This window comes from Acomys russatus, chromosome 14, assembly GCF_903995435.1.
Source record: "Acomys russatus chromosome 14, mAcoRus1.1, whole genome shotgun sequence".
Lineage (NCBI taxonomy): Eukaryota > Metazoa > Chordata > Mammalia > Rodentia > Muridae > Acomys > Acomys russatus.
The window spans coordinates 20,599,047-20,671,135 of NC_067150.1; the positions used below are offsets into that span (position 1 = coordinate 20,599,047).

Below are 72,089 nucleotides of genomic sequence, written 5' to 3' on the forward strand. Positions count from 1 at the left end.
GCCCGGTGGGGCGGGGCCACACACTGGTCTCCTAGGCAACTGTGGTACGGCCAGCCCCTCACGTTGTCGCCCATTGGCTGAGGTTTGGGGCCCCGCCTCCGCGTCCAGGCTTTGCGCAGACAAGGGACCCCATCGGGGACTAGGGCGGATAGGGGCGGGGCGGGGCGGGGACAAGGCGGTCTCAGCCTGTGCTCAAACCTGTCTGAGTGCCTCAAAGTTGCCTGCCTGTCTAGGCTGTAATTAGGTACCTAAGAGTTACCAACTTCCCCTGGTGGGTCTATGTCCCACTCTGAGTCCCAGAGGCATTTAAGTTTACTTTGTTTTGTTTTGTTTTGTTTTGTTTTGTTTTGTTTTGTTTTGTATATGAAGTGCAGACAGGTGTAGAACTATTGGGCCTGTGTTGCTGAGTCTTCGAATACTTAAACTGTGGGAGAAAGTACTACACTATGAAGCAAGGATTAACTAAGTGTGCATGACAGGAGGGTGGGAAAAAAGGACTTTTAAAACAACTCAAATTTTGAAAGAGAAAAAACGGTTTTGAAGTAATGACTCATGTTAAAAGCCCGGATATTGTAGAATCTCCTTAAGACATTTGATGGCTGAATGTAGCTCAAAGTTTCAGTAGCACTAAGTGAAGACCAAAATGTTCTGCTCTTGGATCCACAGATCTGGTTCAGGCCCTGACAAATTCAACTTTTATTTTTAAAAGAGTCATACATAACAGTTTACGTTTGAGCTGGAGAGATGGCTCAGCCGTTAAGAGCACACGACCTGAGCTCATTTCCTAGTGTCCACATTGGTGGCTCACAACAACCTGCAATTCCAGCTCCAGCGACTTCAGCACTATTCTCTGGACCCCACTGGCACCAGCAATCACACACACACACACACACACACACACACACACACACACACACACACACTACACATAATTAAAAATAAAAGAAATTAATTATTACATTTTAGGAACGTCTGACTATCATACTATCATTGCTCTGCCACAGAATCATGTCCGAGCTACCTTATATGATATTTTGGGTGACATTTATTCCAGGATAAGACAACTTTTCAGAGCATCGGTTTGTGAAGTATCTCTCCAGTTGCAGGTCTGAATTTTGTACTCCATACATAAAGCTGAAAAAAAAAGAAATTTCAATTCCAAGAACAAAGACAAAAGGATTGGAAGGAAGGGTCCTTTTTTCTAGCATAACTAAATACTTGGTAAAGTTGCAAGTTGGAGAGAGGGGAGACTAAAGCAAACAAGTGAACAGGAGGAGAGGACTGCCTGCCTGAATAAGAAAGCATGGGCTGGTGCTTTGCTTAACACCTTCTCACTGAAGGTACAGGCTTTATAGTCACAGAGGAAAGTTGGGCCCTCTAAAATCAGCAAACTGGTCTCCCAAAATCTGAACATTTTCTCCATTGCTGAGGCAAAAGATAGCTTAGTTGTTGCTAAGGCTAGGATGAAAACTTTTGGGATTGACTTGGATTAAAAATTAGTTATCAGAAGTTGGCCCACATATTACTAGCTCGTGTAAGCCATGTCCAGCTACAGTGGCAAATGTCAGGGCTTTTTAGGAAATTAAAAATATGGAGCAATTTCTGGAAATAAGTGAGGACCAGGTCAATCATAGACAAAGACAAAATAGAAAAATCCTAAAATAAAATTTTTAGCCTTTGAAAAAGAAAAGAATTAAGTTGAAAGGCAGAAAACCCTCCAAAGTCCAAATAATGTGGAAGAAATCCGTTTACACAGGGGAATGCCCAGAACTTACTTTGTCTGTGACCTTCACAGTCCAAAACCTTCATTCACAACCTCAGCCTTTGAAAGGTGAACTTGATCGAACTCATATTCATTAATAATAATAATAATAATAATAATAATAATAATAATAATAATAATAATAAATAATTATAATAATAATAATAATACCAACAAGGGCTGGGGAAAGCATATGAAGCCACAGCCCTACCTACACAAAGAACTACAAACAACTAAGGAATACTGAGAGTGTGAGAAATAGTCTTATCCAGGGATGAGTAAGCCAATTGGTTATCCAATATGAAAGTCAGGCTTGAAAACACATGCAAACAAATATATTTTATACACTATACATTATACAAACTGAGCAAGGTGTGTGTGTGTGTGTGTGTGTGTGTATGTGTGAACTAAGAAAAGAGAGGCCATAATTCTGAAAAGGAACAAGACAAGAAGGGGTATACAGGAGGGTTTGGAGTGATGAAAATGAAATGGGAAATGATGTAATTAATTTTTTAAAAATCAGAAAAAAAATAAACAAATAACAAGTTGGACTCTTTTAAATAACTACTTGTTAAATGCTGCATACTGTTTCAGATTTTTCAGGTGCTTCAGATCTATCAGTAGACACAACAGGCAATGATCCTGTCCCTTTAAAACTCAACATTCTGGTTGGGAAAGAAAACTGACAAAAATTAGCATAATAAAACAATATAGTGTAGAATATATTCAAAGATAATAAACATCAAAGCAAAATAAAAGCAGATAAGGGCAAGAGGGTTAAGGGTGGGCTCTAGGGGGCTGCAGAGAAGAAAGAGTCCCTGGAAAAAATGTTAACTAAGGAAAGACCTGCAGGTAGGAGTGGCTATTAGTGGAGGGTAGCTGCCCAAGCCAAGAACGCACCCAGTGCCTGGGCACTGAGGCAAGACCCGGACCAGCTGTTCCCGTTCAAAGAAAGTCAAGGAAGCTAGTAAGAGAGGAGAAGGGTGACGTCAAAAGGCAGGAAATGAGGTCAGAGAAAGGCAAAGGCCAGGCTATGGAAGGCCTAAGGGTGGGGCCTTGAATCTCAGTGAAGTGGCAGTCTCTTCAAGTTTGGACATGACACTGATTATGATTTAGGAATCAGGCAGCTGTGTTTAAGAATCTCAGGAGCAGGAAAGACTAGGGGAAAATAGATAACAGAACATTGCAATGATCTATGTGTTGCTGAACTTTCTGTTACCATCACAGAACATCTTAAATCAATAATTTATAAGACTGAACTCTAGTTCTCTGGAGAAGCCACATCCATATTCAAGAACCATGGACTACCAGGCCCTTGACTGACTGTGGAGTCATGGGACGTTACACATGAAAAGCCAAAATTATCTTGGGTTATGCTTTACCAGCCATTCTTTTATTTTTTATCAACTTGCCTGTCTGACATAATACCAGGAGTTCAGTGTAAGTTCATGGAAACTGGTGTGATGCCTGTCAGTTGTCTAATCTCCATTAACCCAAAAACTAAGAAAGCAATGACATCACAGTCCTCAGTCTAAGTCCTTTGCAAAGCCCATCATAGCTCACCTACCTGATATGAACATCCCATCCTGAGAACTGATGCTGAGTCAGAGGAGGAAGATGACAATGGCGGTGATGAGACATGCTGGACCACTGGAAATATTTGGAAAGATAAAGGGATTTCTAAATCCATGCATTATTTGTGGGGTGGAAAGCAAAGAGGACTTGAAAAAATGCTAACACATTAAGCTGGAGAAACTGTAAGAATTGCTTGAGACAGGAAGGCTATGAGGGGAGTACATTTACTGGGGGGACATCAGGAACCAGGTTTTTGCTTACAGAGTTTGAACTGTGTGTGAGAGACATACAAGTGATGCCAAACATAAATATGAGTATTGTGTTACATATAGAAGCCTGATGTTGAGAAAGAGTCTAGGATAAAGATATCAATTAAGGGTTTTATAGGGTAATACTTTGGATGAGATCACCAATGAACTAAGCATGACAGATAGAGAGGAGAAAGTGCAAACTCTGGTATACCTAATAAGGACAGAAGAGGAACTCCTGGGGCAGAACCAGCAGCCCCTGGAAAAAGAGAGAAGTCAGAATGTGGGGTATGTTAAAGTTATTTTTACATACTGTGTTTGGTTCTCAATTTCTCTCCTAACCTGGCTAACACACAAATAATTGAGACTCTATTATATAATTTAAACAAGCGTCACCTGAATTGAGCAGTTATTACTCTATTCTTGACCATCTAAGCTAATTTGGCTTCCTCCCAACATGCATCCCAACAATGCTTGCAGTTTGTAGCCTTTGTGTTCCAGGTCCCTCTGATCATCTGGTACCTCTCCTGTGGCAGAATCCCCTGGCTGAACCCCCACTTCCTCCTTTGGCAGGAAATCCAGCCCTCTTCTCTCCCCCTGCTCAGCCAATTGTCAAGAGACAATTAGGGAGCAGTGTGTATAAAACATTGAGACAAGAGATTTTCAGAGCAAGGACTACAGCCAGAGATGAGGGGTACAGAAATCAGCATTTGAATTACACAATACCCTTACGCACATCAGAGACTGAATAAGTAATAAATAGTATCTAAATATGTGGGAAGTGCAGGCAATCAGCTTCTGAAAGTACAGATATGACAAAGATATTTGGCTGCTGGGACAGTCCCTCCAAATTTTCCCATAATGTTGGAGCATCATCTTTAGCCTTCTGGCTCAGAATATCTGATAGACATTTTTGTGAAACAGGAATTATAAAGGACTTGCCTACTTTGTCCTTGAAACGCTTGGCAATCGACTTTTTTACTTAATCCATTTTGTCCAGTTTGGACAGTATTCTGTCTGTAATGGATACAGGCTAGTTATTTTCTTGTCCAGTGGCTAGCTTGCCACATATGAAACCTTTGATGTTCCATGAAATAGAACAGGGGTGCTTCCAGGAGCAGACCTGTCTCATTGTCAAAAATGATTTAAGGTAATAAAATCTTTAACTGTCATATTCTGTGCATCTCTTAGGTTTATGAAGACTATCTCTGTCTTATCTGTCATATTCTGTGCATCTCTGAGGTTTATGAAGACTATCTCTCTCTTATCTGAATTGTTTGCTGCTAGCTGTTTTTATCTGTCAACCTAGAAACCATATTTTTTATAATTAACTAAACTAGTATCCAGTATCATCATGAGTTTGATTGTCTAACTACTAATATATATTTGTTAATTATCCTAAACAGTTGGTAATAGCAGCTTTTAAAATGATTATAACATTTTTTTAAAAAATGATTATAACTTAACACTGTAATTTTAAGAATTACATAGGTACAATACCGTATGTTGTAGCAAAATATAATCTTAAATCTGTTTAATATACAAACATCTATACAACTGTAATATTTTTGGTTCATTAATGTTCTTTGGTCTAAAAATAGATTCAACAATCTAACTCTTATCATTCCTATAACCAACCCCTCTAAAACAATAACAAACATCTATCACCTATACAATGACCAAAAGCAATCTATCCTGCCATGGGAATGGGGCACAGTTTTTTAAATTGTTTTCTGTTGATTTAGGATGTGGTTTGGGGCGGGGGCGGCAAGAAAATTGGGATATTATCCAGTCTGAAGAAAGCTAGCTGTAATTTTATTTGTCCAGTCTCTTAGTGCTGAGAAAGTTCAGAGCTTAACTGATGTCCTGACTGGAACAGTCTGGGATGCTGAATAATCTTGCTAGCCATTTTGAAATTGTCCTGGATGCAGACTTTTGAGGATACAGTTACTGAGGCCGTCTGTGAGGTTGGATCACCTCGGCTACTTGTCTTGTCTTTTTGTGATGTCTGGTACCCTTGCTCTGCAAAATATTAAACTTTCAAATGTATTATACATTTCTGTATTAATATATGTATGGGATGTGCACTGAGCACAGTTCGGTTAAAGATAATTCTCTGTAAAGTAAAATTTTATCTATGCCATTTAAAAGAAGTTTTGAGGATATTGCAGCCAAAGATTTATTGGCCATGCATAGCTCAAGCCCTGAATGGAGATATTTTTATGTCTCAGTCAGTCTTGGAGCTGTTCCCATGTGGAGGGATCAGCAAATTATGTTACCTGTCTTCTTTGGTCTTTTTTGTTTCTTTTCTTTTGTCTGTAGGCAAGATGAGGCTGTAAACTGCTTTTTTGGTATACCAGGGAACAATTGGCGAGCTGTGCCCATATAACATTGAGACAGGAGATTCTCAGAACAAGGATTACAACCAGATTGGGGGGAGGGGGGAATGTGTATGCAGAAATCAGCATTTTAATTACACAATAATCTTATACCTACAAGGGTGTCCTCAAAGTCATGAAAACAAAGTGTCCCAGGCGGAGGCAGTGATGAACTAGGGTGATGCAGCTGTTGAGAATGGACCAAGATATGTGGAATGCATCAGATATTGGTGAGCTGAACCAATCTTTGCTAATCTGAGATTCACAGTGGGCTCAAGTGTTGGGGGAGGTCTGATGTATTTTGATGCTAATTAATAAAAAAGCCACCCCACCTGTACAGGACAGATGAGATAGATGTGGCTAAGATTCTTGGGCTTGCGAGGCTCAGAATAAAAACATGTAAAGAGTTTGAGTATGTAATGTACTGGTAGAACATTTGCCTAGAAAGGGCCTAAGGTTGATCCTCCATGCTACACACGCGTAACAAAAACAAAAGTGAACGAGGAACTTAAAATGATGTGACAGCGTTGGTTGACAGACTCTAAAATCACCTAGTAAACAAGTTTCCAGACACCACTGTGAGGGGGTTCCTTAATTAGTGTGGCCTCTGTGTGTGCCAGTAAGGTTTGTCTTGGTTAGGGTAATTGAATTGGGAAGCTCCATTCCAAAAGCGGAAGGCACCACTCCTGTGGCTAGGGTCCAAGACTGGGTAAAAAGGAGAAAGGGTCTGAGTGCAGCATTTGTCCCAATCTGCTTCCTGACTGCAGATGTCATATGACCAGATACCTCAAGTTCCTACTCCCTTGACTTCACTGACATGATGGATGGACTATGGCCATCCATCTGTAAGCCAGAACTCACCATTTCTCCCACAAGTTGCTTTTGTGAGAATATTTTATCACAGCAACAGGAAAGTAACAAAGGCAGGTGGCAAACATAGATGAATTGTTCAAGGGTCTACGCCAGAAAGGGGATCAAATGAACGCCATGGTAAGTGAGATTGGAGGAGGGAAGTGACTCGAACTCTGCCCTATGGCGATTTCTCTTTATGGAGAAGAAGCAGACCGATCAGGTATGCTGTCAGTGACCTTGCTCAGGAGACAATAAAAATCAGTGAGGGAGGACAGAGAACATACTTTTGAGAAGTTGAGTTGGAGGGACCTGGTTACCAACCAAAGGGAGGAACTTTCAAGGAAGTACACAGGATGATCTAGGGTATCACTGCATCTGAGTAATAGAAAGATGCTTAGGTCACTTGAAATGCACAATGTAACTTGGTCACAGTTGGGAACTAGGCATGTCATTGGAAATTGTTGCTAATATATGAACATACACTTTCTTTTTTTTTTTTTTTTATCTATCTTCTACATTTTTTTTTATTTTATTAATTTATTCTTGTTACATCTCAATGTTTTTATCCCATCCCTTGTATCCTCCCATTCCTCCCCCCCCCCATTTTCCCATTATTCCCCTCCCCTATGACTGTTCCTGAGGGGGATTACGTCTCCCTGTATATTCTCATAGGGTATCAAGTCTCTTCTTGGCTACTTGCTGTCCTTCCTCTGAGTGCCACCAGGTCTCCCCCTCCAGGGGACATGGTCAAATGTGAGGCACCAGAGTACGTGAGAAAGTTGTATCACGCTCTCCACTCAACTGTGGAGAATATTCTGACCATTGGCTAGATCTGGGAAGGGGTTTAAAGTTTACCTCCTGTATTGTCCTTGGCTGGTGCCTTAGTTTGAGCGGGACCCCTGGGCCCAAATCTGCCTATCATATTGTTCTACTTGTAGATTTCTAGGACCATCTGTATCCTTTTATTTTGCTATTCTCCCATGCGTCTCTCATTTAGAGTCCCAATAGGATGCCTTCCCCTCTGTCCCAGTTTCCCGGTAAGTGAAGGCTTTCGTGGGACATGCCCCTTGGGCTAGTATGCAGATATAAGTGAGTATATACCATTTGATTCTTTCTGCTTCTGGGTTAACTCACTCATTATGATCATTTCTAGCTCAATCCATTTATCCACAAATTTCGGGAATTCCTTGTTTTTAATAGCTGAGTAGTATTCCATAGTGTATATGTACCACAGTTTCTTTATCCACTCTTCTACTGAGGGACACTTAGGCTGTTTCCATGTTCTGGCTATTATGAATAAGGCTGCTATGAACATGGTTGAGCAAATTTTCTTGTTGTGTGCTGGAGCATCTTCTGGGTATATTCCAAGGAGTGGGATAGCTGGGTCTTGAGAAAGCCCTATTCCCATTTTTCTGAGATAGCACCAGATAGATTTCCAAAGTGGCTGTACTAGTTTGCATTCCCACCAGCAATGAAGGAGTGTTCCTCTCTCCCCACATCCTCGCCAGCATGTGGTGTCGCTTGAGTTTTTGATCTTAGCCATTCTGATGGGTGTAAGATGGAATCTCAGAGTTATTTTGATTTGCATTTCCCTGATGACTAAGGAGGTTGAGCATTTCTTTAAGTGTTTCTCAGCCATTTGATACTCCTCTGTTGAGAATTCTCTGTTTAGTTCCAAGCCCCATTTCTCAATTGGGTTATTCGGTTTGGTGGTGTTTAATTTCTTGAGTTCTTTATATATTTTGGATATTAGACCTTTGTCAGATGTAGGGTTGGTGAAGATTTTTTCCCAGTCTGTAGGCTGTCGCTTTGTTCTCTTGACAGTGTCTCCTGCCTTACAGAAGCTTCTCAGCCTCATGAGGTCCCATTTATTAATGGCTGACATTAAGGCCTGGGCCATTGGTGTTCTGTTCAGGAAGTTGTCTCCTGTGCCAATAGAACATACACTTTCAAACAGAGGGGTGCATGGGAGCTAAAAAAAAAAAAAAAAAAAAAAAAAAAAAAAAAAAAAAAAAAAAAAAAAGGTGAAATACACAGGTTTATTGGGAGGCCAGGGTAAAATCAAACAATGGTTTTGGTTTTTATGAAAACTAGTAATGCAATTCCCAGAACAGCTATTATTAAGAACATTCTCATGGGAAGCACGTAGGAAAACAGATGGGCTGTTGTAGTTTAAATATGAAATGTTCAACATAGGCTCATGTCTGAACACTTGATCCCAAGCTAGTAGCACAATCTGAGAAGGTTTTGGGATCTTTAAGAAGGTACAGACTTTCTGGAGAAAGTGAGTAACTGGGGGCAGGACTTGATGGTGGTTTGGTTTGCTTGGGTTAGGTTGGGTTGAGCTGGGTTGATTTGCTTTGGTTTGGTTTGGTTTAGTTTGAGGCAAGATCTCACTTCATAGCCCTAGATGGTCTGGAACTTATTATGTAGACCAGGCTGGACTTGAACTTACAGAAATAAACCTGTCTCTGCCTCTAGAGTGCTGGAATTAAAGATGTCTGCCACCATACCCAGCAAGCCTTGGAGTTTTATGGCCCTACTTCTTGTTCATGTCAGCTTTTTAAATATGGCTGCAGTGTGACCAGCCAGCCTCTTGCCTCTGCCATGACTTCCCTGCCTGCTGCCGTGTCTTTCTTGCCATAATAGATTTTATCCATTCGTTATATGGACTGTCCCAATGCTCATTTCCCAGAGTGGTGATAATGGGAGAAGCTATGGCCTCTCAGACATAGGACCTAGTGGAATGTCCTTGGGTCTTTGGGGGAATATGTCATAGTAGGACCAACCTCAAGAGAAGGCTATTAAACCAGTCTGGAGCCGGGCGTGGTGGCACACACCTTAAATCCCAGCACTCGGGAGGCAGAGGCAGGCAGATCGCTGTGAGGTCGAAGCCAGCCTGGTCTACAAAGTGAGTCCAGGTCAGCCAAGGCTAACACAGACAGACCCTGTCTCGAAAAACCAAAACAACAACAACAACAACAACAACAACAACAACAACAACAACAAACCAGCCTGGTCTTTATCCTGGCTCCATTTTGGGATACAATCCCACACCTACTGCTAATATACTTCAAGCATTGACACCCATGCCAAGGGGTGGCTGCAGAGCCTAAGCTAAGGCCACATGAACCCCATGACTGCACACTTAATAAACCCAGTCTTTATAAAGTTAGCCACTCCCGACATTGCACAGTAGTGATAGAAATCCAACCAATGCACTGTTCATGCTGCTGAGCAGAACTTCACAGACTAAGTTTCACTCTATTCATGAGACTTCAAGAAAGACTTTTTTGTTTTGTTCTGTTTTCTTTTGTTTTGTTTTGTTTTGTTTTGTTTTGTTTTTGAGACAGGGTTTTGAAAAAGATGAAGGCATTAGCCAGAGATAAAAATGCCCTTATTTCCATGTCAGTGAAAAATAATTTCCTATAACTTTTAGTTTGTGAAACCTAAGCTGAAAAAAAGTTTATCAGAAAAATCCATTATTCTGTTTCCAATAGAGGTTTGTTCCTCAAAAACTTTAAAACTCAAGTAACGTCTGTAAAATATACGATTAAAGTCCTTCTCCCTTGGGTTTTAGCCATAAGTCACTATGCATCTATTTTATATAAGGTGTGTGGACATGCAGAAACAAGGCTGTCCTGAAGGGTAGCAGAGTGTGGACTAGTGATGAGTTGGGAAAACTTCTTCATTCTGTTATTGTCGTGAGGGTTTTTTTCCATCTAGAATCAGGAACTAACTTTTTCTGAAGCAGGATCTTTCTATGTAGACATGGCTGGCCTAGGACTTGTGACTCCCCAGTCTCTTCCTCCCATGGACTAAATAGACTGGGTTGACAGGGATGAGCTACCAAATCTAGCAGGAAACTAAGAAATAATAATAAAATAACAACTTAGGAAATAAAGTTATCATGTATTTGCAGCTGGCAAAGATCAAATATGGCTAAGGTCATAAGCACTTAAGGACTTACAAATGTAGGTGTTTTATTCAGAATCTTCTACTCCATAGTGCAAGTTTAAGGTAAATAATGTGTATAGCATTCTTCCCTATCTTTCACTTTTTGATGTTTTAAATGTCACATAACAACATACTGCCACTAATGACGCTTTCCAAACGCAACTGATTTGCTTGAACTAAGGAAATAAGCACACAGTCTTACCTTGAGAGGAAAAGTTCCCTGTCTATGGTTCCTGAGGAAAGTCACTCTCATTCCATGGAAATGAAACATGTCATAAACATGAAACTTTGGAGGTTCTGCCTTCAGAGAGGATCTCAAAACCTATTGCCACCCAACCGCTACGCTTTTAGATTCAATATGTATGAAGACAATGTTTTAGGGGTAGACAAATAGAAACCACAAAGAAATAATATTTCATATCAACTAGGGGCTCAGTTGCAATCCAAAGTTAGGGATGATGGTATAATTCAGTGATACAGCGTGATCTGGTGCTTTGTACTCAGATGGTAATTGCTTGCCCCTCAAGATTCCTACTGCTCTGCTAGCAAATGCTCAGGTATGCTAAGTCAAGCTGTATAACCTTGCCTCCAAATTATCTCTGATTGGCTAAATAAAGTTGCCTACATACCTAGGTTGGACCTAAGAGAGGTAGGCAGAGCTGAGGTTTGCTGGCTTGGAGGACAAGAGGATCATGGGAGGGGAAGAGAGGACAAAGGAGGAAGACAGGAGAAGAGAAAGGAGAAAGCAGAGTCCTGGGTTAACATAAAGAAGAACCACATGGCCGGGAGGAGCTTGCTCTGAGGATCAGAAGCTGGAGAGAAACAGCCTGGATGGAAAACATGTGCAAGTGTTTATGAGCGTTTTGGATGGGATTTTATGATTACATCAGCGTAAAGTTTTCAGACTAGTCCATCCCAAAGACACAAAGAGTGATGGGTGGCTGCCGGAAAATTCTGAAAAGAGGGAAGTACTGAGTGACTGCTAAAGACCTAAGGGCTTCTTTTTGGTGTTAGGAAAATATGCTAGACTCAGATGGTGCTTATGATGGGCAATGTTGACTCTCAGTACCAGCAGGATCTAGAGTCACTAGAAGACAAACCTGTGAGTGTGTCTAAAAGGAAATTTCTAGACCGGAATAACTGGCATAGGAAAACCCATCCTGATTGTGGGTGACAGTATTTGATGGGCTGGGGTCCTGGACTGAATAAAAACAAGAGAGCAAACTGATAACCAACCTTTAATCTCTCTCCTTCCCAAATAGGGATGCAACTTAGCCAGCTACCTCTTGCTCCTGCCGCCGTGTATGGTGCATCAGGATGGCTGTTATCTTCAAACCCTGAGGCAAAATAAACGCTTCCTTTCTTAAGTTTCTTTGCTCATGTATTTTGTCACAACATTGAGAAAAATAACTAGCAAAGCGGTGCTACTTTTAAAGCTTTGTTGACAGATTATATTAAAACTACTGACTTAAAATTTTCAAAGGGATTTATACTTCATAAACACATGCATATTAATCATATGACAGTTTTAAAAGTAGTATAATTTGTTTCTCAATGTAAAACATTTCTATTTTTATTTCCTCCCATGGAGCTAGAAATACTTATATATTTTTGACTACATTTCTTAGGAAATTAAGTATAAAATCTTTTTGTCACCAATTAAATTTTCTTCACCATTAGCAACACTTCCCTGTAATTTATGTTTGTCCCTCAAAGGTCCAAACACTTGGATCTCGATCCTCAGTGTGGTAAGGCAGTAGAAGCTTCATGGTACATAGAGGAGATGGGGTGTGTAGAGATAATTAGGTCATGAGGGGTGCTGCTTTCAGAAAGGACTGATCCTGTTCTCAGAGGACTCTAGTGATTTTTTTTTTATGTGAATTGCTGTTTCAACAGCAAGCCTGGCTCCTGAACTCCTCTTGCTTCATGAGTCAGGCATGACCGGGCCTCTCTCTCCTGACTCCCACGATACCATCAGATATGTCAGGCAGATACTCATTCCATGCTCTTGAATTTCCCGAAGCCTGAGATAGAGAGGCCTATATGCTTTATGAAGTACCTACCTCAGGAATTTAATTATAGAGGTAAAAGAAAGCGAAAGGCACCGCTATACTTGGAGTCCAAATCTACGGTTTTGTGCTAATGATTCAACAAGCTGACTTGGTTAGACTCTGCATGGTAGTTTGGAGAATCAGTGCTGGGTTCTACTCTGAGTTCATTGAAGGATGTGGCAGCTTAAAAATGAATATATAAATTGGACCTAATATTTAATATCACCACTCAGTGTTTAGATGCCACTAGATCATGCCAGTAGATCATCTTCATAGCTATTGGGATAAATGCCCTGAAAAGAAACCATTACTGTCTTTAACTATTTGCTGTAGTTGGGTGGTTTTGAAGTTTCAAATCTAGCTTGAAATAGTAATGGGACATGACCGTACAAGAGGGAACATGTCCACATACGGAACCATGCTAATGTTGAAGAGGGAAAAATGTCACTGATTGTCACCAGACTGAAGAGCTGAATCTTACATGTAGCAAATGAAGTGCTTTAGTTTCCTCTGTACCCTGAGATCACATAAAAAATCAGATCATCCAAAATTCAATGGGATTTTTATCAATATGCAAATGGCCCTGTAACATCTGAATTGCACATTTGTAACTGTCCAGAGCAAATGCATTATTTGTAGTTCTTCTTTCATGCTACTTACACTTTAAAGGAGAAAACGTCAAAGAAAAAAATGTAGTGTTTGAGAAGAAAACGTGACTGATAAAGCATGAAACTCAAGAAGCAGGCTCTTGAGAGCTGGGATTTGGTTACGTGTGCATGAGGTTCCAGCTATTACAAGCAATGTCCATCTCCCTCCCCTATGCTACTCGGCTGTGTCTTTATAAATGACTACAAACCTATGGCACTAGCATCTCGGATAATAACAGCTGCTGCTGTTTTCTGACTACCCACAGACTGCTTCTTACGTAAAAGACAAGACTGGGGACTAGACAGGGCTCTGCCAGTAAAAGTGTGCACTGTGTTGGGTGGCTCAAACTACTTGCAACTACAGCTCCCCATCCAGCATCCCTGGTTTCCAGGGATGTTTATACTCACATGTACAACACACACACATACACACACACACACACACACACACACACACACACACACACACACTTATTGAAAAAAATAATTTTAAACAGAAAAGACAATTTCAACCAGGGTCATTTTCTATATTTTAATTTTTACTAAAACCAAGTAATAATTTGATAATCAAAATTGGTATATGTAAAAGGAAATGGTTTCTTTCTTCCTTGGACATCTGACTTGACTACTTACTACATTGCTTGAAGCCTATGGGCACTATAATAACCAAGAAAAGAAGGTCTTTTAAAGGGTTGGTGGTTGGAAGTTGGGCCAGTATATTCCTTATATGAGGGAATGTGTTCGGCTTCAAGTGGTGTGATTTGGAGAAGATTTGTTGGATTCTTCATGGATGTGTAATAATCTTACTGATGCCTGTGCACTTTAAGTAAGAGGCTCCACTAATCCCGGGAAACCAAGAAGGAATAAGCTAAACAGGGCACAGTACCAGGCTTTGCTGTTACATATACCCAAACCAAACCAAACTAATGTTTGATCTTTGATTAGATGTCACCCAAGAGATCACTTTGAAGACAAACAGGACAGAGAAATGCCTAAAGACATTAATCACTGACCTATGTTACCTCCTCCTCCAACACACTCTCTCTTTCTCTCTCTCTCTCTCTCTCTCTCTCTCTCTCTCTCTCTCTCTCTCTCTCTCACACACACACACACACACACACAGCCATGCATTTACAAGTGACTATTTCAATACTCTTTTGCAAGGGATGGCCACCATGCTTAGTCTTCCCTAATTTAAGTTAATTCTTTTCCTCCTGACTGAGCATGAGAAAGCAGAAGTTAAATTTGTTTTTATTTTGTTCCTTTCTAAAGGCGCATCTGGACAGAGAATAAGAACCTATTAAGAATTAAGCATTTGACTAGATAAATTTGTTTATTAAATATTTTGAAGATTACAGCCTAAAATAGTAATTAAATGGATAATATGGAGTATGTAACAATTTCTCTGGGTATTTAGGTTATTATCGTATTTTTCTGTTGGTGATATTATGTTCTGTATTCTTAGTGGTAAATATCCTGAGTATCCTGCGATTTATGCAACACTTAAGAATTTTCTTTGCAGCACTTTTGCAGCTGGGGTTTGTTTGTGGTCTGGATGTAAAAACCCTTCTTTATCTTCTCAAACACGATGACCTGGAAGGAAAAAAAAACTCGGGGGGTAAGAATAGTCAAGCCACTTGCACACGGTGAAGAAAACACTGGAACTTGCGAGTGAAGACCCATCTAGGAGTTTTGGAGACCTCATCAAGGCAGGGTTAGGTAACTCACATCATTGTTATCTGGATGAAGCCAGGGACCAGGGACGTACAGTGTTCTCTGAGGCCCGGTGTTATGATATCTGCCAAGGTTTCGTCCATTGATGAACACAAACCCATAATTCCAGTTCTGAAAAAAATGTGGGTTTGAGAGATAGGGATATAAAGAGAAAGCAAAGCAGTGTGGCTTGAGAGAAAGAATAAGGTACCAGAGGTACTGAGAATGAAAGCCACTTCGAATGGAAAGCATCTGGAACTCCTTTCCCACAGTCTGAGACTAAGAAAGAAGACCATGGGGCCAGCCCTTGCCTGGAGATGCTGCTGTGGTCCTGCCAATGATGTCCATGTTATACTTTTTAAGCAGGGATTTTCATTTCCAAAATAAGTGCTGCTGACAATGATGGGCAAAGCTACACATATTCTTTTTGGTTTTTATTATCCTTTTATGTTTGTCTACTTATTTTATTTGTATGGGTACGAGTGTTTTGCCTAAGTGTATATATGTGCACCTCACATGCCTGGTTCTAGATGAGGGTAGAAGAAGGCATTCGATCCCCTGACACTGACATTAAACAGTTGTGAGCCGCCATACGGGTACTAAGAATTGAATCCAGGTCCTCTGAAGGAGCAGCCAGTGCTTGTAACAATCTCTCCAGGCTGAACATAATCTTCTATAATCTACTGAAACTACATCAAATAGTCACAGGGAATGTGAGAGGCCGCACTCACATTCGCCATTACAAGATGGCGCTGACATCCTGTGTCCCAAACTGGTAAACAAGTAATCTGCGCATGTGTGAAGGAACTTTCCACTTGTTGTGCTCTGCCTCTCCCGTGGCGTCATATCGCCTGATGAGTAACAGCCAATCAGGGACTGACACATCCTAAGCGGAGAACAGTTTCCTATATAAGGGATGGGTTTCTGCTGTTTGGGGTCTCCATTTTACTTGTCGTAAGCTTATGCTCTCCCTCTTAAGACGCATTAAAGCTTTACTGCAGAAGGATCCTGTGTGTGCAGCGTCGTTCTTGCTGGTGAGACGGTAACGCGAGTCACAAGGGAACAATATTTAGGACAAGAAAACAAAGAGACAAGGAGACTCCCTGGTGATTTTATTTCCACTGGAGATATTTTACTCAAGGAGAGCTTCTGAGAACCTATATAGAGCCTTTCTTAGCCTCACAAAGGGTAAAATATATAGCTGGCAAGGAAGCTCGTCAAATAATGTACACTCTGGCCTGGGACTCTGAGGGACTATACCATAGGAAATAATGAAATAAAAATAGATTATTCACCAGAAGCCTTAATGTGCTACCAGCTAAGTTACAAAGTCACCCTTAGGAGCAAATTTCTATTTGATTCCAATGTTGTGCTTATCGCAAAGCCTTCACAAAACCATCTAAAGGAACCAAACGCTGGTTTATTGAGCTAGGGATAAACAGGATAATCACAGCTTTGGTAAACTCAAGAGGCCACTAATGAATGTTCTTAGATAGGGTCTACCAGACATAAATTAGTCACTTAATTTAAATGCATATAAAAATTATTAAGTGGTCATTCCCTGAGATCATATACATATGGTAACATATGGACCAAGCAGGTTATATTTGTGTATTTATGAGTATATATACATATATAGTCAACAACTAAAGAAAAATAGGTCATGAACTTGAGAGAAAACATGGGGAGTACATGGGAGGGGCTGGAGGGAAGAAAATGAAAGACGAAAGTATGAAATCGTACAATCATTTAAAATATTATTTTAAAAAGTCTAAGGCTGCTGGTATTCACACAGATGGCCTTCCCCTTTAAAAAGGGTGGTGGCTCCTTGGAATATACCCAGAAAATGCTCTACCACACAACAGGGACATATGTTCAACCATGTTCATAGCGGCCTTATTCATAATAGCCAGAACATGGAAACAGCCTAAGTGTCCCTCAGCAGAAGAATGGATAAAGAAACTGTGGTACATGTACACTATGGAAGACTACTCAGCTATTAAAAACAAGGAATTCCCGAAATTTGTGGAGAAATGGATTGAACTAGAAATTATCATAATGAATGAGTTTGCCCAGAAGCAAAAAGAGACAAATGGTATATACTCACTTTTATTGAGACATTAGCCCAAGAGGCATGTCCCATGAAAGTCTTCACTTACCAGGAAAGTGGGTCAGAGGGGAGGACATCCTATTGGGTCTCTAGGTAAGAGAAGCATGGGAGAATGGGGAAATAGAAGGATCCAGAGGGTCCTGGAAATCTATAAGAAGAACATTATGACGGGAGGATCTGGGTCCTGCAGTCCTGATCAAACTATGGCACCAGCCAAGGACAATAGGGCAGTAAACTTCAAACCCCTACCCAGACCTAGCTGATGGACAGGACATTCTCCACAGTTGAGTGGAGAGTGGGGTCTGACTTTCACATGTACTCTGGTGCCTCATATTTGACCACGTCCCTGTGATGGGGAGCCCTGGCGGCACTCAGAGGAAGGATAACAGGGCACCAAGAGGAGACTTGATACCCTATGAGCATATACAGGGGGAAGAGGTCCCCCTCAGTCACAGACATAGGGGAAGGGAGTAGGGCGGAAGCAGGAGGGAGGGAGGAATGGGAGGATACAAGGGATGGGCTAACAACTGAGATGTAATATGAATAAATTAATTTTTAAAAAGGTGGTGGCATCTCAGCCACTAGATACATCCTTGGGGCTGGTTATCATGCTGAAGAGCAGTTGCTTAGACTTCACCATTCAGTGAAAAACAGCAACATGTGGGTCACCGGGCAGCCATGGGTAGTCTGGAACACATGCCAGGTCTCTAGTGTTCTGGACACAAAGCTGTCTCTGACTAATAAGTGAGTAAAGATCACAGAGCTATTCTCAGGCAACGGACTCAACTCTCCACCCATTTTTACCTTAAAAAACCATGCCAGAACTGTAATCCAGTCACTGGGTTACCTGTTTCACAAGAGCCTCTAATGTGTGATTGCTCAAAGCTAAAAAACAAAAAAACAAAAACAAACAAACAAAAAACTAGATATGTCAAGCAGAAAGGAGGAAAAAAAGTTCAGACTGAGCTCTGGCCAAGTAAGGGGGAAAAAATCCAGTTTGTAGACAAACCAAGTTTCTAATAGTGAGCGTCAAGCTGGGTGCATAACGGTCTCCTTGCATGGGACATACTGAGGAAAGAAAGTCTGAGAAATGAATCCTGACTCGGAAATAGAAGATAAGAGCATTAACTTTATTTTGTAGGTTCCAGATCTGCCTTCCCAGTTTTCAGGTTCACAGTACAATCTAGAAAGAGAGCGGTCTTTTACATGCAAACAGGAAAGAAAAGCACATAGGTTGCTTTGGCCAGCAAATGAGTCTAAAGAAATGGCAGCCATGTGGCACAGAGAACACAGAAGGGACACCTCAGAATTTGCCGATGAGAACTCCAGCTGGCACCGCAGCTAAGTGTGTGGTCCTGTCCACACACAGATTCTCTGCCTGTCTGGTCCCCTCCATGCCTCTACACAATTCATTCCCTCCTATCCCCCCAGGGAAGACATTTCAAAACAAAACAATAGACATTCAGACATTTTCGATCTCTGTGGGCAAAGCCTTCCCCAGGTCAGGCTCAGGAATTGGCAGAGCCTTCTGCTGGTCCAAGTGTTAGGGTTTCTGGATAAGTGGCCCATGTATACAGAAGTTATCAACCACACTTCCCACATGACTGCTGCCTGAGCCAGTTCTCCCATAGAGAACCGCTACCAAGATGAGCAGAAGCCTGCTTCCTTGCTCAGAGGTATACTGCAAACCTATTTTCTTAATTACTGTTCTGTTGCTGTGAAGAGACAACATGACCAGGGCAGTTTAGAGAAGAAACCATTTAACTGGGGGGCCTTGCTCACAGTTTCAGGTTGGCCCACAAATAACATGGTCGGGAGCAGACAGCAGGTAGGCATGGGAGGGAACTGTGACTGCTACCTGGCTTTTGAAACCTCAAAGCCCAGCCACAGTGACACACTTCCTCCAAAGAGGCTGAACCTCCAATAGGCCACACCTCCTAATCCTTCCCTAACACTTCCAGTCTTGGAAACCAAGCATTCAAACCCATGAGCCAATAAGGATCATTCTCATTCAAACCACCACAGCCACTTCTGTATCCAGCTATATACAATAAACCCACCTCCTCAACTTGCATTTTATAAAATAAAGCACACTTTCCAGGTTGCTCTTTTGCTGGTGTGTCTTCATTAGAGCGCACTGAGCCCACCAAGCCCCAGCTTTTCTGTCCATGTATCTGCCTTTTCTTCATCTCCTCATCACCCTAGTCATGTGTCCAGAACAAAGCCATGCAGGGCGTGGCATGTGCTATCAGAAGAACACCATTCAACTAACAACCGTACTCCCATCGGAAGAGCAGGACAAGCCAGAGGCATGCTGCCAAGGGAGGGCCTCCAAGTTGACTTCAAAGTCATGACAGCTACCACAGGGGGATTCAAATATTTTAGTTTTCGTGGATTCCGAGGCTTGGGACGGGGCAGAAAAAGCATGGAAAGTTATTCAAAGATGTTTAGAAGAAATTACCCACTGGTTTGCGATAAACCAGTCTATCCATAGCAGTAGGGAGCCCACTTTTATTTCAAGGATAGTAGATATGATTTCCCGGAAGCTGGGAATACAGTGGACATGAAGCATGGACGCTAGCCCTCTGACAAGCCTTAAATGGCCAATCACACTTAAGGTCAGCTCAGCCATACTTTGTCAGAAAGCTACTCTTACCTCTCACCCTGACTCACATCAGTGCTGCTACCAGAGAAGCTCAAGCTGCCCTCTGTGACACGTTGTGTGAAAAAAAAAATCCTTCCTGGAAGGTACTAGCTCCAACATACCCCTGGATGCAGAAACTCAACTGCCAATAAGTCCCACAACCCATCCACGGCGAGCAATGCCCACTCCTGTGAAGTATATTGACCTAAAAATATATTCTCTCTCCGGGATAACATTTTACCCCTATCAACCAGAAGAGCAGGCACTTCAAAACCTAGAAATCAGGATCCATTTAAGAGTAGTGTGCGCCCTGTAGTCTCATATAGTTGAATGCTTAGTCATCAGAGAGTAGTAGCGCTATTTGAAAAGGATTAGGAAGTGTGGCCTTGTTGGAGGAAATAGGTCACCGGGCGTGCACTTTGAGGTTTCAAAAACTCACAACCGGCCTAGAGTCTTTCTTCCTGATGCCTGTGGATTTAGAAATAGAGCTTTCAACTAATTCTCCAACAACACGTCTGCCTGTGTGTAGCCATGCTCCACATCGTGACGGTAATGAATTAAACCTCTGAAGTTGTAAACAAGCACCAATTAAATGGCGTTTCTTCACTGCAATAGATCAATGGCTAAGATAAGTAGCTAAACCCAGTGTGTGCAAGACCTTTGTCTTAATCATTGTTCTATTGCTGTGAAGAGATGATCACAGCAACTCTCATAAGAAAAAACATTTAACTAGGCGCTTACTCGCACTTCCATTATCATCAAGGCAAGGAACATGGTGGCAGACATGACAGTGCTGAAGAAATAGTTGAGAGCTACATCCTGATCCATAGGACCTGGTGTGGGCTTTTGAAATCTCAAAGTCCACCCATAGTGACATGCTTCCTCCAATAAGGCCACACTTCATAATCCTTTTCAAATAATGCCACTCGATTACTAAGCATTCAGACATATTAAGCCAAGCTTCATCCTTATTCAAACTATCACAACCTTATTGAATACTCATTCAAGCATAGCCCCCAAGATTTATTATATCAAAGTAAAGAGAACACAGAATCAGTGTACTAGAGACAGAATATTCATTTGCCTGGTGGAGGTTTGTATATACCATATACATATACATGTGTGTGTATGTGTGTGTGTGTTTGTGTGTGTGTGTGTGTGTGTGTGTGTGTGTGTGTGTGTGTGTGTGTGTGTGTTTAGAGACCTGGAAAGTTTGGAAAACTTCTTTGTTGAGGCATCAAATGACAATTCTACATACTATCTCAAGACAGTAAACATTGCCCTAGCTCACCAGCATTGTTCATGAGAATTAAGAAAGCCCTCTGAGTATTTGCCTAGGGACTAGAAAAGTGGATTCTGGGATGCATAATGCAGCACATTTTTTTCCCTGGTTGGGGCTAATGAACACATGATTTAAAACTCTAATTAATAATAAATGCCCTGGGCCATTTCTGTTCAATAGTGAGGGATAAATTCTTTGGCCAAAGTAGTGCGCAATAACCAAATCCCCTTACATTCTATTCTGGCATAGCAAAGATGATACATGCTGCCACAACTGCCTCTTCTGATTTCATCCCCACTTTTTCTAAACTTAAAATTCCTTTTCAAAAGATTGGAGGACAGCCGGAGTGGTGGCACACAACTTTAATCCCAGCATTAGGGAGGCAGAGGCAGGTGGATCTCTGTGAGTTTGAGGCCAGTCTGGCCTGTAGAGAGTTCCAGGACAGCCAAAGCTGTTGCAGAGAAACTCTGTGCCAAAAATACATTAGAAGACATGCACTTTGGCTTTTAGAAATGTCCCCTAAAGCACACTAGAAGAAATGTCATTGTCTAGATTGTTCTGGAGATTTCAGGTAGGAAGCCTATGCATATTTATATAGTAAAGCATGTTGAAAGATAGCACATTCACCAGCAAGGTCAGCTTAAGATGTATTCTAATGAGCATGCTCAGTTTAATGCCACAGTTCAATAAGGAAAGATGGTGGGCTCACTCCTAAGCATTTCTTCCAGATCCAAGGATACAAGTTTAAGATGCTAAAAAAACACTTTGGGGGAATACTCAGCTTATGTCACTAAGATGGGAGACAAAAGCACTTCAAGGCGTGATGGGCTTTTTTATCTGAAGAAGGTTTTGCTTGCTCATCAAGGGCATTTTTCTCATTTAGCTATTAACACATTTGCCACTCTTGCCCACCATGCCACGATATGTCACTGCTCTCGCCAGAGGGGAGCCACGGCTGGCTGGGTGTGCTGTATGAAAGGAAGAGAAATGATGATGGTGACGGATGGTGATGATGATGACAATGACAATGACGATGATGATTAATCATTCTAAACTAAGCTAGGGTAAGGTTTAGGAGACCTGGGATCTCTCATAACATTATAATTTGGTTCTTTTGTATTGTTTTACTGCAACATCTCAAGGCTTATCTATTTATGATGTAAACCAAAGAATTAGAGATTACTTTTAAGAAGAGGCAAAGAGACATCTTGGAGCCAATGAAGTTCAAAATGTAAATAAGAAACACAGTTGAAAGCTTCAACAACAGATCAGAGCAAATACAATCTCTGAACTTCAACATTGGTCTTTTGAAATATCCCAATTGTGGGGTGAGGAAGAAGAGAAAGAGTGGTAGAAATGAAGGGAAAGGAACAGGGAGACAGCCTCTGAGAACTGTGAAGTGTCAGGAAGCCAAGTGTTCACGTCACAGTAGAAAGGCAGAAGAAAGAGGCATGGAAACCTACTTGGTAAGACAACGGTAAAAATTTCCCAAATATTGGAAAAGATCCAGATAATTAAGAAGTTTAAAAAAAGTTTAAAGAACCCCAATTACATCAGGTTCCCCTGAAGCATATTATTATTATCAAAGCAACAAAGCTTCAAAGAGAATTCAACATCAGTCAGGAAATCATCATGCTGCACAGAGAGGACCGTAACAGAGCAGCTGTACGTTTCTTGGAAGAAAAGGCACAGGCAGAAGTAAATGAGATGACACATTTAAAGTCCAGAAAGAAAAAATATGCCAAACAAGAATACTATACTACGTAGAAAATTTGTCCTTCAGAAATGAAAGAGAATTGAGTCCTCCCAGAACAATTGAAAACTAAGGGATTACAACAGTCACAGAAAAGTAACAAGAAGTGTTTGACTTCTTCCTCTTAAAAATATGACGGCCCAGGCATGGTGGCGCATGCCTTTAAACTCAGCACTCAGGAGGCAGAGGCAGGCGGATCACTGTGAGTTTGAGGCCAGCCTGGTCCTACAAAGTGAGTCTAGGACAGCGAAGGCTACACAGAGAAAACCTGTCTCGAAAAACAAAACAAACGAAACAAAAAGACAACTAAAATCAGAAAAGCTGTTAAGCTGTTAAAATGTAGCATTCTCAGGAGAAAAAGATCAAAGACCCAAACCCAATTTTAAAAAAACACTTAAAAGCCCACTGTGGCTGTTCTTGTCTATATTCCCAGCACCCAGAAGACTGAGCCAGGCACATTGCCACAAATTCAAGCTAGTGGAAAAGAAATAACAAAAAGTGGAAAAAAGATGCAACAGAGATTCAAATATGTTTTATATATATATATATATATATTCAACAGAACCACTGTTTGACTTTTGGAAAAGACAAAATTCACAAGCCTTTAGAAGACCAATCAAGAAAAACTTTTATGTGTTGCATATTAAAGCACATTTAAATATAAATATGTACTTTTGGCAAGCACAGATATGAAATAGAATATGATAGAGAGTCAGCCATTTGTTCTGTAAATGTTGCAGTTTTTTGGCTTTTTCAATTGGATTTTCATATACCTTATAAGTAATGATAAATTAGGATGCTTGGCAAAGATCATACAGCTTATTGGAAGTAAACAAGAGGGGAGAAACAAAGGCAAATAATCCTCCAGGTATATCGTAGTCTTGCTTAAGTTTTATTTGCCTTAGGTTTTTAAAAACATTTTTATTTTTATATATGACATATATTAGTTATTTGAGAATTTTGTATACATTTTTACTATATTCACCTCCCTCCCACAACTCTCCTCACTGCCTCCCTTCCCACTAAACTTTGAGTTGTTTTCCCCCAATCGGTGTCCATTTCTGCTCCCCAAATATTCATGAACGTGTCTCATTCTACTGGATCTAGGCAGAATTATCAACAACTCTCAGGATCTAGAAATTGCCAGGAACTCCTCCCCTAGAGGTAGAATGTCATGCCTGACCCCTTCTATGTCCTGGGATTGGCTCTTGCTTGGGTTTGCACAGCTCTTGTGCATGCTATCGCAGTCCTTGTGAGTTTGTATGTCTGTCTGCTCTGCTGTATCCAGAGATGCTGTGTCCTTGAAGACATCCATGCCTCTGGATCTTGGACTCTTTCTGCTGCCTCTTCTGCAACATCCTAGAGCCTTTAAAAGGATTTGTGGGGGACTAGTGACATGAATGAGCAGTTAAGAATTCATACTGCTCTGTAGAAGACTTGAAATTCAGCTACCAGTACCTATGTCAGGCAGGTCACAACTGCTTATAGCTCCAACTCCGGGGGAGCTGACTCTCTCTCTTGGCTTCCAGGAGAGGCCAGACACATTCACATGTCTGCACACAAACACACACACACATATACATACACACATACATATAATTTTAAAAATAAACTAAATCTTAAAAGAAAGCACATGTTTAGAACATCAGAGGAGAAAAAGAGGAGCCTTACTTACTCGGAGGTCCAGGAAGGTATCCTTGGGAGAAGAGCCAACCTTCAAGATTCCCCAGTAGAAGGCAGGGCCTCTGTAATGGGGTGGGGCAAGCTTCCAGTTGCGCAAGAGGAGCCTGGAGACAGCATCAACGATGAGGCTGAGGAAAACTTTTTCCAGCTTTCCTTCCAATACTGAAAGAGTCCTCCATTGACATTGAACTCTCACTATTGACATGGCAGTCAGGATGCCTAGTCTGCTCTGCTGCTGGAGTAAAACATCTCATGACTGGACACACCCTTTCAGGTGTCTGAACCTTGGGCTTTGCAGAGCTGGGGATGGAGGGGGGGGGGACGAGAATTCATAGCCTCCCATGCCCTCGGTATGCATCACAGGTAGGGAGGCGCATACCTCTTCAAGAAACTCCTCTTCATGTCCAGAGAATAGATGGTGAAATTCCTCAGCAGGATGTAATTGATGCTAACAAATTCATTTAACCCTGTGGGTGGGAAGCCGAGAAGAGATTAGCAATGAGTTCTAGATATTGTCCAAAGGTGGGAACAGAGAAAGATAGATTAAATATGTGTTCTGGCAAGGAATATAGCCAGGAGAATTAAATACTAAACAGACCTATTGTTATGTAAATTTTCTTGCTGTCCGCTTTCACACTACTAAAAACCTTCCCCCTCCCTCCCGCTTAATATAGAGATTATTCCTAAAAGAAGACTGAGCCCTGATCTAAGATGGGTCAGCAGCCAACAGAATTGCTCTGCTTTGCTGCCATAGATAACAAAAAGTCAGAACAAAAAAGGGGCCAAAGTAACATCACCATTCCAAGAACTTAAGTAACCCACTTCTCATTTCTGCCCTCTGAACCCCAAAACATCCACAGTATAAGCTTCAAAGAAATGAAGGGACGTTACATTTGTTTTTGTGGACCAAAGCCTACCTTTCCGCTCACTTTGAATTTTCCATGAGAAATTGATTCGGCCTTGATTCTCAACCAAGATCCTCAGAAGCTGACAACCCTGCTTAGGGGGACAAGTTAGTGGAAACAAGATAGCACATTCTTTTTTCAAGTCCCAAGAAAGTTGGTAAAGGAGGCTTGAACAATTCACACACACACACACACACACGTGCGCGCGCGCGCGCGCACACACACACACACACACACACACGCACGCACGCACGCACGCACGCACGCACGCACGCACGCATGCACTGTGCTCCTATACCATACTTAATCTACTCTTCCTTTTTTTCTGATCCTGTTAGGACAGGAAAAAAGAATCTCTCACTCTGCTTTTTATCAGCAGTCCCAACAGGAGCTGGGCGTTGACTCAACCTTAAGGAGAACTGCTACTCCTACTAAATAATTCATCCTGTAGGTCCTTAGGCCACCAAAGCTTAGAAGATGCCTTAAGATTATGGCCCTGCACACTTGCCACTACAGTCCTATGGGAGAAGAAATGGCATACTGGAAGGAGGTTAGTACTCAGGCACAGAACCAGGCTACCTAAGAAGAGTATCTCCTGGACTATGGGATCACTTACCTGGATTTTAGGAATATTCAGGGCAGCAGTATTTGCATCCAGAACTCCTATGCTTACATTATTCAAAAACACCTACAAAAATAAATCCAGCATCAGATTTGTCAATAGGCAGAGGTTTAGGTAGAAGGTGGTCATAACAAAGGGAAAGGCAGGTACTAAATTTAGTACTCAGATGACTAGATGTTGAACAGGACTCCCCATTACATTGTGAGTTATATCAAAACAAATAATAAAAGTTATATCAAAACAAATAATAATCAAATAATTTGATTTGACTCTGTGTGTCCTGTGATTCTACCATACTGGTAAACAAATACTAGCATATAGTGAAATCAATGTGCAACTACATTTCTCAATAGCAGAAGTAGGCTAGACACTGCTAGAGATACCTGTTGGTGCCTACCTGTGCTGCATCATGCACTGAGGCCAAGAGCCTGCCTCCAGAACAGATGGACGTCTCATAGAGAACCAATCCAAATGCCTGACCACTGTCATTGTTTATCGGGAGATTCTCCATGGTGACGGGAGTGTATAACGTGACAGGCTATGATGGAGACGGGGCAGGGACAGAAGATAAAATGAGAAGAAGCTATGATCCTTGTCCTAAGACTCTTGCCATGATTTGCTGGACCACACAACGGTCCTCGCAGATTCTTTAAATGAAAATAATCACACAATAGATGCTATGGCAATGCTTCTATAATAATACATTTACTGTCCAAGAAATTTGGAGTAATGTGGCATTATGAAGACCGCCCAACCACTATAATCATAAAAATTAATCAATAGAATAAGCAAATGTATTGCAAAACAACTGAAGATTGGAGAAGTTTTGAACTCAGCAAACACTGACTTATGTGGACCGTTTACTGTTCACTGTTTCTTGTCTAAAATACAAACAACGGAGGTGAAGCCAATAGAAATTCAAGACTTTGGTCTCTACAATTAGGACAGGTTTCTCATTTAGAGGCATAGAAACCACAGACATTTTTTAAAGATGAAGCCTAACTAGTGGATAATGAAGAAGATTGCTTTCCTGGGTCTATCGTCAGAGATTTTTCCACTGTGAATCCTATAATAGCATTCACCAATTGAATCCATCTAAGCTCAGAGTGGAATCCTAAGATGGGATATCCTGCTATGTCTGTTTTCTCCTGCTAATTCTTCAGGTCCTTTCCCATCTTCTCCGCAGAAACAGGCGGTTCCTGACCAATAATTCCAGGTTTAGATACAATGCCAAGAAAAAAAATTCAAACTCCCCTTCCAAAAAACTTCCCTGATAGAATGTCTCTTCTGGGACCCACATTCTTCTCCCCTGTTTCTCCATGGTCTCCCTCCCGCCCTCACCCCCAATGCTAGTACCCAAGCAGATCTCACCTTATCTAAGTACGACAGGATATCAAACAGTGGCAAGAAGAATGATGGGCCCACAAATGGATACACAGTCTTGGGAGTAGTGAGAGGCAATGGAGGCTGGGGATCTCCTACAAGGAGAATGGGCCACAGGGCACAGTGGCTAAAATGAACATTCCTTTCTCTAAGCATTCCCATGACTATCTGTGGCCTCTGTATCCAGAGACAGAAAAAAAAAAGAGAACTTTATTCTGGGTTCTCTACGGGAGATAAAATGAACCATTTTGCATCCACCCACATCTGTTAGAGACAAATAGCTAGGAAGCATTAACTCCTGGTAGACAGCATACCTAGTAAACACAGAGTAACCATGGGACCTGGTGGGAACATAGAGAAAGAGGACTAGGAGAAAGCTCCATGTTACATCTTTTGAGACGCTGACTCTTACCTCTGTTCTAACCCTCACTAGACAGCTAATTGGATCTACTTAAAGTCAAAATGATAATTTTTTCTTTCTGCATATGTAGTTGCTAAGTCACACCCAATACTATACATAGCCCACGAGAGTGCTACCCTCCTACTAATGCGATAAGTACCTGAAGCAGATGCAAAGAGTTTCCGAAGCTTGAAATACTTTTCGGTGTAATCTCCAGCCTCTGATAGCACAGCATCATAGTCTACAAGACAGATATTTGGGACAGTCAGTCCTCCATAGCAGGCCCTGCCTCAGCGTGGGGATGTGTGCAAACCCAGGTCCACCGAAGATGAGCTCGAAGGTGCACACATCCTCTACCTCTGGCGTGCTCTATAGCAGGTTGTGAAATATCAAGCTAGAAACAAACACGGGGCTCACCCTGCCATTTCCCTTCGACCTCTTGTCCTAGTCCCGCCTAGATTGCTCTGAGAGCACTGGGATCAGTCCACAAGAGTGAAATGAAGCATTTGGTGCGGGGAAGCCTGCCTGCTAGAATGACAGCTGGCTGGGCAGCGCAAACATCAAAAGGAGAGCAGACGAAAAGCCTCAGCGCTCAGCACGCATTGCTTGTTGAGACCTCATGGTGCACGAGCATGAATCTGGAGTCTCCTCCTCAAAGCTGTCGGCCCACCCACCCCCAGATAAGGGATCACACCATCATCACTTGCCATAGCTAGTCACAACACCTAGGTGATAGGGGTCCTGCTTCGCTCCATTCATGAAACCAAAGTTGGTTCCACCGTGGAACATATACAAGTTGAAGGAGAATCCATATTTGATAAATTTAGATACTGTTCGTTGAATTTCTGCCGAGAAAGGAGGGGTGAGATCAGAAGGGAGACAGAGATCTTAGGTGAAAATGATTATTTCCCGCTCCATTCACTACAATCCATCTTGTCATCTTTTTCATCATTAAGCAAGTGGAACCATCCAGAATGACTCTTGAAAAGCAAGTCCTGGAACTTGTAGCTTTTTTTTCTTTTTCTTTTTTCTTTCACTATAGCTTTGGTACAAATTGACCCCAAACTGCATTATTACATGACCATCAAAAACTTAAAATTATTTACAAAAATAGATAGTATGCCCTCATTCCTACCTTCCCAGTACAATGTCACTAGAGGTGTTGAGTTAAAAGCACCACATCGTTTTACTGTGCCCATGGCTGTTCATAAATTTTGGTCGCAGAAACTTCCATCTTTCTGGCATGTTTGGTGGAACACTCTCTTCCCTCTGGCTACCATTGGAAGTGGGAAGATGGCAGCTGTGCTTTTGACTGTTTATAAGAACACACCTGGCTTATTTTCTCTTTCAGCTTCTTCTTTGCTTCCAATCAAACTTTAATCCCCACACCATCACAAGAATGATGAGTAAATTAACTGATGAAAAACTATGTCTAGCTATCATGAGTCCATGCCCCAGACACAAGTGATCACATATCTGTTGTTTGGTGACATTAGGGCTGGTGACGGTGGCCAGGTTTTGCTAGTCATGTTTTCCTTGGTTTGCATTTTGTTTTCTGTTTTGCAGTCCAAAGCTAGCTATTGTCTGTTTCTCAGTCACCAATACTTAGGTAATTCTCCCATTTCAGTATCAGGGAGCTTTTCATATAGCTGTAACAAAATAGCTTCTTGGCAACACACTTTTGCTTAGCGGATGACAATTGCCAGGCATTGTTCTGAGTGGCACCAGTATATCTTTCCAGCAATCCTAGATTCCACCCCCCCCCCCGCCCCATTCTCTGCTTTTGAGGGAAAGACTTCTTATATCTTATTTTATTGAGATATAGTCTTTGTATGCCTTCATGGGTGTCTTGGTGGTAATTTGATATACACGTACAAAGCACAACAATCGAACCAGGATAAAAAGTGTGTCTGTATCATTAACCATTGATCATTTTATGCTGGGTCTTTGCAGTCATCTTACTTAATCATTGTGAGTTTCTCACAGATTGTCTTGACAAGTGCTTGTCTCACTAAGCTACAGAAAGCCAGACCTGACACGTCGCTTCTGACTGCATTTTTGGCATTCCTCACTTGGCTTCCTCCTTTCTCTCTTCGTCCATCTCAGTCTCTAATAACTACCATTCCACTCCACTCTTCTACAAGATCAACATTTTTTTTTAATTTCCACAAATGAAGGGGAAATCATACTTGCAATTCTTTAGCTGGGTAACAGGGTTACACCCTGTTGGTGCAGATGTAAAGGTTCCTTCTTCCATGACTGAATAATGCTCCACTGTGGTGCATACTTACCACATTCTTTTTATCCATTCATCCACTGGTGGGCATCTAAGTAATAACCCCCATTTTGGGGGTAAACAGACATTTTGATTCAGAAGTAAAAGAAATCTGCCTCAAATCGCAAAGCTTCTGCTGAGACACTGGGATTAAAGTCCTGGTCTCTGGCCCCAGGATCCAAGGTTTCCTCTCCCACTGTTTGTGGGGCCCTAGTTATCACTACCATCTTGTTGACAATGCCATCGAGTCATCATTCCTAGAGATGAGTAAGACGTCATGCAAATGGCCGAGAAATGTTTGTAGGTATGTCACACTCCCCAACACTTCCATGTCCACCTTCCCTAACTGAAGAGAACTGTTTCCCACCTTAGTTCTCTCACTGGACTTGTTTCAGTGCAGCAAACAGCTGATAAATGTGGGCATCAGAGTAATGCTTTAATTCCTACCAATCTGCTGTTTTCACTCAATTTATAAGAATGGTATAAGGTGGGTCTCACACAATTTGTGCTCACAAGGTCATCTTCAGAGCTGGCAGTGCTTGTAATTAGCAATGATTAGATGGATATTTGTGTCTGCACAGGAACGTCAATAAACAGCTGTGTGTGAATGATCCTTAGCACAGAGCCTTCCTGACTCAGAGTTAAAAACTATGACTCACTCACCATTTGCACTCTTCGTATTGTGAGGACTGCCCCATGTGTCATACCAGCCAGTCCAGTATTCCATAATCATAATGGGCTTATCATTCTAGAAACAAAGCAAATCAAATACTGTGTGACAAAGGAAAATAAATAAGGTGACACCGTGTGTGAGAACACCAACAATGTTTTCCACCTTTATCCCACTTCAGAGATTTTCCTATTCTGATACACACCCTCTCATACTCATATAATTTCTATTTCTAACAATGCTTATTTGTATTTTTTGTTAATAAACTATATGTAAATACTTTAACTTTTTTATCTTTATGAATTATATATTCATTTTATGTATTTAGATATTAGCATATCTAAATGCTAATAATTACTGAGCTTTTACTAGTACAAGGCACTGAGTAACACATTTTACTTAAGTAATTCTGTGTAACCATCCCGCAGTGATAAACTACCACTCCGACTGTACAGATGAAGAAATAGGTTACTTCCAATTTAGGCTACTGTCCAATTTAGCTGAGCTTGGAAGTAATAGAGCTTGGATTTGAACTGGCAAATGTAGTCCCTGCAGCCGTACTTCTAACCATTGCGCTGGGCTATGGGTATCATCAAAAAAGACTTATCAGCACAAACTATACAGAAATATATCAAAGTCCTATATGTTCCAACACTCCATCACTCATTTTTCTTAAAATGTGGTCATTTTTTTACAAATTTATTTTATGGATGTCTAAACTCTAGGCCAAGCATACTTTCAAGTTAATAACTATATTCACTACACCTCTACTAACATTCTCAAGTCAGATGAACAATGAAGGCTCTGGTTCAAAAAGCAGTGTCTTAACAGCAAGCCCTGATCTTGCGCTAAATGTCTTAAAATTTATGTCTACACACCAATTCTTTCTCTCTCTCTCTCTCTCTTTCTCCCTCTCTCCCTCCCTCCCTCCTTCCCTCCCTCCCCCTTTCTCTCTGTCTCTCCCTCCCTTCCTCCCCCTTTCTCTCTTTCTCCCTCTCCACCTCTCTCTCATACACACACAGTACTAACTAAAAGTAAAAGTAGCTCCATTTACATCAGACACACTAGAACAGAGAAAAATAGGAGGTACATTACACAGTTCTAAAGGGATAAATTCCTCAGCAAAATGCAATTTCCAAATAAAAAAACTATATGTGTATGTACCTAAAAGGACCCCATATAGACAATGATTAATAGAACAATGGCTGCACCAACAAATCGTAATCATAACTTGAAAACAAATGCAAAGTCATTATTCTCAAATGCACATGACATATTTACCAAGAATGACAGTATTCTGTACATGAGATGGATCTCAGTGAATGAAGAACAGAAAGAATATGAGCTATTTTCGTTGCCAGCAAAAGTACTAAGACAGAAATGAAAACAGAACGATGTGGTACTGAGACAGCCCAGGAAGGACGAGCTCCTGCACTCAAGCCTCATAAACTGAAGTCTAGCCTCAGAACCCACGCAGTGGAAGGGGATAACCTATTCTCCCAAATTATCCTCTAACCTGTGCCTGTGCAGTATGGCATGAACACACATACACACACACACACACACACATACATACACACACACACACACACACACACACAGATGCACATGCACACTAAATGTAAAAAGGAAAATTAAGAATGGTTGGGACGTCCCTAAAGATGCAGAACTTTCACAACATATTTTAAACATGGAATAAACAAAAGTCTCAAGAGAAGTTTTTAAATGTTTTGAGTTCAATGGAAATATAATAAATCAAAATTAGCATGATGTAAATATAGGAAAGTTGATATTAATAAGGATTTATATGAAGAGCAAATTGTAATAAGATTTCACCAGGAAAAATGTAGGTAAATAAAGGCAAATGCAATCCAAAGAGGCAGGGAACAAAAACTATTTGTCAGGAAACCTCAGGACAGATATTAATCTAACTTTTAAAAAATAGAGAAAAAGATGTCAACAAGATAATTGACTGGGGATGCCCGATACAGTTCCCTGCATGAAAACTAAACTTAAAGTAAACAAAGAAGACCATCACCATATCCTACTGAAATTCTTCAGAGAAGGTGTGGGTGGCATCTGACACAGGCGCCATGAAATGTGCCTGCCTACAGCACTGTCCCAGGTGTCTTCACCTGGCTTGAGTAATAGCAGTGCTTTGCAGGTGGCTTTTGCCTTGGTGATGATTGCTGAGGGGACTCCAGTTGGATCTGGTTGAGTCAGCAGCACCTATATGTACGTAACTATCAAATCCTAGCTCTGAGCCTGAATGTCTACATCCATTTGTGTCCTGATTTCCTTATGAAGTGGGGCACAACAACAGTACCTGCCGCGCTGCCCTGGGAGAGCTGCAAAACGGTAAACACCTAGGACCGTAGCTGGCACACGCGTGCTTAGCAAAGGTTAGCTACTCACAACGTCTGAATATGAAATGCCCCGCCTCCCCACGCTCATATGTTAAATGCTTGGTCTCCACCTGATAGCACTGCTCTGAGAGTTTCTGGAAACTTTTGGAGGCGGGCACTCCTGGCTGAAAGAAGGAAGTCACTCTGTGTGGGCACTGGGGGTATATTTCCTTTGCCTTCATCTTATCTCCCCTTCTGCATCCTGCATGTGAGGCCAAGCAAGCCAGGGCTGAACTCTCTGAAGCCGTAAGTAAACAAAAAGAAACCAAGACTAAAGAAATAAATACATAAAACAAAAACAAAAAAAAAGCTTTTCTTCTCAAGGTACATATTAGCTAATATTTAGAGGTTATAAGAGGAAAAAAAGAAGTGATCCAAATGGGATTTTGTCAGAGCTTCCCTTCTGATCCTTTTGGCTAGGAGATGCTAACAGATTTGGAAGATCCAGGTGCCTACTACCTCCTTCTCCAGTCCTCCTCACAGACTTTCAGTGGCTCACTCTTTTATATGTGTGTGTGACCCCTAGGTCAGATTCAACTTTGAACTTCAAGAAAAAGAGTCAAGGCTTCTTCCAGCAGCTGATGAAAACAGATGCAGAGACCCACAGGCAAACAGCAGGCAGAGCTCAGGGAGTTTTGAAGAAGAGTGGGAAGAAGGATTGAGAGAGCCCAAGGGGTCAAGGACACCACAAGAGACCTACAGAGTAAACTCACCTGGGCCCATGGGAGCCCACAGAGCCTGAACCAACAACCAAAGACCACGCATGTGCTGGACCTAGAACTCCTTCACATATGTATCAGATGTGCATCTTGTTCCTCATGAGGGTCTCCGAACAATGGGTGTAGGGCCTGTCTCTGACTCTGTTGCCTGCATTTGGATCCTTTCTCCCAGCTGGCCTGCCTTGTCTGGCCTCAATGGGAGAGGATAAATTTAGTCCTGCTGGGACTTGAGGTTACAGAGGGAGTTGGTATCCCTTAAGAGCCTCCCATACTCTGAGAAGGAGAGGGGAAAATGGAAGGATGGGGTTGCAGGAGTCCTGGGAGGAGAGGTGGGAGGGGCCTGGGATCAGGCTGTAAAGTGATTAAATAAATTTTTAAAGGAAAAAAGAAAAGAAAAAGAATAGAATTGCACTCAGGAGAAAATACCTGCCCAGCATGACTTTCAGATTTGTGGTGATGCATGCCTTTAATCACAGCACTTGGGAGGCAGAGGTAGGAGGATGGCAGTGAGTTCAAGGCCAGCATTGTCTACAAAGTGAATCCAGGACAGCCACGTCTACACAGAGAAAATAAATAAATAAAAATATACAAAATAAAAGGAAGAGATCCCAGCACTCTGATAAGGACTCTACCTGTGTGTGGCCACTCTACCCACTGTCCCAAAAGCCCACAACACATAGCCCTCTCTCCCTGAAGACAGAAATCTGAAGGAAATCTGCTTCATTTTCCTCCAGCCATAGCTTGAATCAAACCATTTATTTTACTTCTCTCTCATAGAACATGGAGCAGTACTAATCTCACATTCCGGTAAAGTTTTGATGGATCCAACCAAGAGAAATAACCTTAAAAAGTGTGGCTCCTCTCCACTCTCACTGGAAGACCAGAAACCACTAGGGAAGAAGAGTTCCAACTGCTCGAAGACAGACAGCCCTGTGCCTGGGGTTCCGGGATAGCCTGGCAGCTTCTGGATCCTTCTTTCTTTCTAGCCCATAGCTTTGGCTGTCAATAGATAACTCATTGGTAGAAGGGACGTTTTGGCTTTTGACAGCCATGTGTGTGTGTGTGTGTGTGTGTGTGTGTGTGTGTGTGTGTGTGTGTGTGTGTGACACACAGTCTAGCTTAAACCGCAGGCTGTTTGGTAGCTCCTTACCTGTTTCATTTTGTTAGCAGGGACTATTTGTTTGATTTGGGTTTTAGGGTTTTAGGTTTTAGCTCCTTTCATTTGGCTGGCTGGCTTTCTTTAAGAACTGATGAGTTCCAGCATGGGTATAACCACACTGGCGTTCTTTACTTCCGCGTTTGAGGCTTAAACGCCCTCTTGACCTTGCTCAGGACACTGCAGTATGAGCTGGCACAGGAGAAGTAATTTCTGCTGCATGAGGTTTGGGTATCTGTGTTGAGGGTTGCACTACTAGTATAAGCTAAAAAACAGAGGGTGGCAAGTATCAAGAAATGTAGTTCTCTGAAGAGCGCTCATGGGTTTGGCATAGCTGCTTGTCTTTTTCTTCTTACACCTTGTTTCCTAGGATGTGTAGTGCAGTTTCAGTTCCAGCCTGGAATGCTAGTAGTCACATATTCGTGAACTGGTCAAATTCCCATTAAGGGTCTATAAATAAGAAAGAGTAACATATTCCTAAAACACAGGGCTAGTCGGCTTACATGTTAGATGCTGCTGACTGGTGGCTTCCTAAAGGGCCTTTGAATTGTCATGTCATTTCTTAGCTGGAATCATTTTGCCAAAAGTTAGGTAAGTGGGATAAAACTCCTCGTGTGTAAGCTTCCATGCTCTTGTGTAATAAGGGCGCTAAGAAAGAAGCTGAATGGAGGCTCCTGGCAGGCGTGAAAGGCTTTATCCCTCTCCTTAGGAGAAAGGGAGCAAATGATGAAACTGGCTTCGTGTGCGCCTTTGATTTGGCTTTTGGTTTTGGTGTTACTGTGTTTTTATCTCTCTAAATCCATTTCCAGTTAGTGTGAAACCCATAGCATAGTTCCCAAATATGGAATTACCAGAACTATTTGAAATGTTTTCCCCTTGGAAACCTAACAAGGTACTCAGTCTGGGCAAGACTCGCTCTATCTTGAGGCAAGAGACTACCCTTTAATGCAGCGCCCAGTCACAGGCTGCAGTGAGAAGGACAAGGCGGCACTTCTGCACTTGCCGTCCAGTCTCGTTTCCAAATATGTTAAACTAGAAAAACACTAATCATACAAATAATTCACAGAAAAAAAAACGGCTGACTGGTGTGTCTTCATTTTTACTGTTTACACCCTACCTGGGCAGACATTGAAGTTTATTTTAAAGATTCTACAAACTGAAAGAAAAGAAAAGGAAAAGAAAGAAAGGAAAAGAAAAAGAAAACATTAGTAACAGACAGCCAAAGTTAGTGAAAGGCATGCCACCACCACCACCAAGAAAATCCTGTAGACAAGTTGAGACTAGAGGCCACTACATCAGCAGACTCTAATTGTAATCAAATAGCAGGGCAATGCCTAACTTAGATCAAGCAGTGCATTCTGGAAGGGCTAAGCCAATGACTAGCTAATATAAGTTTAAAGGAAACACAAGACATGCAATAAATAAAACAAGAACCCTCCAGAACTTTAAAATATCTGTTATCAAGTGTGTGGAAAGCTGATGCTGAGCCAGGGAATATAACAGTGGTTGGCATCACCTTTAAAGGATAAAGTGCCCCTGATAGTCACAGAAGACACAAAAAATTGAACATGACTGTAGGAGTGAAGTTATCTCCAGTTTTAGGTAATGATTTCACAGTGTATAAAGCAAGATGATAAAGTAATATAGAATATGAGGGGGAAATGGGTGAGGCAAATGTGAAAAAGAGCATGTCTGGGCCAGTGTGCATGCTCCAAGGAAGAAGAACACTGGGAACATAAAGACCAAAAATCAAAAAAGGGGATAGAAACAAAAAAGAAGTTCACAGCCAGGTGAAAAGTCAGAGGTGTCCATCAGAAGATGAGCCAAGAGCCATGTGTCCCACACATTTCAGAGCCGATGCAAATTTCCCTCAGGAACCCTTACTACAACTATCAAATTATGAAGTTTCACTTGGACACAGGTTATAATTATATTGTTCTCAATATAAAACAGTTCAAAATGACAGAAAATCAGATGTAAAGTGGGAAATAACAGACTTTCTCTGACCTGCAGCCATCAACCAGGAAACTGGACTAAACAGTATTAAAATATCATCTCCTCTACATGTTAGAATGCCCAGCTCTATTAGTGGACACAATTTATTATGTAAATTCAGTTCTCTTTCTCTCTAAAAAGATAACAGATTCACTTACTGGTCCCAATTAGGAAAAGCCATCTGCTTACAAATGCTGCTTGCTCTCCCTAAGAAGACAGCCAAGGAAATTTTGTCCCTGAGACCTATGAGACAGTAAGACTATGTGAATAGATGGGACCCCAGATTAAGTGTCAAGTGCACAACTAAATAACTTTGCATTTAAAAAGGATAATTACATGATCTCAGAAGGAGTGATCCCTCAGATCTGAGGCTTTGAGAAGAATTCAGACAGTATTGCAAAATTCCCTAACTGTAAACTACTCTGGCATGCCAACTGCCCTCTAACATTCCAATTCTGACAGTATTAAGAGCCCTTACAAATGAATATGGGTTTTTTTCAAGACTTGAGAACTATAAATACACTATATAATGTATTTATTCCATCGTGCCAAATATTCAGAGACTGTTATTCTGGGAAATAATGGATGGTTTTCAATTTTGGTCTTTCAGGATTGTTTGGGGGTTTGCTTCTTTTGTGTGTGTGTTTGGTGAGCTGGTTTTAGTTTTGTTTAGTTTGGGTTTTGTTTGTTTGTTTGTTTATGGACATTTTTTATTTTTTTAATTTTGGTTTTGGTTTTGGTTTTTTTATTTGTTTTTACAACCCACTTGAAGACAAAGCCAGAAGACTGTTATTTGCTCTTGAATACAATGATCCAACATCAAAGCCTCTTTCTAATATCCCTGGGCTCTCAGAGTTTCAAAGACATCTCAAGGACAACTTCTCCATCTTGCTGGCAGGGTCAAACTAAGCTCATGTTCCCAGGCTCAGGGACCTACTCCTGTCCTGATTGACAGATGCTCCCTTGCTCAACCCCTTATGTCAAAATACGACTGGACAATGCTACACCCACCCCCTCACTTTATGGACTCATCCTTTAAATGCTGTACAACTTCCCTTCAGGCTCGTGTTCAGCTCCCGAGTCTGTTCATGGCCCTGATCAGTCAGTAGCGGCTTGATTACAATAAGCTCTTGTCAGCTGCCTTGGCCTGGTGACTGAGTTATGTTGGATGTAAGTGGACCTCGCAACATTAATCTCTATGATAATCATTCCACCTCTTCAGTTACAAGATGAAGCTGGGATTAAACAGGACATATAGCAATTAAGTCAGATACTGATGTTTTTTCATTAGTCTGCTCTCTCTGGGTTGTCACATCCAAAGGATAAGCCATTCCACCCCTTTCACCCACAAGGCAAGATGCTGATAAAAACCTGGAAAGCCCAAAGTACTGACAAACTGACAGCTAAAGAAATAAACAGGGAAACCAGGGAGATGGCTCAGTGGGTAAAAGGACTTGCCATGGAAGCTTGGGAACGTTGGTTTGATATCCAGAGCCTACATAAAGGTGAAAGGAACTAACCCATTCCACAGAGTTGTCTTCTGACATCCATACATGCACTGTGACACATGAGTACCTGCACTAACACACACACACACACACACACACACACACACACACACACACACACACACACACACAGTTTTCTAAAAAGGAAAAGTAGAAAGGACTCTATGTTGTAGTACTAAGTACTAAGCTTTCACTGGCATTCCCACAAATAAAGTTCTGGATTCATCAATATGGAATATAGTACACCCTAGCAGAGGAAGACACTTCTAACCTCACCTCAGATCCTCCGTGGACCTGCATGCTGAAGGAGTATCTTATGTGTTTATTCCAAAGACAAGACAACTTTTAAAGAATGAGGAGAGAGACTGAACATTAAGATTCTACCAACTGCAGGATTCTCTACCCAGTATTCCACAAACGCTTTTAACATCTAACCTTGTGTGCTCACTAGTCTTCTGTCAACTTGGTACAAACTAGTTATCAGAAAGGAGGAAACCTCAGTAGAAAAAAATGTCTCCATAAGATCCAGCCATAAGGCATTTTCTGAATTAGTGATTGATGGGGGAGGGCCCAGCACATTGTGCATGGTTCCATCCCTGGGCTGGTGGTCTGGGTTTCTCTAGGAAAGCAGGCTAAGCAAGCCATGAGAAGCAAGCCAGTAAGCAGCATCCCCTCCAGCTCCCGCCTCTAGATTACTGCTTTGGAACCCTGCCTTGACTTCCTTCAGGGATGGGCTACCACCTGGAAGTGTAAGCTGAAATAAACACTTTTCTCTTGAAATTGCCTTGTCATAGTGTTTTCTCATAGCAACAGAAACCCTAACTAAGATACCTTGCTCCTCCAAAATGAAGGTTTGAAACAGAAAAGTTTACAACTCCTCAAGGATGGTCGTAAATACACACATTCCTTCCAATTCTTGAATATACCCATATTCCACCAATAACCCTAACAGTCTAGTAAAAGCACCAACAGATGACGATGAGATTTCCATAAACACCAGCATTGGTCCATTCCTAACTGTATCCTCTTGGAGGAAGGGCATCACTCACTCCCTCTGATCATATTTGCTTCTCATCTGGAATAAGCCTTTCATGCTTTCTAGGTGATAGAAGAAAAGTCCTTCCCATCAAGTGACTTTGAACCGCACCAAGGCTCAGGGTGAGACGGTCGTATCCTTGTCACACCCCCTGTGTTCTCTCACATCAATTGCACAGAGAGCAAGATCTTGAGGACACATAAATAAAACTCTGCATTGCTTGAAAATCTTACCTGCATTCGATGAAGCTTAATAAAATAATCCTTCACAAATGACTGTGTGTTTAGAGTAGCCAGTGCTGTGGAGAAAGAGAGGTTCCTCTGAAACATTGTGACAAGGATCATAAGCACAGGAGACAGGTTGAGTATAAATGATAGATAACAACATACTGTTTGTAACCCACTGCAAAGCATAAAGGACTATTATAACTATTACCAAATCGTACATGCAGAAACACTATCTTTTTAAATTTAACAGCACTTCGTACATGTAGGTGGACCACTGAATGAAAGCTTCTGATCTCACACTTTCCAAGGGATGGTAACATGAGCAGAGCTTCCACACACACACACACACAAAAAGATAGCAATCCACAATAGCTACCAATGTGCATGAAAAGAGCATTTCATGATGTCCCCTGAACCCAACCACCATGCTCGTATATTGGCATTTTCCCATATTGTTATTACTTTGTTATTCCACTGAATTTGTCTTATGATCTGCTAAGTGTCTACATTGAGTAGTCTAGCACTGATGCCTAGACTGGACCTTTGACTTCAGCGTGTTTCACTCACACCTACCCCATACCTCCCTATGTGACTGTACATGCTGATGGAGATCAATAAGACCCTAAGCTATATCCTGCACCAGCCTAGATTCCTACCTATGGAAATTGTTTTAAAAATTGAAAGATGTACTCAGAATGAGAAGATCCATCAGTGTTCTGTTCAAAGAGGGAAAAAAATGACTCACAGTATATTTGAACTGTCAGCTTTGATGTTGAACCTCATTTTGTATCATATCAAATCCCTGGGGTCCATCTCAATTGACATGGGAAAGAGGATCAGAAAAAAATACATCTGGTTCTCTTTGACACTTGGTTACAATATATATTGGCTGGCTAAGAGCCTTGGATGTCCTATAAAATGACTGTAAACCAGTACCTCCTTTGACAGAGCCGAACTCAATTTCCTTGCCATTGTCTGAGGTCAAGAGGAACTCTACAATCCCTCTCTTCAGCAGAGCCTGTTGAGAGAATGAATATTATGAACTTCTCTTGCTTCCATGGGAAAGAAGAGATATTATAAGTTAGATAATAAAGACAGTTTGGTTCAGATGAAAAGAGTGTGAACTACAAAAAATGTATATGGAATGTCTCCCAAGTGTGTGTATAATAACAAAGATTTGTGCTGAGCATGATGCTAGTGAGAGATGGTAAATACGTTAGAAAGTGGAGAGGTCTTCAGGTTATTGGAGGTGTGTTCCGAAAGGAGACTGTGGTAGTCCATCCAGTTCCTTTCTCTTTCCTTGCACTACCAGATCAAGAGGTACTTGGGTTGGTTCTGTGTGGGACTTCTGTGGTGATATGCATCGTCTTTCAACACAAGTCCCATTAGCATGAACCAGTCATGGACTGGAATTACAAAGGCATGAGCCAACGTGAGTCTTCTGTTTCTAGGTTAATTATTTCGGTTATCTTTTACTTTTTAAGTGGCATAGATTGGCTATACATAACACCGGACTTCATAATGACTTTTCACACATGCCTATGTCTACTTAGATTGTATGTAAGGTATCTGTTGCAGCAGAGGAAAGTTGACTGGCAGGGAAAAGCTTGAATGTAGAACTGCCATCCACAACTTAGGCAATAAGGAAATTATTGCTCTAGGCTCATCTCAAAGTGGTTCCAGAAGCTGTACTAAAGCAGTGGAGGCCTGTGGGCCCCACATCCATGGTAAATGAAAGCTGAGTTTCTCAATGACTGTACTTCAGAAGTATATCAACTACAACAAAGAGAGAAAAAAGAAGGAAGACGTTTGGTGCTGTTAATGGTTTAAAAAACAAGTTCCATTTTGAACTGGGTTTCAAACCAAGATACTATATAAAAAAGAAAAGAAAAAAGAAAAGTCTAAGAGTCAGCAGCACCTTATTCCTAGTCTAAGGATTGTTAACTACAGGATGTCTGGAACACAACCTTAAGGTCAACCCTGTCAGCAGCTGAGTCTTGACAAAATTCTAAAGAGGAAACTGATCTCAGAACCACTTGGTTTGTTTCCTAAAATTAGTTCCTCTTTTCTTATTCTATAATTTTTATCCTATGATATTAACCAGATGCTAGCTCTGCTTCTGTACTATCGCTTAACCACTGATTACTCAGGAAACACAAAAACAAAAAAACCACAATAATACTTCATACAGCAGGAAGTGCCCAGGGTTGAGACAATTGCAGTCTCTGCCTTTAAGCACTCTAGCCCCTGTCTTAACTATAGCAGAAAGTGCACAGGGTTGAGACAATTGTGGTCTGTTCCTTTAAGCACTCCAGCCCCTGTCTTACCCTTTCACAGCAGCTCTCATATTGTCAAAGGAGGCTGTTGCCACAATGTTTCCACAAATAAACTAAACTCGTTTTCTTGTTTGTTTGTTTGTTTTTACATTTTAAATTGTTTTGTCTGGTGGTCTCAACACCATAAGGGAGGGGCCAATCAACTTTACAAAGCTTGAATTCTAAATGGATTCTGCCAACAGAAACAAGAAATCCTACTCTGTCTGTAGGAAAGGGGCACTATGATCTTAAAACCCCTGCTTGTACCATAGAGCCTGGAAACCAGGCAGATGGCTCAGAAATCATGGGGTTTTCCCCAAGCACCTATTATGTTCACATCGACGCATATAGTCCTGGGAATGACGTTAAGGAGTAAGTGTTGTTGTTGCTATTGTTGTTTTTTCTAATATTTTAAAATTTATTTACTTACTGTGCATAGAGTGTTCTGACTACATGTACACCTGCATGCCAGAGGAGGGCACCAGATTACATTATAGATGGTTGTGAGCCACCATATGGTTGCTGGGAATTGAACTCAGGACCTCCGGAAGAGCAGCCAGTGCTCTTAACCTCTGAGCCATCTCTCCAGCCTGCCATTGTTCTTCGACACATGGCTTCCTGCAGCCTAGGCTGCCCTTGAGCTTCCTATTAGCTGAAGGTGCTCCTGAGCTCTTAATCCTCCTGCCTCCCAAGTGCTGAGGTTACAGGTGCACATGACCACACCCAGCTCAGTGCCTTTAAAAAAAATCATGAAAAAATAATCTTAGCTGAACAAAAATGACTAAGTTCAGACCATCCATTCCCAGTTTCTGTGTGGGCCGAGCCAAGTAGGCAGCACCATGTCTAAGTGAGTCAGGCTTTGTACCCTAAGGACAGAGTCCAATTGAGACTGGAGCCTCCTGGGCTCCTTAAATGAGGGAAGCCAAGAACCAGTAGAGTCTAATCCACAAGAAAAAAACCTCTAGCAAGGCTGTAAATAATCACTGGCTCAAAAAGACAGAACTTAAGTATCATGAATCAAAAATCTCTAAGCCATGGTGGACTTTGGATGAAAGTACAAATTTTCATGTTTTAAGAAGGTCCTGAGAACAATGATTCTTGACGTCACATTTTGTATAATAGTAACAATGGTATTCATATTTATCTTGATTAACATGATTATGTGGGAAATGTATTGAAAAAGTAAATATGATTTTTACATGTTAATGAAGGAGATGATCAGTAAGTAGCTATTTCCTCCAAATTAAAATATTACCTCCTAGCTAGGCAGTGCTGGCACACACCTTTAATCCCAGCACTCAGGAGGCAAAAGCAGGTGGATCTCTGTGAGCTCAAGACCAGTCAGGTCCATAGAAAAAGTTCCAGGACAGCCAGAGCTACACAACAACACCCTGGTTTGGGTGAAGAAGAGAAGCTCATAAAGCTCAGGAAGTAAATAAAATATCCAAAACCCAGGAAGTAAACAAAACTTAGAAGGATCAGAAAGCTCCAGAAACAGAAGATTCACAAGGCTCCTCCCCAGGGTTACATAAGCAGTAACAACTGCTGTGGAGGGGAGACTATAGCACTCTGAATTACAAGCAAGTCATGCAGGGAGCTCCAAAGACAGTGCTGTATGGCTTCTCAGTGATGCAGCTATCTTGAACCACTCAAGCTCTTGTAAATAACTCCACTAAGCCCACTGACTTGGGTAGCATAATTTCTTCATTCTGTCATCAGTACTCTAATGGGTTTATTCACATCTCACCAAGAAAAGTCACCTAAGACCCATGAGGCTGGCAATCAGGTATGCATTTTAGAAAGGTACAAAATTAGAAAGAAGGCATAAAAATACGCATGCAGAGCAATTATTCTTACCTCCTTAATATAATCCATGTACATAGGATCCATATAAAAGGAACCATATTCATTCTCTATTTGGACAGCAATAACAGGGCCACCATGGAGGTACTGAGAAGCAAACAGATGACAGTTGGAGAAACAACCTTGTTATTGGAGCAAAAGCCTCGAGTCAGGGCTGCTAATAAAGATGACAGAACTGATATAGTGCTTTCTCTCAGGTCCCTTGGAGACAGGCATCTTCATTCATCCTTAGGCACATAAGCTCCTGAAAGTGTCCTACCCTCCACAATGTTTTGTGGTTATAGAAGTACCATCTTATTTTCTGTTCCTTGTACTCATTAGCTTTGAGCCCTCACATGTAAAAACTCACTTCCATATCTATCCTACCCACCTTTCCACCTAATGCATTCCATGGGTGCATTCCTCTCCACTCCCCGCAACCCCCGTGAACAGATGTTTTGTATAGTTCCCTCTCTTTTATGTACCTTCCTCTTTTCCTTCTAAAGAAAAATGTCCACCTCCCCATCACCATGGATGCCCAGTAAGAACTAACTGAATGCTATCCATACCCAGGAAGAAAAGAGCTGGCTTCACTAGTCATTGTCCTCAGCTGCAAAGATGACATTTTCAAACGCCTTGCTGGAAAATTCCTGAGAATGTGTTACCTTTCTCGTATCAAGAGGTTTATTACTTAATACATAATCATATAAATTTATGTTTTTAGAAGAGACATTTATATTTTACTTATCAAACAAAAGGCTGTCACAAAAACTGAACAATTTGTGTCTGGCAAACTGTATGACATTATGTAAGGTACATGTTTTTTGTCATGCTTCGGTCTGGGCTGCAGGCTGACTATCTGAAGATGTAAGATGTTATCTTCCCTGGGTATTGTATCCTGAGATGAAGGGAAGTGCATGGTGTCTGTGTGTTTTCCCAGTGAGAGACATGAAGCCAGAAACCATAGTCACATAGGCACAAACTAATGCATTAAATGGACCAAGTCATGTTTTACAGTGTAAAACTGAAAAAATCCCAATATCCATGAATAGGATAGCAATAATGTATGTGGCATATGCTGCTGTGCAACACTGTGCAGTGACCGAGAAGAATGGCAGCTTTCACACAGTTTCTCTAGTAACTAGATAACACCAACAGGGAGTTCTATAGTGCGTATTAAAAAGAACATGCATATGCATACTTTTGTATGCTGAAATTGGGGAAGGAGTGTATATAAAAGTATGATTAAGAAAAAATGATTGTCTCCTAAAAAGACAACTAAATTATTATGGGACAACAAAGGAAGAATGTTATTTTATCATAGTCTTTTAAATATTTTTGCTTACATTTCTCCAGAGTTAACTAGTTAAAACAACAGAATTCATTTAGAGTAGTCATTGCCAATGCGCTGATCGGTGAGCTTGGCAGATATGAGGCACATACAATTAACTGGGGCATCCTTCTGTGTTATCCCTGTCTTGTGTAATGTCTTTTTAGAAACTCTGGGCCAAAGCCATAAGGACCAATCGAAGATTCTATGCTTAACTTGAGGGTCTAGATCTAACTTGTGGGAAAGTCAGTTTAATATTCTAGAGGGACTGGATAAGCCACAAGTGCTTCTTGTGAATGCTGTTAGGTCACATTTATTCTAACAGGCCCCACTCATCAGAAATCAGGCCAAGCTCCCCTGCACTCTCCGAGACGGAGAAACGATTAAATATGTGATGCAGTCTAAATTACACTCTTACTTTATCTAGTAGTGTTCCAGCCTTGTGACTCTTGACACACAGGCTAGGTCAAGTTTGTACAGAGCTCACCCAACCCCTCCAAACACAAAGCAATAAAATAAAACTATACGAATTATAAACTTCTCCTGTCTTTGGAACTGGAGCCTCTCCCTCCAGGATGCTGTCATGCTGCCCCTGATACGATGCCATTACTCCTCAAACTTCAGCTTGTGGTTTTCTAACCCAGCTAACGAAGCGCATCTGAAGGCTGCCGCTTTCATTTTCTACATTCCCCCATGCCCACCCCTCACACTCTTTATGAGGAATTGAGACGGCATGTTTTCACCTGGAGAGGAAGTATTCTGGGAATCAGATGGTCAAAATACTCGTCAACAGCCTGAACGAAGTCCTTGCTGGTTGTTCTCAGTTTTGACTCAGGATCGCGCAGAAGCCAGCTAGGAACGAGAGGCAAAACGTGAGTGTACGAAGCAGGAAGCCAGCTGAGCACAGCAGATGTCTCTGCTCAGAGCCCTCTATAGCTTGGATGTCTCTCTGTCCGCCAGACAACCACAGCACAAGGATACTCAAGGTCTTCAGGGGATCTGTGTTGTATGGGCTTTTTACAGTGTTCCCCCAAGGACTCCAGAGATGTGTGAGACAAACCAGGAACCAGGCCATGGCCATTTCAAGGCACTTCAGATCTTCCCTCCTCTGCTGAGTCAAGCTGAAAGACTGAGCCTGGCAATGCTCCCGAGTCTGCTTTTTCCCATGCTTCCCAGAACTCCATTTTCCCTTCAGTTCTTTAGAACATGGCCCTTAGCCCTTAGCATAGGCTCTGCTCCTCAGGCACAGCGTCACATTTGCATCTACTATCTAAGACTTTGGGCAGAATGGTCCATAGGCCAGTGAACTGGTGAGGGAAGGACCTGGCTCCTGAAGGAATTCAGGGATGAATTGGTTTCCCCAACACTCCCACAGCTTAAGCACAGGATTTTTCTATGCTCCATCTAGTTATAGCAGGGCCCGAGCTTGAAGAAAAGCTTTGTTTTGCTTTCTGCCCTGAGGAGCAACAGGGCTCACCTGAAGGCAGGACTTAGAAGTCCTAGTCACTGAGAAGAGTGACAGAAGAGACCCTGTGTGTCTCTCTGTCTACTGAGCTGAGAGTAGGTATGTGATAAAGGAACAAGCCAGAAAGGCAAGAAGGAAGGAAAGACGCTGAGGTTTCAGTGGGTGGTCACCTGCCTTCAGCCAGAGACACATCTGAGGTCTCTAGAACAAGCCCAGAATTTGCCATCATATTCCTCTAGAGGCTTGAATCCCTTTCTTGCAGCTCATGAAAAGAATGCAGATGTCCATTACACCATCGCTGTGGAGCAACGGGATGACCAGCCTGGATTGGCACATCTGACTTTGCCCTGCTCTTAATGGCTACATATTCAATGAGTCAAAACCCATGCTTCAGGTCTGTTTCTGAAAACTAGGATGACAGCAGCACCCAAACCTGCCCCACCACTCTGGGCATCAGCCCACCATCAGGGCAGGAAGTATAGAGTTTAATTTAGAGCACAACCATTGTCCATGGCAATCATTCTCACTGGCTTGGAAAGTTACTTATTGTCAAACAAAACATCTTACTAAGACACAACGCTGGACTCTGGGGTAGCTCACCTGGGTAATCCACCCAGGTCTATCTCAGCACAGATGTAAGGCCCTGGTCGAAGGATCACCCACAGCCCAAGGCTTGCAGCCAGCGAAACATAGGCCCTAGAAAGAGAAAAAAAGTCAGCCCATTTGGGGGTGACCCAAAGGGGAGGCTGGATATAAAGGGAGCCCACTGACACAACAGAGTATAGGCATGTCCTCCCATTATGCTCCTAACCAGGGGTGAGGTAAGGGTGGCTTCTCCTCAGCCCCACACAGCAGGGAATCCATGCAACAGGCTGGAAGCCAGAGACTCTGTGAGCTGGGCCCGTACCAGCTCCCAACATCACAACTATTCCAGAGCCCTTCTGGAGGAATCACACACTAGGTCCCAGGGCTCTGTCCCCAGCATCTGCCTTGCTAAAATGAGGAATCCCCAGTCCCCATATCAGGTGTATTGACTTCTCTGCCAGCATCTGGAGTCTCAGACCCCTAGCTTCAGCAAAATGGTGGGGTATTGGGGGTCAGAAGCTGCAGAGTGACAGGCTATGGCTAGGGAATATCCAAATTCTGGGTACAGACTCTGCAAACAAAACCTCAGACCCAGTCTTCTCTTCAATCTCAAGTACTGCCCCCATCCCAGCTGTATCCCTCCCTGGGTCAGCCCACAGAAGCAGAAACACCACATACTCCAGGTCCAGCATCTCAGAGAAGTCAAATTTCCCTCTCTCCTGCTCATGGAGGTTCCACGGGATGTAGCTGGAAGGGGAGACCAAGAAGTACAATAAGCATCACACACACACACACACACACACACACACACACACACACACTTCATATGATGACCAGCCCAAGCCCTAGTAGGTCTCTACATCACAGTGAGTTGAAGTTTCCAGTGAAAATTAACCTTTGCTACACAGACATAACCATGCTTCCCTATTATCCAACTGTGTTTCAAGATATCAATCACCCTGCGCTTCCATAGGTTTATATACGTTCTCTCACAGCCCTGCTCTTTTAAATAACTATCAAAAAGTTAAAGGAAATGAGAAAACATGAAAAAATTATGTTTTTTTTCTTGACAATTATTACTAAGAATAAATTAAAATAAGAATAGTCAAATAGTCCCAGTCGGATAAGGATCAATCTGGCCTTTCAACCTCAAGAAGGAGAGAGCTAGCCAGAACCAACACTCATAGGGCTAGGGAATACCCCATGCCAAAGGACATGTGGAAGATTTGTTCTTTCTACATGACTTTTGTGTGTCGGTGACAGTTTGCAGTGTACTGCTCCTAGCACCTTTTTCCACAAACTCTGTTTTTAAACACACAGTTTTTATGCAGTAGGAGACTTGGGGTGATAAAGGTGGTGCATGACAATGGGACTGACTAAATTTGAGATAGAGGAATGAAAATAAAATCCATAGCAACATTTGTGATTATAGCATGTGAAAACACAATGAGGATGATGGATGCGACCTACATGTGACCTTAAGGAAAATATACGGAAAAACAAAAATAAAAAATATCCAGATAAGGTAAAATTGTCCCTTCAACCAACAGCAGGCAAATCTATTCTAAATTTGCAAATAGGTAGTAAGTGTGGGCTGAAATAAAAATGGAAAGGAAAGCTTCCTCCAGCAAACACACTATCATGATGTTCTGTCCTCTTAACATAGCAGTGAGTGAAAAAGACATCGGCTGAGAGAGGACACAGATGACTCAGCATCACAGCTGGAGTTGGAGGAATGAAATGCCTAATAAGCAGCAAAATAATAAGAAGGACATAGATTTCAATAGACAATTAAACTTCAGGGCCTGTGCTGAGTGGATGGCACAAGTGCTTGTCCACCAGTGCAGGGAACTCAGTGGAAACTTCTAGAACTCATGAGTTATAAAAGCCAGATAGGTAACTCAAGTAGTTTTTAATCACAATGGTCCTTTGGAGGTGGGACATGAAAATTCCCAGAAACACATGGGCCACTTATCCTGGCACACACAAGGGAGACTGTCTCAAATAAGGTGGAAGATAAGGACTGGCACCAAAGGTTGTCTCTGACATCCATGCATGACCCATGGCATGTTTTCACACTCATACACATACGCACATGTATACAGTGTACAGAAACACACAACAGGATCTAATACATATGCAAAGAATCTAATGGCCAACAAATTTATGTGGGGGCTTGTTGAGGCTAGGTTCCAGTACCCTATATAGCCCAAGATGGTGCCAACTCAAAGCTTTCCCACCTTGGCCCCTCAATGTTCTGGGACTATAGTATCACCTACCATACCACACCTGGCTGCATCCTGTTTTGAAAAATGCAACTGAATAGTATCAACAGAGGCTATCATTATATCTCATTATATTCCAAAAGGTCCATATTGTAATAAAATTAGAAAATGACAGCTAAAAATGATGAAGATGATGATACAAGAAAGCATATCTCCAAGTAGCTAGTGAGTCAAGAAGAAAAGCACATCATCTATAAAATATTTGACAGTAAATGTCTTTGAAAGCAGCGTATTCAACTCAGAAGAAAACGTGTAAGGAAAGGAGATACTAAATCAAATGAAAAGGTCATAGGAATTTGTGCATAACTCAGAATTTTGAAACAGAAAAGCAAATAGACAGAAATAATCAACAAGGCTGCAGACTACTTGTTTTGAAAAGACTAAAAAGCACAAAATGAAATTTTTTAAAAAGGGACAATGGCGCAATTACACAACACAATGTATAACTTAAAATAAGTACAGGACAGAAAAAAGTGGAAAATTTTTGTCTGATTAAATCTGAAATAGAAAGGAAAGAAAAGGACATAGACAAATGAAGGGGCCTGGAAATATGCTTCAGTAGTTAAGAGCACTGTCTGCTCTTCCGAGGGGTCCTGAGTTCAATTCCCAGCAACCACAGGATGGCTCACAAACATATATACTGGGATCTGATGCCCTCTTCTGGCATGCAGGTATAAATGTAAATAGAGCACTCATACATAAAATAAATAAATCCTAAAAAAAAAAAAAAAAAAGGGAAATGGAATACATACATAATTACTGAATGCCCCTGAATCATCACCTCATAGCCACAGGTTACATCACAGGATCTCAAAGGTAAATCTTCACAAGCATTCACTGTAAGAGTAAGTCTGTACAAGTCATTTTCAGTGAGTAGAAAAAAGATTCATTCTATGACCTTATTTCTAAGATTTGGATGAAGACTAGACAAGGGCACACATGAAATTTAAATCAATTTCAATTATAACCATACATGAATCTATACATAATAAACCACTACTAAATCAAGTCTACTCCTCAATGTGTGTCTTATAACTAGAGTTCATTCAAGGACTGTAAGGTGACTAAATCAGTAAAATTGTCAAGGTAAATCACCACTTTAAAAGAAGAGTGGAAAAAATTATATGATGCCACTAACAGCACTTAGTAAAACTCAGTAATTACAGGTTAGCAATATTACTCAGTAGCACATTGCTTGCCTTGGTGTATGCAAAGTCTTTATCACCTGACCTGTAAAAACTGTAGTAACTCGATTATTTCTGACTAAATCATTGGCACATTAAGTGAGCCATCAGTTTACTGCCTCTGAGCTTCACATCTTCTTTAGCTGGTTTCAGCGAGTAGGTGTTAAGCTTTGCCACCAAAGCATGGTGGAGGACACACCAGAGGAAGGGTCTCTCTGACGCTCAAGCTGTGTTGTAGGTTTATGGTCCTGTAGAATGGATAAATGGACAGTGTGTGGATATGGGGGGTAGAGGCTTTCTTTTTTTTAAAAATACTCAATACAGTATAAGCCATGAAGAATTAGAAAGGCAATGTAAAGTTAAATATTCTCACATTCATATATTTAATATTTATTATGGATGCGTGACACCACATACTACACTGCGTTTCGCATTTCGCACTCTCTCCTTCCATACGTTAGAGATCGAGTTTCACAGGACTGCATTTATTTCTTTATTGGTGTCTCTTAATAAAACATCATGAGTTGGCCATACAAATAACAGATTTCTCTAATTAATCAAAAAATGTAGAGGAGGGGTGGTGGGAGAAGAGGAACAGGAGAGAGAACAGAAATGGGTGGGGAATTAGCTCTAGGACCAGGAGGCCACCAGGAGTTTATGGGGTGACCCTAGCTGAGATTCCTAAGGGCAGAGGGGATGGGATATGGGGCCTGGAATCACTACCTCCTATAGCCAGGTGGGATTTCCAGTGGAGGGAGGAGGACACCAAACCACCCATAAAACCTTTGACCCAAAATTTGTCCTCCCTACAAGAAATGTAGGGATAAAGGTGGATCAGAAATTGAGGGAACGGCAAACCAATGACTAGCCCAACTTCAGACCGAGCCCATGGGAAAGAGCCAGTCCCTGACCCTATTAATGATATTCTGCTATGCTTGCAGACAGGAGCGTAGCATAACTGTCTTCTGAGAGGCTTCATCCAGATACTGATGGAAACAGATTACAGAGACCCACAGCCAAACAATAGATTGAGCTTGGGGAGTTTTGTGGAAGAGTGGGAGGAAGGATTGAAGGAGCCAGAGGGGTCAAGGACACCAAAAGAAGACCTACAGAGTAAACTAACCTGGGCCCATGAGGGTCACAGAGACTGAATTTGCAATGGCCATACCTAGACCACCTACACATATGTATGACATATGTAGCAGATATGCAGTATGCTCATCATGTGGGTCCAGTAACAATGGGAGTAAGGGCTGTCTCTGACTCTGTTGCCTGCCTCTGGATCCTTTTCCCCTAGCTGGACTGCTTTGTCTGGCCTCAGTTGGAAAGGATGTGCTTATTTCTCCTGTTATTTCAGGTGCCAGGTTAAGTTGGTACCCTTAGGCCCCCTTCTCTGAGAAGAAGGAGAGGGGGTATAGGGAGGTGGCATGAGGGTGGAACTTGGAGGAAAGGATGGAGAGGGGTGGGACCAGGCTTTAAAACAATTAAATTTGACAAAATAAAAATGTAATCAGAAAGTAACCCAGAAAATAAGAGGGAAAAGAGGAAGAGGGGGAGGAAAGAAGGGAGGGAGGAAAGGAGGGAAGGAAGGAAGAAGGGAGGGAGGAAAGGAGGGAAAGAAGAAGGGAGGGAGGGAAGGAAGGAGGGAGGGAGGGAGGGAGGGAGGGAAAGAAGAAGGGAGGGAGGGAAGGAAGGAGGGAGGGAGGGAGGGAGGGAGGGAAGGAGGGAGGGAAGGAGGGAGGGAGGGAGGGAGGGAGGGAGGGAGGGAGGGAACTCATTAACAGTCTTACCTATGAATCCTACAGGCTCCAATATGACCAGCCTGGCCAGATGTGCCCATTGACCCAATAATGGCATGAATGTCAACTTGGTAGCCAACAGCTCTTTTATTGGGTTTGAGATCTACTCCACAGGAATAGATCATGCCCACTACTATAAACCTGGGCAGCTGGCTAGGAAGATCATAGGCTACAGGGAGGAAACTACTACTATCGGTTTGCTAAATAGAAATTTGGCCTGTTTTGGTTTTTTTTTTTTTTCCCCTTTTATTGAAAATAGACTCTTCTCCCATAACATATCCTGATTACAGTTTTCCTTCTCTCTACTACTCCCATTTCCTCCCCAGCTCCCATCCAGATCCGCTCCTTTTCTATCTTTCATTAGAAAAAAAAAAACCAGGCTTTTAGGAGATAATAAAATATAATAACATAATAAGATAAAACAAAAAATTGTGCAAGTGTTAGACAAACAGACTGAAGGAAAAGAGCCCAAGAGACATAAGAATCACGGACCACTTGTTTGCACATACAAGAATCCCACAAAAACACTAAACTGGAATCCGTAATATAATTAGAATAAAGTTAACTTTTAAATGCTCTTTTTTATATCCATACATTACTGCTGTTATCAGCTTATAGCAAAGAAATTTCAAATAGCAGCAGCTGGTCAGAGTGCTGAGCATAAGGAGCACTGTGGTACCCAACTCTAAATGGCTTGCCTGCACCGCCCCTCTAAGACTCGGGAAGCATCAATGAAGAAGAGATGGAAGAAAGAAGAGCCAAGGGATGGGGAGTGAGTTGCAAAAGACTTTCCCTGGATATAATATGGCCATTGCACACAAGACCTCACTGGAGCTGTGGTTACCTGCACAAGACCATCACAAGACTGGACCCGTCAACATGTCATCAAGGCAGAAGGAACGGTTTATGAACACCACGGACTACAGACAGTTAATGGTGGCTAGGAAAGGGGACATCATTTCCTTTAGTGCTGTAGACCCTGACAAGTTGCCCGTGCCCCAGGAAATAACCCTCTATTCTCATGCAGGAATCGCTAACTAACCAGACGCGCGCGCGCGCGCGCGCGCCTGCGCACACACACACACACACACACACACACACACACACACACACACACACACACACACAAAGACATGAACAGAGGAAAGGTATTTGTTGGAAGGATTTAAGTGGAAGGTTGGGCTTTAAGAATGTAACGGAAGGTGAAAATTACCAAAATTCACTATATACATGTATGAGACTGTCAGGGAATAAAAAATCAACAAGAAATAATATGTAGCTCTTCTGGAAGTTTCAGATTAAGATCTTTTTGTTTCCATCATTAAAAAATAAGAATATGAAAATATGTGTCTGTAAGTAAAATGTGTCTTTACTTGTGTATAAGTATGCCTTCAATGTGTCACTCAGGCCAGTGATTCACAAGTGACCCAATGTCACCTGATGAAAAAGTGCCCATACCCTGCCAACTTTATCCACAGCTTTGTTTGAAGAGCAAACTGAGTTTGAAATTTGAGTGACGACTGGACACAAATGTGAAAGGCCCTTCTGGAAATGGCTACTCCGGAGCTAAGCTGTGGATACTGCGTTCTCAAAACCAGCACCCCAATTTTGCCTGTCTGCAGCCTTCTGTCAGGACATATGTAGCTACAGATGTCATGAGGGCTGAATGGGGTGGGGGGGCCCTCCGGGGGGGGGCAGTACTCACGTAGTGACGGTGTTGAATCCACAGGCCTGCAGTTTCAGCAAGCGGTCTTTCCAATACTCCCTGGGCACCCGGAAGTAGTGCACAGAGCCTCCAACTATCATGAATTTGTGACCCTCCAGGGTGAAATATGCTTTTCCATTAGGCTGTAGTGCAGTGCTAAGCCCTATGGTTCTGTTCTTCAGGTTGAAAGGGGACAGATGAGACCAGCTGAACCTGCATTGGAGGGGAGAGAGAAAAGGGGTGCAGAGAGACTGCTGCAAACCTTTGGGGGCAGTGAGGCTTCTGTTAGCAGGACACACTGAACTGCTTGTGCCCCTGACTTTCCCCCAGGAAAAGGGTTGAAGCTCCCCACTCCCTATTCACACCAACCTGGCAGGAGACTTAAACACAGCATTTTTAAATGGGCGAGGAGCAAGACCTGTTAAGACAAGTGGCAGGAAGAAGACGGCCATGATTCTCTTCCAGGAAAGAAGCTCCCTGCCAGGAAAAGAGACAATGACAAGGGGAACACGGTAGCTCCTTGAGCCACAAAGACTAGAAAGCTGCTCCAGAAGCTTCTAGAAGCCTGTAGTGAAGGACACCCATCACAAGCATTCTCTCAAGGAAATTAGGATAAGGGAGGCTGGGGCTCTACTCCATTCCACCCAAATCCCCTAACTCCAGGGTACCCAAAAATCCTCCCCCATAGGACACACCACAACAAGGCAAGGCCATGCACTGAGGGAGGCACAGGGTGAGGGGAGGGGAGAATTCAGGAAAGGTGCAACATTCCACGTACAGGGTCCAGGGACAATACAACCAAAGCACCTCCTCACCACCCACTACTGCCCTGTTGAGTTCAGGGTCAATGTGCAGACCCTTAGTAGGGTCGGGTACAAAGGGACCTGCAGAGCTGGGGCAGAGAGACTTGTGGGTTCTAGCACTACAACTCCTTGCACATGACTCACTGGGTGACCTACAGAATACCTGTGGGGGGGTCTACAGGCCTCCAGGGGAGCACACTCAGGATGTTGGGCTTGGGAGAGTTCAGGAGGGCCACGTGCCTCAAAAAGCTGTCAGGGTCTTGGACTCTAGCTACTTCAGGGGAAGCAGAAAGGGTCACCTGAGGTATGCCATCGCTGGAAGCCAGGGAGCGAAGTTCCTTGAAGCTCTTGCTCTCTTGGGTGCCTCTGACAGACGACCTTCAGTCAGGATTTATGGCTGGCAGGTGGCCCGACTCAGTGCTGGTGTCTGGATGAAAATATGTCAAGAGTTGGGGAAAGAAGGAGGTACCACGACCTTGATACCGCAGTGCTACCCTAGGCCTGCAGCCACCACAACCAGAGTCTGGGTCCAGGGTCTTTGGGGACAGTGTCCACAAGCAGCTATTGGCTCTGGAACCCTCCCCCCACCCCCGTACAGCAGAGCCTGCAGGGTGCCCAGCCTCCCTCTGTATCCAAATCCCTCTCTGTGTTGAGAATAAAACGGGAGGATCATCAGGGTTATCTCAGCCTTGGCTTCCTCAAACTGTGTGTACAGCCAGCTGGCTCACCACACAAAGAGCAGGGACAAGAGTGAGAACAGAAGACTCCATCAGGAAGTTCATGGGTCTGATAAGCACTTTAAGCAAAGCAACAGTTTACAGAATCCACAGCCTTCCTATATACTGAAGGTAAACTGAGAAAGAAATCAGGAAAACAAGCCTATTCCCAATAGCCTTTTTAAAAAATAACTTGGAGCCAGGCATGGTGGTGCATACCTTTAATCAGCACTCAGGGAGGCAGAGGCAGGTGGATCTCTGTGAGTTCGAGGCCAGCCTACGCTACAGAGCAAGGCCAGGCCAGGCAAGGGCACACAGAGAAACCCTGTCTCAAAAACAGCTTGGAGTAAACCTAACCAAAGAAGTGAAGGACTTAATATTTTATTACGTACTCCTTCAACCTGCTCTTTTGACCCTTTTATTCCGTCACTCAGTGACAGGGACATTAGATCTCCTGTCTTTTCACACGGGCTTCTGTGTTGGGAGAAGGGGGATTTGTTCACTCTCACAACGTTTTCAGGTTTTGTAAATTCCTTTGCTCTTTCAGCACACATGTTCTTTCTTCTATCCACGGCAGACCACATGCTGTGAGTTATAACAAGTCAAGAAAAAGAATGCAAAATTAATTATTATTTTAAAAATGGTCCAGCACCCAAAACTATCCAATAACAAACAACAAAAACAAAAAGAACAGCCAGGTCACATACACATTTAACGCCTGTAGATGGTTATAGGGTCAGATGCCAGACTCTGGATAGAAAAACCACTTAAACTGCAAAGCAAGAAATACGAAAGAAGTTGACTGGTCTCTTAAGGAAGAGTTGCTCATAGCCAGGCACAGTGGCACACGCCTGTAATCCCGGCACTCAGGGAGGCAGAGGCAGGCTGATCTCTGTGAGTTTGAGGACAGCCTAGTCTACCAAGTGAGTCGAGGACAGCCAGGGCTACACAGAGCAACCCTGTCTCAAAAAAAGAACAAAGAGGAGGCCTAGGAGGAAAGGAAGGAAGAAGGGAAGGAAAGGATGAAAGAAAGAAAGAAAGGAAGGAAGGAAGGAAGGAAGAAAAAAAAGAAAGAAAGAAAAGAAAAAAGAAAGAAAGAAAGAAAGACAGACAGACAAAAGAGCACAACACACAGCCAGGAGGAAACACCCAAGAGGTGATACCCAGGTGTGCTGACACTGAGGCTTCTCTTCCTTACCAAGTCCCCAGCAGCTGTCGCAATGCCTTGTACATGCTCACAGTGGTGAACTTCATCCTCACAGTGCCCTCCTCCAAAGACGTGATAGAAAGGATTGTGTTCCTTCATAGTCAACGCCTCGCGTGTTTCCCTCATAGCACTTACCCAATGTTCCACAGTTTACTTGCTTGCCCACTCGGTTCATGATTTGTTTGTTTGTTTTGTTCTTCCCACCATGAACAAGTTCTCTTTGCATTAAAAAAAAAAAAAAAGTATTTACTGAACTCAGGATTTAATTCAATGTTAGAGTGTTTGTTTAACATATATGAGGCCCTGAGTTCAATTCTCAGCACTAAAAAAAAAGTATAGAAACTTCTTTCTTAGACTTCACAAAGTTTTAAAACTAATAATAATGTTATAGGCATTTCATAAAGTCAAAACAAAAGAATTTATCGCTTTATGACTGGCAAGGGGCCCGTTCGTTTGTAGAATGATAATCCCGCAGACTATAGTTAATGAGGTCAGGGGTCGGCGCATCGACTTCCCACAACAATCATACAAGGTTCCATCAGGAGTTGAAGAATTTCAAGAGTATCTTCCAGGAATGGATTGTAACTGTTATGACACTTGGGTAGCATGTCCACAGTTCTATGCTCAACTCCAAGCACCTCGAAAATAAAGATTAAAGAAAAAATTCTACTTTGATTAAGGAAAAAAATCATCACCCCTTAAAACTGATGCAGCCTAGATCAGGAGATCTTCTTGCCTTCCTTAGTAAGTATGCATATAATAATAATTGCTATTATTATTATTATTATTATTATTATTATTATTATTATTATTATTATTATTTTATGACAGGATATGGAAAGTGTTCCTCAAGAACTTCAGCAACATCAACACACACACCCCACCCCGTATGAGTAGTGCTCTGCAATTCTGTATCCTTTTGAGAACTAACTGAACTTTGCCAGTGCTTTCTCCTTTATCTCTACAGCAAAAGGAAACATGAATCTAGAACTCTACTCTGAAGGGCATTTAGGCGGACCTCAATACCACTGTAAATTGCGACCTTATGTCCATACCCCTACCCCAACTCCTGTAAGCACTCTTCGCTGAGCCACACTCCAAGCCCCATGTAAGCTGGATTTCAACTCCATGTCTTGAGCAAAACTGAACCAACGAACTGTGATCTTATGATATTCCATTCCTATAAACCTGTGCTTCGGTGAAAGCATGTACTATGAATGATTCATTACCGCGTCCTAGCATCCCAAAACTGCCTGGCCTACAACAGGCCCTCAGTAAGTGTCTACTGAGTAAACAAATAATTTAGGCAGCTCCAGGGAAAGGACTGGACTCTCCCAAAGACGGTGCCACCTGACATGTGAAATAGGAGACTTGGAGAGAGGGTGCCAAGTATTAGGAAAGAACTCCGAGCACACAAGACCAGCCACTCCCGAGATAGCAAGAGCTGAGCCCTGGACCCTCTGTGGTGCCAGTTAACCTGTACAACTCCTCGTAGGCTGAGATAGAACATACATGGTTCAGTACAAATATTCTCGATCTTCAGAGAGAAAATTACAACAAACCTAGTTCCATGGATCCTTTATGCCTTTGTGAGTACACGGCTGCATTCACAAAGGTGTGAACGCATGCACAAATGGAGACTGACGAACACTCCTGGGTATTGTGTCAGGTGAGTTCAGCTTGATTTTGGGGGCAGGATATCACAACAGGCCTGGTACCCACTAAATAGGCTAAGCTGGCTGGCCTGGGAATTCTGGGAATTCCAGGAATGATGGCCTCTCTCTGTTTCAAGCAGATTCTTAACTGATTAGGCTGGCTCCCCAACCTAGTTTCCCAGCCCTTTCATTGGCTTTCCTAGTTCTAACTTGAGAAATAGTGTAGACCCAGAATGGATCAGGAAGTCCGGCCCCACAACATAAGCAAGGTGTGTCATAGCCAGAGAACAGAAGGAACCATGAAGAAATTAATGAGACACAGAGACATCTGGCTGCTTAGGCTCCCAGGGTGCCATTTTGAACTCAATTTAAACAGTTGTGATAGATTGAGACTCGGACATGTGTCATAAGATTAGGTTATTCCATGTTTATAGACCAAGGTATATCTCATCACATACAGAAAAAAATATATAGGGCACACTTAAAATATGCATAGAAGGGCTGGAGAGATGGCTCAGTGGTTAAGAGCACCACCTGTTTTCCCAAAGTTCCTGAGATCAGATCCCAGCAACCACATGGTAGCTCACAACCATCTGTAATGTGATCTGATGCCCTCTTCTGGCCTACAGTTGTACATGCAGATATATATATATATACTAAGATCGGTTTAACAATTTACAGGAACACTGAAATGATACCTTCATCTACCTGGCCACAAAGGAATAAGTCTAGATACCAACAGTGTTGGCATAATGTTCTCATGGACTGTGTACAGTTTACCCTTGTTCATTCAAACGCTGGTTTCTCTTCCTCATTATCTGGTCTCAATCCCATTGCATTGTGAGGTTTATTCTAAGTATCAATTGTCTCAAGTTTGTGTAAACATGTCACCATTTGTTCTCTGCATTGGCATTAAAAGCCAACTAGCCAATGGTGAGCAATACAGAGAATAGGGTGGGACACCCTGGTCCAGTGAGGGGAGGAGAAAGAGGAAGGACAGGAGGGATGCACCTCGAAAGGACCAGGAAACACCAGGAGAAATGAGCCAGACCTAAGATATGAGTAAAAAGCAAGTATAATGTGCAAATCTGAATGGGAGAAAGCTATATTAGCTTGGAAGTTTAGGATGGAGGAATTATTGCTCAGAGTTGTACTCTAGGCTAATTAAATAGACGCTAGTCTCTCTGTGTGGTTATTTGGGTATATACCTGGTTAAGGAATAACCGATGATTACACTAAGATTGTAAATCAATATTAAATATTAATAATCATTCAATACACCACCATTAGAAAGTGCAGAAAATTCATGAGCTCATAGAAACTAAACAACACACTACTGAATGGTAGCTGGGTCAAAGAAGAAAAAAAGTAGGCATTTTAAATTTTCCTAGAATTAAATGAAAATAAAAACATAGCATACCAAGACCTATGTCCAGGAAAGAGTGAAGGCAACACTAAAAGGAAGGTTTATAACACTAATTGTCTACATTTAAAAAGTTTTAGAGATCTCAAAGTAATAAGTTAATGATTCCAGCACTCAGGGATGCAGAGGTAGGCAGATCTTTGTGAGTTCAAGGCTAGCTTGGTCTACAAAGCTAGTCCAGGACTGCCAAGGCTACACACATAAATTTTGTCTCAGAAAGAAAAGTAAGTTAATAATGACCCAAAAAGCTTTGGGAAAACAAGAAGAAATAACACTCAAAAGAAGCATGGGGAAAAAAATAATCAAAGTCGGGTCTGAACTATACATTTTTAAAAATTCTTTTCTCCTACAATACAACCACAGTTTTTTTCTCTTTCCACTCCTCCAAGTTCCCACACACACACATCCCCTCTCCCCCAGATCCACTCCTCCTTTTCCCTTCAGAAAAGATCAGGCCTCCCAGAGATATCAACTGAACACAGCATAATATGATACAATAAGACTAGGTACAAACCCTCATATCAAAGCTGGACAAGGCAACCCAGTAGGAGGAAAAGGGTCCCACAAAAACACCAAACCAAACAACAGTAACACATATGCAAAGGACCTACCAGTCTCTGACTGCCATTTCAGTCTCTGTGTGCCGGTATGAGCCCTGCTTAGTTGATTCTGTTGGCCATGTTCTCCTTGGCCCCTCTGGCTCCTACAACCCTTTCTCCCCATCTTCTGCTGGCTTCCCTGAGCTCAGAGCATAAGGACCAAGTAGAGATTTCCAATTTGGCCTTTCTCTCATTTTTAAAATGCAAATAACCAATAAAATCAGGAGTTGATTCTTTGAAAAGATTAATAGGGCTGGCAAACCTCTAGCTAAATTAACCAAGAGAAACAGAGATGATTCAAATTAATAAAAATAGAGATGAAAAGTTAGACATCATAGGACATACTTTAAAAGTCTTTATTCCAGAAAAGCCCACATCATGGAGAAGGCTGACCACTTCAACTGCCACCAGGGCCCAGATCCACTCAGGAGGCAGAGGCAGATGAATCTCTGAGTTCAAGGCCAACCTGGTGTACAGAGGACAGCAAGGGCTACAGAGAGAAAACTTTACGCCAACAAACAAACAAACAAACAAAACCAGATTATGTAAAACTGTCCTGAACAATAAAAACATTGCTGGAGGTATCTCTAGCCCAGATCTCAGTTACACTACAGAATTATAGTAATAAAAACACCATGGTGCTGGCATAAAAACAGACCCATTGGTCAATGGACAGACTTGAGGATGACTCATAAGCAGAGCCCACTTGAGCTGGGCCCTACCACACCAATCATTCTTTAGGGAAGTGTCCCATGGGAAGAGTTCATCTTCCAAGGAGGTGGGTGGAGAAAGTGCACACACACACACACACACACACACACACACACACACACACACACACACACAAACACAGTGGGAGTGGGGTGGTGATGTATAAATAATACATTTATACATCACATAAATATATGCACTCTCTCCTTTCTTTCTCCTCTCTCTTGCATATTCTCTCCTCTCTGTCTCTGTCTCTCTCTGTCTCTCTCTGTCTGTCTGTCTGTCTCTCTCTCTCTCTCTTATTAAAAAGTCAGAAGACTCTATTGATGTTCTATTGGAAATTAATATTATGCTAGGTGGTGGCGGCGCACACTTTTAAGCCCAGCATTTGGGAAGCAGTGGCAGGTGGATCTCTGAATTCAAGGCCAGTCTGGTCTACAATCAAGTCCCAGGACAGCCAAGGCTATACAGAGAAATCCTGTCTTGAAAAACTGAGATAAAGGGAAAAGGAAGGAAGAAAGAAAGTAAGGGGAAGAGATGGGGGAATTAATATTACAGAACCAGTGTCCTAACTGAGAAGCCTACAGACAAGAAGCACCAGTCACAACGTGGAATAAAAAATGATGCTATCGGACTCTGGGTATAGATTCTGGGGGTACCTGCTAGGATTTTCAGGTTCTTGTGTCACTGAACAAAAATCTGAACAGCAACTCATGGATACTAACAGAAAAAGAGATAGGTCACTAAGGGAGAAAGGCACTTGAGGGTGGAAATAGGTCAGAGCTAGGAAAATGTCAAAGGCTCAACGGCAGGAAGCCAATAGGAATTGTGAATGTTTATGATTCATTTACAAAGCGCCTGTTTTCTCCTGCATTTGAATGTCAATGAGTTTTTCCACACATGCTCTGTCCCTTGCATGTAACAGTTGGCTTGGAGTTTTCAGGGGGGTTTTTCCCCCCTATGTAATTGATTCTTTCCTAAGCTAATTTTTTTTTTAATTTTTGAAATTTTATTTATTCATTTTTTATTTTATTTAGCTATTTAGTATTTTATGTGTGAGTGTTTTGCTTACATGTCTGCATGTGCACCACTTGTGTGCCTGGTGCCTGCATGGGTCAGAAGAGGGCATTGTATCCACCTAAAGATGGGGTTTGGTTGTAAACCACCATGTGGGAGCTAGGAACCCAACCCTGGTTCTTCTGCAAGAGCAACAGGTGCTCTTAACCACTGAGCCATCTCTCTCGCTCCGGCTAATATTTTTAATTGGCATGTACAATGTACCTTGGGCCTATCCAACACCAACTACCTCCTCTTCACCTAAACACCTCCCAACAAGACTCCTTCCCACTTTCAAATCTCTTCTCACATGCTAAGTTAGGTGCCTCTCTGGCCTACACCGTAGCCTTTCTCCAGCTGTTTGTCAAGCAGTCAGCTAGAAGCTACACATCTCAGAAGGAAAAAGCTCCTTCTCTTCCTCTACGATGTCTTAAATACCCTTCAGCTCAGTGTCCCTCCATTCTTCCTGTTCAACTCTCTATCCATCCTCAGGACTTCCTCTCACTCTTTATGGTTTTTTCACATGTTCGCTTTGTGTCAACTGGTTTCTTGCTCCATTTCTTGACCTAGGGTTAACTTTATTTATCCTGTTTACAGAAAACTCTAAGATTAAAGGTGTGTTCTAGAGCTGAGCCACACCACAACCATCTGTTTACAATAAACAGAAAGTTCTTGGATTAAAGGTGTGTACTAGGGCAGAGCTACACAACTAGAAACAAATTTTTACAGTTCACAATCTCGGGGTTCACAGTGGAAACAAATATCTTGCAACAGAGAGATGTCTTCACCCATCTCACCAAGAGGAAAAACAGAAGAGGCGAGGTGAGTCTGAAAACTCTAGCAGGGTGGGAAGGGAATTTTCTCTGTAAGATCACAGCCTGTCCTGTGCACAGCTGCCACTGGAGGTGGCTGGGCTGTGTGCACCCATTCACTTGTGCCATACAACATTTGTTTCATCCAATTGTAGAGCATAGGAGAAGCTGCCTCCATTTTGAAACAATGTTTTCATTAATATATTAATTATACATAATAATGGGTTTTCTTAGGACATAGTCATACATATACATAATGTATTTCAGTCATATTTGCCATTACTCCTTTACTTTCTGTAGTCCATCTCTTATTCCCACTAATGTCTTTCTTTGTTCTAACTAGTCTTCTGTGTGTGTGTGTGTGTGTGTGTGTGTATGAGATTAGGGTGTTTACAAGAACATAAGAACTTGTTCACAAAAGCATGGGCACCTTACCAGTAGTTACACCTGAAGAAGATAGCTCTCCCTCTTTTATCAATGTTTAACTGTATAAAAGTCTTCAAAGGAGGGGTTGTATACCAACCTCGAACTCACAGAGATCTGCCTGCCTCTGCCTCCCCGAGTGCTGTGATTACAGACATGCCAGCTTACTTTAATTATTTTAATGCTGACATCAAGAACCACGGGGACCATCAGGGGACAGCCTGTTGCAGCAAAGCATGTGTCCCAACAACTAGCACGGCTTCTTGCTTGTAGCCTCTGAGATTCATGTTGTCAGTTCACTTTTAGCAGATTTCCCTAGCACTACTGGAATCTAGATGCCTGTTCTTTCCTACAGTCGTGGAAATAGGCCCCTACACTTCTTACTGCTTTTGTTATTTCAGTATTCTCTCTGTCCCCCTCGCAGCAGCTGAAGTCCTTTTAGAAATGGATCCCTTTCCTGGCATAGTACGCTTGAGGCCCTGGCTTAGATCCTAGGATCAGAAGAATTGGGAAACAGCTCTAATCAAGCCACCACGCCTTCTCTTTGAAGCCTGCAATGACTCTTGTCCTAAAATTTTGCTATCGCTGTGATAAACACCATGACCAAAGCAATAAAGAGGAAAGAATTTATTTGCCTCACCCTTGCACACTGTAGTCTGTCACTAAGGAAAATCTTGGCAAGAACTGAAGAAGAACCCTGGAGCAGGCATTGAGTCAGAGACCATGAAGACGCTGGCCCCTGAGACGCAGATTTGGCTACTTTCTTACTCTTCCCAGAACCACCTGCCCAAGAGTAGCACCACCCACTGTGAAACAGACCTCCCTCACATCAATCACCTGTCAAGTTGAGTTTGTCTAGACAAAAAGGATCATTCCCCTTTAAGGCCGAAGGCACAAAGATAAGAGACAAGTAACTGTCAGCTTTACCACTGTTGGCTTCACTGCAAAATATGCATAAGAGCCATTGTCCTAACCTGTAGTCACCCTGAGTTCTAAGAAACAAGATAAACTCACAGAATAGACTATCTCCCAGATGAGGACAGTTACGCATGATATCCGTGCTGTACCCTGGGGCAGTACCAGTTTGTCCTTCCAAGCAAGAGGATGTCTTTGCCGAGCTAGAACTGAGACAGTGGTGAAGGAGATCTCGCTCACATAGGGACTGCTTGATTATACATTCCTTGCGTTTTCGCCTTTTCATCTAACTCTTCATTTACCTAACCTTAAAGCTCATATCAGCAACCCTGAAAGAGACTCAGGGTCACTGGATTTCCTTATCCATTCCTCTTGTTGATGTGTCCAAGTGGAATGAATCTCTTTTCCTGGTAGTCGCCATTACTGTCACTCTGATGAACAACACTGGAACGGACCTAACTTGCCAGGGTTTCTATACCTCAGGCTTTTATCTTTAAAAACTCCTTTTACAACTTTGTCAAGCCAAATAATAAGAAAATGCATTTTTGTGTGTCAGCGTCTTGTACCTAGTCAACTTTGGATAGACACACACACACACACACACACACACACACACACACACACACACACACCACATATCAGGTCCAAAGGAAATTCCAATTCCCCAAACTCCAAAAGGCCATTCAAATGTCCAGAAAGGTTCCTCAGGAATCCTGTCTGTCTGTCTGTCTGTCTATCTATCTAACTGCCCTGACCCTGCTTCTTTCACTGTTTTGTTTTTTTGGTTTTTTTTTTTTTTTTTCTACTCTCTAGCTTGAGCTGTTCTTCCTTCTCTAGCAGATGGCCCCGGCCATGTGCATTCTACTTTTTTTTTTCTCTCTCTCTGCTCTGGACTCTTCCAGATGGCTCTCATTGTTCTATCTCTCACATCTACAATAAAAACCCTCCCCTAAATCATGCTGTGGAGAAGTCATGTTGTCAGATTATACACATGCATGCTGGAGTCACGCTTACTCCAGGAACCGTTTTCTTATCTTTCCATCTGACCTCTTTTACTCTGCTGATGCAGAGAAAGTAATACTTCGACTTTAGTATTTAGTCCACAGTAAGGTCCACAGTCAGGGCACCTCTTCTTTTCCTTCCCAATTTGGAAGCCCTTTCGCACTTTTTGAATTCTTTTTGAGTTAACATAAATTTCTGCCACTTTTCTGACAGGAACTTGGGTTCCTTCTATTTGTGGGCTATTTTGAGCCAGTTGGGTTATTTTAAACAATTTGGGTGCCTATGGGTGATTGATTCCTATAACTTCTGTGTTGCTAATAACTATGTGGGAAGTGATGTAAGGCAGAAAAACAAAACAAACAAACAAAAACAAGGGTGTCTGGAGAGTCACTACAGCCGTTCATATAGCCATCGTGAAATACTAGGTCTGTACGATTTCTGGTGTCACCTAAGGATAATTTTGTCTAACTCGTTTTGTAACAAACTTACAATGCTTTATCTAATAATTATCAGGTCCAAAGGAAATCTCATTTCCCCAAATTTCAAAAGGTGCCTATTAGCATATCAAAGTGCATGCTGGACTCCAGGTGTTTTCAGGATGGCAGGTACACATTTTAAAGTCCTTTCCAGTAGCATCCTAGCCCCTCCCACGTCCTCAGATAGCTCTAAACTCCCCCAGCTCATGAGTGCTCCTCCCTCCTTCCCTCCCTCTCTCTCTCTCTCCCTCCTCTCTCTCTCTCTCTCTCCCTTCCTCCCTCTCTCTCCTCTAGACTCTTCCAGATGCCTCTGGCTGTTCTCTCATATATACAACAAAAGCCTCCCCCTTAACCATACCAAAGCAGTCATATCCCAGCACTCGGGAGGCAGAGGCAGGTGGATCACTGTGAGTTCAAGGCCAGCCTGGTCTACAAAGCGAGTCCAAGACAGTCAAGGCTAACACAGAGAGACTCTGTCTCAAAAAACCATTAAAAAAAAAAAGGATAAACAAAGTCAATGTTGTTTTATGTGTCATTTTATGAAATTTGTCTATCAATCTGCATGTCTGTGTCTATGAAAATTGGCTTGGTGGTGGCTGTAGTCCTACTAGATATCTATCTATCCTGAGGTCCACTGGGATACCAAAGTAAGAGGGCAAATGTTCCCTCTGGCTCACTCCCACTCCTCATGAGTTTAAGTGACTAGACTTTTATCGGAGGTACCAGGAGCATATCAGTTACTTTTCTCATTGCGGTCACAAAATACTTTCTGAAAACAACTTAAGGAGATAAAGGCTGATTCTGTTTATGTCTGAGGGGACAGTACATAATTCCAGAGAAGGTATAGCCATGACAGTGGCTCTAATTGTGTCAACAGGAGCTTGAGGCAGCTGGTCATATGTGCAGACAGGAAGAAGAGGGATGAACTTGCTCTCCATTTTCTTTTCCATCTATATGCAACCTGTGACCCCAGTACCTAGAGGGCTCCCGTAATGGTCAGTGTTCATGTCAGCCTGACAGAGTCTGTAGTCAGCTGGGAGGTGGGCCACTGGACATGCCTGGGGCAGTTATCTTGATTATGTTCCTTGCTATCTTGATTGTGGGAGGGATTCCCTGGGATCCTGGGCTAACAAAATGCAGAATGAAAACTGAGTGCTGTCATGACTACGTTCATTGCTCTCTGTTGCTTTTTGTTTGCTTGCTTGCTTGTTACTTTTGTGTCCTGTTTTGGTTTTTTCTTCTTGTTGTCTGTTTTTTTTTTTTTTAATATGTTTCTTTTTGTTTGTTTGTTTGCTTGCTTGCTTGCTTGCTTTGAGATAGGCTCTCTCTCCATAACCCTGCTGGCCTGAAACTCACTGTATAGATCAGGCTATCTTCAAACTCATAGAGATCTGCCTGCCTTTGATGGGATTAAAGGCATGCACCACTATGCTTGGCTGTGTTCTCTGCATCTTGATTGCAGGTAAAATGATGTGGATGAGATGTGACTAGCTGCTTCAAGGTCCTGGTACTTTGACTTCCCTGCCATGATATACCTGAGATATACCTGTGAACCGTGAGCTCTTTCTCCCTAAAGTTGAATTTTGTCGGAGAATTTTAGTACAGCAACAGGAAAAGAAACTGAGACAAATGTTATGAGTGATTGTTTCTGATCTAAGTAATTGCAATCTTGGGGAGTTGGTCTGTACCCTCTTGTAAAAGTATGGTATGGTCCCATTTGGGCTCATTGACGATTTAGCCTCTTTATGGATGGGTAAGAAAGGTAACAAGGCCCTCCCCTGAGTACCAGCAGCTCCCTACCAGCTGTTATATGCAATTCTGCATAACTGCTTATGGCCTTGGGGAGGGGCTAGAGTATATAGGCTAAGGAAGACCAAGGGAGGGGTGTTCTATCTGTGAACTATAGGGAAACGCTCATCCCTGCTGAGTAAAGGCTTCCCAGGAGCATCTTGGATGGGAGGGTGGGGGTGGGCATCCATAACCCATAAGTAGCCCCTCATTCATCCTCCAAGAGGAAGCCAAATAAACGCATTGGTTCCCCGGAGTAAACTTTGACAGAAGCATACCTCAGTTTATCATTGGGACCTTAGGAGAAGGGATAGACTTGGTTTGCCCCATGAAGGAAATTTAGCAACGCATTCATATTTGGAGAGTCTTCCTCCATTAAAGCTTTCTGGAAGTGCCCTCATGGGTGTGCCAACTGATGTATCCCCTTGGTAATTCTAAATTGCATCATGTTGACTAGGTTAACTACCACTGGGGTATATGGTCATGGTGTACAGTAGTCTCATTGGGAGCTAAGTTAGAGGAACATACCCATTCCTGGCTTGAAAGAAACTCAGAGAGTTCATGCGGGATGTGCACATAAGGGGTATTCATGCAGCACACTTAAATACTCTGTGCCAGTTGACATTGGGTTTTTATAACACATACAAGAGAAACTGGCCAATTTGTGATGCTTTAGGAAAGGGTTCCTATTGAGCAGTAAGCCTTACCTACTCAAAACACTTTCCTAGTGCTGACCCTTGCTTCTGCCACACAGATGAGAGTCTAACCAAAGGAGTCTTAATCTTAAGAGTACACCTTAATCTGCCCCCCCCAAAAAAACTCCTGAAAATAAATGAGTGGCAAACCTGTGGCTACTTAATTTTTGAAAAAAAAATTAATTTACTGTATGCTAAAAATCACGATTATTGGCATTCACAATATAAAGCAAAAATCCAGGAGAATGTATGTAAATGTGAATTTGAATTTGGAGTTGAAAGCCAGTCCTTCAAAATATTTATCATAACCACGCCTAGCTAATATACAAGCATAAGAGTTCAGTCAAAAATTTGGGAGTGAGGGAAAGAAATGGGGTCATGTTAAAACCAAGCTGGCATTCATTTAGGGGCTACTGGTGTTCAGCTATGTAGACATGTTAGCTTAATCTGTTTCCTTCTGTCATGGATATAACTGGGATCAGAACTCTTTTATGATACATATAAGATTACTATCAGGTTTATTTTTATTAATTATCAATGTATAGAGAAGCAATTTAAGGTATTTGTTCCTCATTCTTAACTAAGAATAAATTATTTAGGTACAAAGACAAGATGTTGTCCTGAACCGCCATTCACCATGGATTCCGGGAAGACTTAAACCTCAGAGGACAAACTACTCCCTCAGATGAGTACAGTTACCTATGAGAGCAAAGCTGGACGAAAGTAATCATTTTGTCAGAAAACAGTTTGGTCCCCTAAAGTGGTGGTAGAGATTAAAGAATTTAACAGGTTAATAACCTGGCCAATATTTAAGACTATAGTTGAGACCCTGGTGGGCCAATGGTGGATGGGACCTCTCACCTCAGCACTTTAGAAGCTGAGTCAAGAGGGCTGCTACAAATTTTATGCCAACCTAGGCTAAATAATAAATTGCAAGTGAGCCTGTGCTACAGAATAAAAACTCCCCTCAAAATGAACCAAAGATCAAGAATTTGAGAAGTGTCACTTTAAAAAGCAATGTTTGCCACCCTGACAGTACAGTGGTAGAATTGGCACATAAGCTGAGGCCAAATCGTGGAGCAGGTGCAAACTGAGTGACCCCAAAAAGAGTGATCGGTTTTTGTTACACATGTTTTAAAATGCAGAAAATATGCTAAGTTAAAGGTCTGAGCATAGATTATCTGGTCCATGAACACATCCAGGTGGACAAGGCTTCAAAGAAGAGCAGCGGTGCTCATAGAGCTTGGGGCTGGATTAGGTAAGCTCCCTCTGCCACATCACATGCTCAGCAAAAAAAAGGAATGCAGGCTTCCCAAATGAGAAGAAGAGGTTGTGCAAAAAAACCAAAGAGCCCCAGGAGAAATGTAAGAAACAGACTTAAGATATAAAATAAATAAAGGCGTAGGAAGAGACAGAGGATAAAAGTGTGGGTAGGGAATGGTGAGGTGTCTCAGCAGGTAAAAGCACTTGCCTCCAAGTTTGAAGACCTTAGTTTCATCCCTGGAAACTATATGTGCTATGGTATGTACATGTATGCATAAACACACACACACACACACACACACACACACACACACACACGACAGGAAGAAAGAGGGAGGGAGAAATGAAGGAAGGAAGGAAGGAACTGTGGATGAGAAGCTGTCATAATTTTTAGGTAAAGCACGGCAGTGTTTGAAATAGGACATGATAGCATTCATTATCAATTCGAGAGCTCCACAGTCGTGTGGGAGATGTGCATCTCGGCATGCGTGAGGAAGATTGTCTTGATGACGATGCTATTGACGTATGGTGGCCCATCTTAACTGTGGAGCAGACGATTCCCTGGCAGACCCTAAGGCGTACAAATGGAGAAATAAATTTGAACACTAGAGTTCACCCATTGCTCTCTGACTAGGGATACACTGTGGCAGCTGCTTCCAGTTCCTGGCACTTTGACATCCATCCCTTCCATAATAGACTGTGCCTTGAACTGTAGGCCAAGATAAACACTTTCTTCATTAAGTTGCATCTTTCAGAGCAACAAGAAAAGAAATGCAGACACAGAGCATTGGCTGGCATGCTATTAGTGCCATGAGTACCGTAAGACACTAACTCCTGGGCTAACCCAAGATGGGGTTCCTTCCCTGTGTGGCCAGCCTAAACTCACCTACAGTCCACAGAGCCTCTGAGGTCTAGCTGGCGTTTCTTGTTAGCCTCCTCCATGTTTCTTGGGGCCATGCCAATTCATTTCTGTGCGGACCCTCTCCCAAGTTCCCCCAGTCTGTAACCTAACTCGGGATCTGTTCACACTACACTGGAATTTGTAGTAGCTCTTAAAACAATGGGTCTTCCCTCTGCCAGCCTGAGATGGGCCACCAAATCAGTTTACCCCAGGGACTGAAGGCAGTTCTCTAGGCCCTCTGGTAGAGCTCAGACAAGCTGAAACTATCCAGGAAGGACCAAGCGTGGATCAGTAATCAACAGGGACTGTAAATCAGGCTCCAAAGGCAGAATAGGAAGACACAGTTGACGGACCCAGACTCCAAGAAGCAAGAGTTTTTATCCGCATATGAAAAAAACATTAGTATGAAATGACATGAGCACTGGAAAAAAGAAAAAGAAAACATCATTGATGTTTTTTACTCTGAAAACAGAAGCCATATAGAACAACTGCCTGTCGTTGCCTGCAGTTTCCACTTTATTTGACTTCTTGGAAATAGTTGTTTTCACTTCAGATTTACACTTGCAATGTCAATTATTCTGAGCATCTTCTCACTTTGTTTTCCTTCCCCCCCCCCCTGGAATTTTATCTGCTGGTCAAAGAGCTTTTAATAGAAGAAACATGACAGAGGAAGTGCACAGGTAAAGCCCGTTTTGTTGTAAACGTCAGAAACAGATGAGCTAACACGTCAAAAGACGGGCTTGCTGTCAAGTGAGGAGGAGGCTGGTGGAAGCCAAGCCTAGTGTAGAGGCAGAGACACGCCTGTGGGTCAGGACTGATGGCTCACAGCACCACGGTGGATGTGTTTCAGCTGTCTGGTTTCTAGCTTATATAACACTACTCAAGATTCAATGTCCTGAAAAAGAAAATCTGATTAGCCTACTGTGTGCTCCATGTCCATCCCAAAGAAGGTAAAACTGTGACCTTGGGGGACAAGAAAGCTTGCTAGCTGAGTCCAAAAAGGACTCTACTGAAGTGAGGCAGTGATTGTCCATAAGGCGGACAATGCTGTAGTGTGCCTCAGCAGTAGAGCACTTGCATGGCACACGCAATGTCTCAGGCTTGATTGCTAGCCAAGGAGGAGGGAGGGGTGTCAGAGGACAAGTGAATAGCTGTCTCTTATTATTTGAAAAAAAAAA

At 42.2% G+C, this 72,089-nt stretch overlaps 1 protein-coding gene across 1 annotated transcript; it reads right to left on the minus strand.

The window, feature by feature from the left end:
* Positions 1 to 14,792: 14,792 nt before the first annotated feature.
* Positions 14,793 to 54,940, minus strand: Glb1l3 (galactosidase beta 1 like 3). The gene is made up of 19 exons (XM_051155786.1): positions 54,836 to 54,940; positions 54,467 to 54,679; positions 48,172 to 48,240; positions 47,509 to 47,604; positions 46,187 to 46,295; positions 44,129 to 44,221; positions 40,893 to 40,974; positions 39,963 to 40,027; positions 30,904 to 30,988; positions 28,673 to 28,810; positions 28,126 to 28,206; positions 27,554 to 27,660; positions 26,580 to 26,720; positions 26,177 to 26,248; positions 25,573 to 25,651; positions 25,035 to 25,122; positions 24,648 to 24,759; positions 15,199 to 15,315; positions 14,793 to 15,063 (listed from the first exon to the last, which is right to left on the minus strand). Exons 1-19 carry the CDS (start codon positions 54,916 to 54,918, stop codon positions 14,974 to 14,976), a joined length of 1,920 nt encoding a protein of 639 aa, XP_051011743.1. The 5' UTR covers positions 54,919 to 54,940; the 3' UTR covers positions 14,793 to 14,973.
* Positions 54,941 to 72,089: the final 17,149 nt, after the last annotated feature.

Bases quoted from the DNA above. Each gene is read 5' to 3' on its own strand.
- Glb1l3 (XM_051155786.1), bottom strand. From the start codon at position 54,918: ATGGCCGTCTTCTTCCTGCCACTTGTCTTAACAGGTCTTGCTCCTCGC. The intron at 54,680-54,835 runs GTTGGTGTGAAT...CCTCCAATGCAG, and splicing joins GTGTTTAAGTCTCCTGCCAG to GTTCAGCTGGTCTCATCTGT. The intron at 25,652-26,176 runs GTAAGTGATCCC...CCCCCTAAGCAG, and splicing joins TGAATATTCCTAAAATCCAG to GGTTGTCAGCTTCTGAGGAT.